Source organism: Diprion similis, chromosome 8 (genome assembly GCF_021155765.1).
Source record: "Diprion similis isolate iyDipSimi1 chromosome 8, iyDipSimi1.1, whole genome shotgun sequence".
In the NCBI taxonomy this organism is placed as follows: Eukaryota; Metazoa; Arthropoda; class Insecta; order Hymenoptera; family Diprionidae; genus Diprion; species Diprion similis.
The window spans coordinates 4,386,221-4,458,309 of NC_060112.1; the positions used below are offsets into that span (position 1 = coordinate 4,386,221).

The window sequence follows — 72,089 nt, forward strand, 5'->3', positions numbered from 1 at the left end:
ACCATTATTTTGTTTCGTATGAAATAACGATTGACGAAATACGAGCGATGAAAACAATTTGGCAGGTGAAATAAAATGGTAAAAGTGTGAAGAGCAGCAATTTTGATTACGTGTTTAAGTTTGTCTGATAAATACTGTACATCTGTTTTGTAACGTAACCTAAGTTTTGGGAACTTTTATCACGCCGTAATATTTTCTGTCAGTTAAAAACAGCCGAGCTGCGACATTTTATTTTTCCGGTACCAAAAGATGGAAAAAACATCTTTCATGGAATAATAACAGATGCCTTTTCTCTTAGAGCTCGCTTGACAAGTAACAGCAGTATGATTTCTTGGCATTCGGTTTACGTGGATTATAGATAACGGCGATGGTATTATTGCCGTATGAAAGAGCACACAATTGATTAAACAAAAAGTACTGGCGATCCAAATATTGAACATAAAAAATTTCAGTAAGCGCTAAAATTTTCCTCTTCCGTTTTGGCTCGTTTCACATTTTTTATTATTTGACTATCCTGTTTGATTACCATTTGATACTATTTGCATTGGCGCGCAATATATCATGATATACAGGCACACAACTTAAATCGCCAACAGGCAATCGACGCGTGTACGTCTCTCGTTCTCGCTGTTTATACCCGTGTAGAACGTCACCACCGCTGCTTAATTATCGAGTCACCCAAATTTCATCTGAAAACCCTTTGATCCTGAATCCCCACGTCTATCTTCACCCCGTTTCGAAGTGTTAACGCGAGGTGCCAACGCCCCCGGATCCCTCCTCATCCCATCACTCTGCAAGCTCGACAACAGCTGCTGCTAGAAGTTCTCGTTTTCAACGGCAAAACAAGCAGTATCTGACTTTGCGATCTTCTTTCATTTTGTACAGCATTTCAAATATTCCTTAGATCGTTTTTAACCCTGTGTATGGGATGAAAATATTTAGTTTTATATTGTAAGAGTTAGAAAAATTAATGTTATAGTGTTCTTATTAGATTACTAGATTCTTCTCTTTTGTCTTCCAAACTCTTAAACGGATTTTTAATTATTATAAATTAGATTTTATATCTGATAAACAGCTTGAAAATTTATCGAGAAAATAATATTTCGCTTGCAGTTTTTAGAACTACTACAAGATCGTTCTAAATTGCAATATCGGACGAAAAAAGGGATCTACGTTGTAGCGTTTTTAAACGTTGGTATCCAGTTGTTGTTTTTTTTCTCATAACTCTTTCAAGCATCAGACAAAATTTTCGATTATTTTCACCCACATATCTAAATAAATGCAATAAAAATAATTTCTTGGACAAAAATTTCTTCTCGGGCCCTGAATACCATCCCTCGATCACTTCAAATCGCATTTCAAGAGGACAAAAAGTGATCGCAATATGTGAAAGAATCGCATAACCGTTTGAACAATTCTTTTTCTTTTTTAAATACTCACGTTTTTTCATTTCTCTTTTCTCATATTCGCATAAGGTCTACATAGCACACATTCGCGATCGTAAGAAGTCGTCTATTTCCAGCAACCTGGATGCCTGCGGGTTGAGTGACGATGCGTGTAATAATTCTACAACGATGATCGAGTCTGCTCAGCCCCTCGAGCGTTTAAATTTTGGATTTCTTTTTATGGGCAGTTAAATCAGCCCAAGATGAAAGGCTGTAAGTGCGAGAACGAGAGGGTCGGCCGACCAACGACCATAGGTATTAACGGTCCCGACTACTTGACGGCGTCGCGAACCAGTTTGTGGGATGCTGCTTTGATCTGCGCGGTCGAGCAGCGGGCGCTCGTTCCTCACTTGCTCACTTGCTTCCCGCCTCTTCCCAATATACTGCCTATGCAACAAACGGAACAGAAAACCCAGGGCGAACGACTCCCGACTCTTCCCGGATGCGTGGGCGCCCAGTTTATCCTGCCCTCTCCTCGAGATATACCAGCTAAAGCAATTCTCAGGCACACGCCTCGCCCCCCAGGGCCGTACCAGATGCATCCCGAAAACTCTTCTCCGCGGAATAAGAAGATTTCGATTTTTCAAGTCGTTACAAAAAGTCGAATTACAAGAAAACCTCGTACTTGCTATACATCAAATCTGTTTGTTTACATAAGGCCTTAGCATCAATTTATTGTTGTATCATCATTAGATTACCGAAAAAGTTGCAAAAAAATATAGCCCAAGTAACTATAATCACAAATAATTAATATATGAACAGTAGAACACGTACTATAAATATATTCCAGTAACAGCTATAAATTTCATTTACAACTTGTATCAAAACCCTTATTTTCTGGCATCGTTGAAAATTATCCGTATTATAGTAAATTCCGGTCATTGAATTTAATATTACCAAAGAAAGAGTAAAAAAAAAGTTTACAAAATTCTTTGATATCTAAGAAAATATCATACAAATCATTTGTTTTTCTATCTTTCTTTCAAACTCGATAATTTTTACCAGCGTGTATAACTGTATAATTGAATAAATTGTTGGAATGATTTCGTGTCCAAGTATAACGCTTTTGACCGCATTATTTTCAATTCGAGAAGCGATTTGGTTTGGGGATTGTGACAGGCGCTGCTGGGCGTGAGACGGACCTGAAGTTGGGGCAAAGTTGTGGGACAGCTAACAGCTGCGACGGCGCTTAAATCTCTCCGGAGAAATTAGCGCCTTTGAACTCTCCTGCAGCATCGCGCTCACAGGCTTTTAATAGGAAGTCGTATATATACGCACACCGATCCATTCCCACCCACACTCGCGTTGGAAATTTATACGCACCGTCTCTCTTTTGCTTGTCGTTGTGTGTAGGCTGTCTAGCAAGGTTTCACCGCGTGGATTATACTATCACATTTCTCCTGAATTTCGTCGTTTTCTTATTTTTTATATCTTTTGTATCGTTATCTTCATTGACTTGCTCGAGAATTAACCAAAGATATGTTCCACCGTTTGAGCAGAACTACGCTCTTCAAAGAACATTTTTTATGTTGTTGAAATATTCTTCTTTCTTACAGTGTTTACAGTCGATGATTTGAAATCGAATTTTAGAAACGTTGTTTACAGATTGTAGGTACAGTAGATTCTCGAATCGTCAGATTCTTACCATAAATATTTTTAAAAAAAATTATCAAGCCAGAAAGGAAAAGAATATTTTATGGAACTCTGTAATAAACAATCCTGCAAGCAGTTATTTTTGTCGGAATAAAATTTTCCAAGTCACTTTTACAAGTGATATTTCCATCAAAAAAATAAAATAAAATACCATTCAAAACAATTATTCCACCAGAAATAGAATATACGTAATGAATAAAATTTGAAGTGATATTTTCTCTTTTCAAACGACAAAAGCTTCTTCTTCAATGAATTACAGAACCTACACCGGATAACAATGGAATCCAATCGTTGATAAACCTCGAATTTATCAACCTGGCAATGTTTTTTTCAATCAAATCAATTTCTATTCAACCATAATTATTGATCGCTAATGAACTAAATCGAATAAATCAAGTTTCAAAATTTCCTATTCTACAAGGCTCCTTTTTTTACGAGTCGATGGAATAAATGTGTTGAAATGGCAATCACAGCATAACAGCGAGGCTCCATTTACTCTATTTTCGAAACTTTGAATCCCATGAATGAAAGGTGAAGAAAAATTTTGGAAACGTAAAATCAGATTCGAAAGTCGCTAATAAAAAGTAAAACTTAACGGGAGGTAGGCACGATAAAAAAATCTGTAATCACAAGAAACCCAAAGAAAAAAAGAAAAAAGAAAACTACTCCACAGTAACGGGGTTTGATGTTCGCCAGAGTTCAGTAGCAGCCGGTTGTTACGAGGCAAGGGAAGATGCGATATCAGGGGGCGGGTGAAGTTATGCAGGGCTTTATCTGTACGAAGATTTGATATTTTACGTCTTAGTATATAATTGAGCAATTAAAGAGAATGGTCATAACGGAAGTAATAAACATAACGCGTGTGTAACAGGGCCTTGGGCGAGAGCGGCGTAAGTCACGCACTCGAAGTAACGTCCAAGGAAATAAGAAGCTCGTGGCATGCATGCATGGAGGACATGAAGAACAGAAGAGAAACATCGCCGCTGCGCAGGAAGATAGACAGCGGCGTTGCAAAAATGGGCGGCCGTTTCGCGGCGGCGAGTCCGCAATCACCGGATCCCGGTTATTTATTATATCTTTTCACGTCTCGATTCACCGACAGGAACTCACTAATTAGACGTACCTGCTGCGCCCGGCTTCCTTATCGTTCGCGTCGATTGCCTCAGCGCATGTAGAGTCGGCGAGTAAGTATATCGAGTGCACGAAACAGCCTCGTTGCTTACCACAGGCTGATGCTGTTTAAATAGGAGAGAAAAATCATGTCCGCCTCGAGAGGTGATTCAGGCTGCGCAGATGAAGAGACAAAAAAAAAAAAAAATCATACAAAAATAATAATGAAACAAAAAATTTGAAAAAAAAAAAAAAAAACCGCCAGAAGTAGGAGATGATGAAAAGGAAAGAGTAAATCCGTCCGAGTGACAAGTGGCAGACACGGCTAAACACTAAGCCGACGAACCGATGATATGTTCTATATTATGCATGCGTATACATTATGCGCAAAAAGCTCTTTTCCTCTCACGCGCGTTTGGCAGGCTTCCACTGTCGTCTGTCAATCACCGTCCCGCTAATCTTCATGGGTAATTTCAGATTACCAACCCGGGAATACATGCCTGATGCCGTGCATATGTTCAATCCTGCGAGTGACTGGCGTGTGGGAAACGCTGACAAGTGGGAGATTGTGGGCGCTGATTTAGTTAGTCAAGTTATAATTATAATCCTTTAGCTGTTTATTATTTTTCATTTCATTGGACAGTTTTATTTTTTTCTATTGACTAGACAAATGATAGAAAAATATTTTAAGGGAATTGCAGATTGGAAATTTTTTACAAAGATCGTTTTCGCTATTGGCCGATTGAAACCGCTATATTATATGCTTTGTCGAAAATAGTCGAATTTCTATTTTCCAATGATTCTGACCACAATCGTACGCGAGAATAGAACGATTTTTTTTTTATTGAACAGCTTTAAGCGATTCGTCCAAAGTTGAATTCACCTCTGACACCGATGAATTGAACCACAACCGTACAGAAATGGGATGTATAACTGCACCAAGGAATAATAATAATAATAATAATAATAATGCACAAGAATGTGAGTATTATGCAATTATTAATTCCATTCAATTGATGTACCCAATACAGTTACACGGGTTTACACGAAACTAATATTTTTATGTAAATCAACCTGTTTGTGGTTTAACGCGATTGAATATTTTATTTAGCCAACTGGATAATTAATCTAAAAGCTAGTATTCAGAATATACATAATATAGTGTAGAAAAAATCCAAAGATGTCGAATCAAACAGATTTGTTTCCAGTCAATCAAGTATTTGATGAAATAAGCTGACATTGATTTTAAGTAGTAGAAAAAAAATTACATCAGCAGATTCAAGAAACAGATATTATTAGAATATTCGCTCAGCTGGTTGACAGATATCGGATCTGAGAGATCGCTTATGATTAGTTAGTGGGCCTGAATTTTAATCGGACGTGGGTTCAATACTTTCTCATAAAATGAGAGAAGTTACTTTGATCGATCAAAAAAACAAACACTTGTCATATTTTTGTCGCTCGTAACAACGTAAGTGGGTTTGTTTATGATACTAAAAAAAATTATACGGTTTATGCTATAGTAAATGATGTCAAAATTATACTAAAAGTCTTAAAAAATATAGACAATTGACTCATTCTTTCTTTAAAACCTAGAACCATATTAGTTGATTATTATAAACAATGAAAATAGTCAAGAACGGTACTGTGGTAAAAAAAATTTTCAATACGCTTGTGCATTATTCAGAGCGACAAAGTCGACTGCGTGATTTTTAGGTGACCCAAGTAGCTGCCACTTTTGTTATCCACGAGGCAAACCTGATTACGTTTCACGTCTACAAAAAAAAATCTGCCTCTCTTGTCAAACGACGAAGCTAACTCGCTACTCATGGTTTTTTGGTCTACCAAATCAACGGCATGATTTTTGGACAACCCAAACGAACTACTTCGACTTCCCAATCACGGTGTATCCAACTGTCAACAGCCCTCTAACCCTTTTCCTTCAGGCTTCAACCCTACCCTCAGAATCGGAGTCACATAACGATTCTAGCAAAGCTCTCATACAGAACTGCATGACGCATTACAGTGGGTCGAATCTATGGAGGAAAGTACCGCACTCCACAATACATAACGAGTACTTACGGCTGCTGGACAGAGGAACAGTGCGAACACAGGGTTACGTACCGGGGGGGGGGGGGGGGGGGGGGGCGAACTCGCGGCGGCGGTGCGGACTCGCGATTTATGAGGCCGTCATATTTCGCAAGTTGCGAGCCGGTAATTCCTGGGCAAGCGGCGATTTATGACCGCGAGTGTCCCTCCAGCGTGCCCCGCGTCCTCCGCTTCCTGGCCACGTCTGTACCATTAATCCTCCGAGTGCGCCTTAGGGCGAAACTCCTGCCCATTCTACACCCGGATAATCCAATCCTCTCTAACTTATATATTATCTCCAGCCCACCCGTCAGATCCTTCCACTGCTTGTCCTGATCCTGCAGCTCCTCATGCCTGTCGACGAATCGATTAACTCAATATGCACGGTGCCCGATTAGCTGGGGTCAGCCACTTTGGGAAAGTGATTGAACCCGTGGTTAAACAGAAGGGGACGCGAATCAACGTTCCAGAACTTCTCACCCGGTCGCAAATCACGCTAAGCTGTTTCGCACGCTGCGAATTGCAGGACCTCTTCCTTGCGGGATGAGAAGATTCATCGAAATTATCGATGACTTTTGAAATAATGGATCTACGATTCATACATCTTCGCTTTCGGTTTTGTCCAACGACAGAAGTACTAGCTGAGGTGTAAGGTAGCGTTTTTTTTGTTTTTTTTTTTAATTTTAGACGTTGGAATATATGAGGAAACATTGTATAGAGTTTTTTGTATAGACGATTACAGAAATTCAGTGGAATTATCGAGCAGCAAAAGTTTCCTCTGATTCCGTCATCGAGGATTACGAAATTATCCCTGGGTGGCGCGATTATGATCCGTGAGTAATAAAGATTATCGTTGCGACGATATTACCGATTATATAAGGCTGACCCGATTGCATCGATTATCTTGATGATCGATATTAAATTCAAGCACGCAGGTACCAATGGCTCGAGGCCTGGAGTCGAGAGGGTTATAAGTGGTCAGGATCAGGATTAAGGAAATAAAAAGATCGGAGGTATCTCTCGGGGACTGTGGCAGCAGGTTCATTACCTTTTGAATAATTCCACGGCCGTGTATGCAATTTGATACTTTGCGAGAACCGTCATCATCGGCGACCAAGCGTGCGGCTGTAATAGCTTTCTATACTTGATTAGAAACCTGCTCCACAAAGGCACGCTGGGTAACCTTTGCCGAATGAGACGAGGACATTAACGGTAAGAAGAAGAAAAATATTCAAGCTGACTTTTTACCTCCGAAACAAGAAACTGAAATTTTAGACTTCGCGTAGCTTTTAATTTTCACTGTCTTTTTTCCATGGAAAATAACGCCTTCGAGCAACGAGCATCACCATTTCTTGTCTCATCCAATTCCCCATCACGGCAGGTGTGTAACAAAAGGGTCGTCATTTTAGGTTTTGAAACCTTGCCAACTCGAGTGGAATTTTATTCATGAATTCGGTGGCAATTATCGACGGTGACCGAACCCCGATGACTGGACGGATCGTCCTCTTCCGCAGGGTCGACGTACACCGGGATCGAGACGCTGCGCGAGTTACCAGAAGCCGTTAATTACCTTCATTGAGCTTCTGTGCCGAGTCCTCGTAGCCGAGCAGCTACCGCTATCACGAGCAATCAATCTTACCGAGTCAGGTTGTCGGCTCGATCAAACGCTCCCTAGGAAGCCAATCTTCCCGGAAACAATGGCCGGGCATGACTCGAGCAAACTCTCAACCGCCACGGTTGAGTGAAAACCTTTTGTGGGCCGAACCCCGAGGCAAACAGACCAACCGACGACGGAAGTCGATTCTTTTGGGGGAAACGACGTTATTCGTGGACTTCATCGCCTGATCTTTGATTTCTCGCTGAATTCCCTGACATTTTTTTATGCGCAAAATGTCGTCTATTTGTGCAGCCAAGTTGATTCTTCGTTCGAACCTTAAATTGGTTCGAACTAACTTTACCAGAGTTTGTAAAATGAATTTGAATAGCTTTAATTGCTTTAATAATTCACGAGAACAAGAATAAAACTTGAGGAGTTTACGAGAGTTTAAATAATTTTGAGTAACCTGAACTGAGTTCGAATCACTTCATTACAGCATGAAAATTACTAGAATTAACAAGTTTTATTATCACAAGAAGGCAGATCAGTTTCAAATTACGAAACTTTACTCTGAAAAATCGACTAATGCCTTTCGTGCAAGGTATTTGACTTATCATTTCCATATCCACAATCACAATTTTGATGTTAAAAATAACCGACCAAAAACGATCGTTGATAACAACTTTCACAAGCATATATCTACCAGCATAAATAATACAAGTTGAATTACAGGTAACCTTTCCACCATGTCAACAAATCAATGACTTAAAAGGTCTGATGATCTCTTTGTTCGCTCCTTAAAACTTACACACAGCAGCAGCAACAAACGTCTTGGTACGTAACCTCGCAGAGCAATCCAGACAGTGATACCTGTCCGACAGATTTGACAGACGGGCGGTTCGCGTTTATTTGGTCAAATCGCGTTGTGCAGAGACAGATGGGATCTGTGAGTCGTTGATTGGCGGTTCCTTTTTTTCTGTAACTCTGCAGGCTCTGAAGCCAAACTAGCGAGATGAAAGCCTCCGGGCGGAACGCGGATGTTTGTTGGTTCAGAAATTTCCAACGGCGTGTACCAAGCGTGGTGTGATGGTGATGTGTACGCATGTGCGTGTGTGTGTGTATGTGTGTGAGTCGGGGGGGGAGGATTTCGCAAACCCAAGACTCGAAGTCCGGATCAACATCAAGCGGTCGAAAACCGGCGTAACAAACGACAGCGGCATCTGCTCCGCAGCCGTAGGGTTTATAAATCAGTTAACGAGCAGATCTCGGCGTCCATCAGTCAGCAGTCAGTCGAGCGAGCGGTCGTCTTCGCACCGCCGCCCACATCCCCCGCGGTCCATGAGGAGAGAGGAGAGAAGAGAGAGAGGTGGCAGGGGGCAGTCAGAGGGGAGGGGGGCAGATTTGGCGGGGCTGCGTGAGAAGGTGGACGCATCTGCGTTCCCTCCGCGTTGCGCGGCCTCGAATCAGCCCGTTCGGACCGAGCTCAGCCCCCCCCCCCCCAACCCCTCCACCAACCCCCCAAGACCCCCGCCACCATTTGTTTCAATCTACGGACAGCCTGGCCCTGCTAATTACCTACCCGGTACCGCGTGCACCCGATCCTGCTCACCGGCAAGCTCTGGAAGCTCTGCAAGCTCTCAGCTCTTTCGCGAGCATGCGTCGAGCCTTGCTCCAGAACCGCGCGGAGCTGTCAGAGCTCATGGAGACAAACGAGCGGGCAGCAATCAACGCCGTTAGCCCAACGCGACCTTACGCGACCGCCGCTCTCGCAGCATCGCTGACCGCTCCTTTCTGCCGCTGCTTCATCATAATTTATCGTGACACTGTCCCGTTAATAACTCAATTTATTTCACTGACTACGTATGTATGTCGTTAGTTACTCTTGGTTCATTGTTTTTTCTAACCATGTATCTCACTCCTGTGTAAAAGTATATTTTCATATCATTCAACCGAATCTAGGATCACAATTGTTTTGACTTTGAAAATGTTGTTCGAGATCTAAGCGGAATACTTCTTGTGTATCTACAAATTTTTGCTTTTGAACCTGAGAGTTGTGAAAGGAAATTTTTGTCTTTTACAGGTAATGGAAAAGTTATGGGTTTATTTACAATTATTGCGCTGTATACGTTATATTGTTTCTTGTGGTTTCATAAACTTCCAAAACTGCATTTTTTTATGACCGCAATCGGATTATTTATGCCCTTGCATGACTTGATTGTTATGCCATCGTCGAATCCTCACAATTTTGCAGTCATAATAAAATATAACACCACGATTGACTTAAATATCCAAAAAAGATGGTAACATATCTCAATTTTCTCGTTACACTTACAAAAATTATCTTAATTTTTTTTACCTAGAACCGTGCTACTTCGTTACTGCAAATAACGATGGAAAATAGTTAAAGAGTGTATCAAAGTGACCAGAACCAGAAATTTTTCTCGGTGTGTCGAGTGGCGCTATGAGGTCGTTGAGTAGCTGTACAGCCTGATCATCGCCGCCGTTTGGAAATAACCAAACAGTCGGCTGATTTAAGTAAATAATCTAATGGATTAGACGAGAATCTTTCGTTGAATCCACACGTTCATTTTGTTTTATACACACCGGCTGAAACGACGTTGATAAGCTTAAATTACGTCGGAGAAAGGATATAACACAAGAATATACTCTTGGTAGACCAGCTGCTGTTATTTTATGAAAATTATCCAAAGAATTAATTGCCAAAGTTTGAAAATCGAAAAGGTTTTAAAGGGTATAGCATCGAATACACGGCCTTTCATTCTAGGTCTCGTTTTGGAACTTGAAACTTCTTAACACACCGATCGAGCGGATTGCGTGCGGACTTTACGAGCTTCGCAATTAGCCCCGAAATCGTAATAAAAACTGATTATTTGAGTAATCTGATTACCTTTCTCGAAGGCAGCGGTGATCAGGACTCTCCGTCCGCCGTCATCAATCAACTTCGGGTTGGATGCAGGTCACATTCACTTCACTACACACACACACACACAAAACTCGCAATACAGGCCTTTCGACACGCACTTGCACCACTCACTTCACCTCAAAGGAAGCCTCGCGATGTTTCGCTGAATCGAATCAGAAGCCTATAGTCCAATTGTAGGAATCACAGCATCGACATTTCATTCATACTTGAATGACGCACACAAAATTTCGCGACGTGTACTCATCGTCGAGTCAAGCGTGAGACTGAAGTTCGAGCGTCGGGTTGAGCACACAAACATAATCGCGTCCGAGTGTGCGATAGTGTTTGTATCCCCTAGGGATTTGTGTACTATAGTAATTCACAATCGTATGGTGTTTGTAAACATGTGCTGCTTCTCTCGTTACACATAGTGTACAATTGAAATCGTTTGGAAATGAATTACACCTTTGAATCTGACCTACATTGTTACTGTTCTCTTTGCTATAACTCTTTTTACTTGTTTGGGAAACAAATACGATGCATTTAGCTGTAATTTATGGTTATATATATATATATATATATATATGTATTTTGTGGGTGCCAATTCAAAGAGAGGATAAGATATCGAAATGCATCTTATTTAACTCAAGTGCAACGTGTTGTAAGATCCAATAAATTTACTTCAACCGCAATCAATTTTAATTGATTCAATTAAACCTTCTGTTAACAACGATCAGTGAAATCGTTTTTTCAAACAATTATCCGACCCTGTTCTTCCTTCGGTTAAACGAGATTTAATTAAATCAGGTCTCATAAAGAAAGTTGATAGACATCCACAGATATACAATCTACACGTAGACGGATTTGTGGAATTCAAATTTGACGATATACGATTATAGATTAATACAACACTGTGGACAAAAATAGAAGGAAGATATTCTGAAGTCCATTGTTGCACACAAGGGGGATGATTAAATCGATGATTAAAAATCGTTGTATAATTCAACGTATAAGAATTAAGAGAACGAATCACCGGTTCCCACGAGAGTATTTTTCTCTCATAATTTTTATTCCTTTTTTCCTTTCTTTTTCATTATCCGCGATGAATGACGAGTAGAAATTTTCACCGTCTGTCTGTATAATCGTTCCACGACTCACGTCTGAGAATAATCAATGCATATGCCCACCCACGTGCGCCTCCACTTAAGACGTGATACCCACGCGCTGGTTTTCGGTGAAAGGAAATATAAGCCCGTTGGATTGAATGCGTATTGTGAGAACAATAAAATATATTGAACAATAATAGGCCGCGATAAGTTCATATCAGTATGTACGAGAGGGTGTCCGGTAAACGAGCGTAGTTGAACGAGCGTAGTTGGCGAGTTGGGGACGCGTCGGGGACTTGAAAGGGTCCGCGTCCGCGGGGCCCGACGACGGGTTGTTTTGGACTCGGGTCACGTTGCTAGTCGTTGGGTCCGCGGGGCCCGCCGAGTCTCGGATGTCACAACGCAGCCGAGTCGTCGAGAAGGCCTTCCAGCGTTCCAACAATTTCAGAAATGCTGTAGAATCGATCGACCGGTAATCGACTCCTGGAGGAGCGTAGGAACGTCGACGGTTATTCAATTAACGTCAAATCACGTTACGCTCGTTGCATCAGCCGCGGATGCGCGATATGTAAAGTGGAGGTGGACGAATAATGGCCTCAAATTGGTTCCCGGAAACGCGACGGGCAATTGTCACCCTTGTCGATACCTGGTAGAGAGGAATCGAACCCCTTCCATTTAACGATTTCTCGCAAACCGTCAGCTTCGGTGCATCGGCTGCGAAACGAATCGCGACGTAAACTTGCGCCGCAAATTCGATATCATCTCTTCATACCGGAAGCTTTTATTTGTCTCATATATTTTTTCGTATTTTAAAGTGCCGAATGATCAATTCAATTTTGTGGTGTAAAGTACTCAATTTTTTATTCAGAATTGAAATTCTACAGCTTAGTGACGACGTTCATCGTAGAACGATGGCAAACGAGCAGGACACTGATGAATGAGTGCTTGGATTCAATTTCAGGGTGTCGATGATGATCAGCGCGCAGGGCGACAAATACTTGAACCCAACTCACGTCAGGCTGCAGAATATTTACGTCATCACTCATCCCTGACGTTTAATTTTTCATCGACAACTTTCGTCGAAGAATAACAGCAACAAGCAATAGTACTTCCTGAATTGTAACGGAACGGCACAGCAGCTTTAAAACCGGATGTGCTTGTCGTACGTACGAACGAGCATGGCTACAAGGTGTACTGGATCGTCGTATCTTGAGCTCGATAGTTTTCCGCACGTTCCGTAATCACTGGATATCGTTGGGTAAATGAGATCTGGTAAGTACCTACGTCGCTTAAGACCCGTTAAGAGGACCGACGAGAAATCCTTCCTGATACCATGAGCATTAGGTTGGGACGAGCTCGCTGATAACGACTTGCACCGCGCCCTATAGTCGCGGCCATCTTGGCTCCTCCGTCCTCAAGTTAAGAAATTATCCGACAGTCCGGTGCTGACTTTTATTGATTGACTACGCATCGATCATAGAAGATGAAAACCTTATTTTCCGCAGGTTCGAATCTCCCGCGAATATCCAGTTTCGATGAACACGCGTGCTTGTGTTTGTGCGTGAGGTCGGGGAGCAGAGTGTAGCCCATACCCACATCACTCACGTTAAACGTGAGTAATTATACCAGGCGGCGTTGCGGCCCAGTGTACTAATTGACTTACCGAAAAATGAATATTTCTCTTCCACCTCCCGGATATGTTGGACTAACGAAGTGCCAGACAGGCGTTGGTAATAAATCAGTCCTCCCTCCAGGAGCGGCGCGGTGGCAAGGAGTTGGCGGCGTTCAAGAAGCGGTTGCCCCGGCATAGATCAATCTCCTGAAAACATTAATTATCATTAATAGACGCGGTCCATCCTCGGGTTGTTTTTCTGCTCCGACCATCCGCGGATCCTGCGATCAAGAAGAGTATGAAGATATGCGGCTCAGGGAGAATCGCACGACGAGATCTCGTCCGTCTGTCCGCGGTCGTGCAGGCTCGTTGACTCGATCCGTTACACCAATCACAATTACTCCGGCGGCAAGCTCCTTTGTAGTGCCCCTGTAGCTAGATTGAGAGATAACCCGACGCTCCTTCGTTCCCGCTCCAATAATTTAACGTAATTAAGAGCAAGCCGCATGCTGGTACGAGCCACTGCACCCGGCCCGATACGCTTAATCTTTGAACGCGAGAAGTGAACGCGCGGCCCCCGTGCTCGCCATGTCGTTTTGACCTCGCGGAGACGCGGTCCCGGGTCAACCAGCGAGGGCGACGCCGCCTCGCTTTGAGCGACACTGTCCAAGGACCAGAGGAACCTGTATTTCCATCCTTGGCGCTGGTCTCCTGCGAAATTGCGGTCGTTTCGCTGCAGCTACATCCGCTATATGGTTCGAAACTTATACGCGTGAAGTCCAACTGCCGCAGCTTCAACGTCCGTAACCTGCATATCCTTAGAAATTCTTGTGTGTTTTTCGAATCGTCGAGATATCAAAAACGCTCATTTTATCACTCCGAGTGTTCTACTTCATGAGCAGTACTCTCGTTTTTTTCTTGTCATCACAGGGTATTCAAGTTTTTTGCCAAACTATTCAAGCTTACATTGCAACCGTTTCGACTTCCCTACGTCTATTGAATAACATTGGTCAGAAACTACGAGAGCCAACCTTACAATTTTTGATCCACTTGAACAAGGTGGTTCAGAATCGACATCGTTCATGTGTATCCATTTAAGATACTCAACTTGTGGAAATTGTACGACTTGTCAGAGCTAACTGATCCAATATTTGGAATACCTCGATTGACCTGCTGTGGACTGAAGTGACCCATGTTCAAGGAGAGATGGGAAAAAAACTTGTAAGGATAATGAGAAAGGGAAAAGTCAAGGAGTGACCGGTGATTTAAAGTTGAGTGTTCGACTGGTAGCCGGCTAATATTTGCATGTGGTGGCGATCGGATATGGAGGGACCGGTAGCTGGTGAGCCTGCCTGGAGTGAGAGCAAATAAGAGGGCTCGCTGGTGGTGCAGCAGCAGCAGTAGGAAGGGAGGGGAAGGGGGGGGGAGGTTTCCTCGACATTAATCACTTTCCGAAGCGGGTAGATAGCCGGCGAAGGCTTGCTTTCTAAAGCAAGCTGAAGGGGTGACGGGTGTGTGATAGATGAAGGTGATGAATGGCGCCGGGACGGTTGCCGATCCATCATCGGCGTCGACGTCACCGCGGCACCGGGACCGGGGCTGCGGCTCCGCTGTGAGTAAGAGAGAGATTTCGTGCGAGAGGTCACTTGAGCCAATTCATCATCCAGACCGTCGCGACGCTGCTCCGCAACGTTTCACCTTGAAACTCTCAGTTCCGGCGCACCGCGAACGACCGACGAGGATCGTTCGGGAAAATTGCGCAAACAGAGCTCAGCCTCCCTTCCTCTGTTCCGGGGTTTCGGGGTCTGCAACTCGAGCCTCTTTCAACCTCACAGCTCGAATAACGCGAGTCCCGGTGAAAGCCTGAGCTACTTCCCTCAATGGCCGTAACGAGAAGGCGTAATATGTCACGACGCGGGATGCCCCGAAGTTCTGACCTGGCCAGCTGTCGCACCCCCGATGCGTCCGTGCAAATGGATCAGCCTTAAGCTGTGATCCGCACCGATTTGTCACCGGCGTAAAACGGGCATTCGGATCCCTTCGCAATCGCCAAGAACGGCTGACGACGACTCGCCACTGTGCCGCAAAAACAAGAGACTGAGTCACGCGGACCCGGGTTGCCGGGTATTACCAACGTGCAGACACGGGGAACGAAGTTTCAGGATGAGGATGAGGATGAGGATGAGGATGAGGATGAGGAGCGAACTGAAGGGTCTTTGTGTTTTATTACAAACGATACGTCAGCCGGCGATGTATGGGCTGCCTTTTATCTCCGGGATGTTATTGATGTGCTACATTGTCCGCGGAAGAGTGACTCGCAAGACTCGACCGACCGCTCGTTGTTCCTTCATTCCCTGTGTTCACCGTATGACGGGACAACGCCGTAGCTTGGCGGCCAATAATCCTCGCGCTCGACGACCTCTCCGTCGGCCTTTCTCTCTGAGGCGTAAATAATAAGCGTCATTAAGGGGGTGCCCTGGTCGATTTCAACGTCACGGATGTAGCTTTAAATATCGAAGCCACGTATGTGTCGCAAATGCGAAAAAACGCTCGACAGCCCCATTCTATGTTCAGTTCTGAATAACAAAAACTGAAATTCACTTTCCCAAGACGAAGAAATAATGAGATGGGATGGAATCTGCGGAATCGCAATAGCAAATTTGTAGAATTCATGCCATTTCTTTATCTCTACGTCAAATGAAAATGTTAAGTCTCCCTCAAAATGCCCCATCAGCTTGTGACGTCTATCAAACAGCCCAACTGTTTTGCATCAGTTTTTCCCCAGGATGTAAGCGCACTTTAAAAATCGTTTCAAGACTGATCGAATTTTCAGAAGAAAAAGTATACCCTCTTCGCCCATAATCCTAGGGCCAAGATATAAGTTATACTTGGAATTGCTTCGACTGCTTGGGGGACGAGACGCATCCTTCCATGAAAGGCCATAACTCCCGAGGAAACTAGCGTTCTTTGTTATTCTCGAAATGTTCGCATTGTACATAATACAAGAGTGGTAATAAATTTGAAAAACTGCATTTGTCTGAGTTTTTATTTCGACGAGCAGCATCAGGGTGCTGCAGCTCAACAGCGTTTCGAGTCTTGACGCTTTGAAAAATTGCACATTACAGAACAGCAGATATATAAATATGTTTCTATCCCCGTTACGCACGTCGAACAATCCAACCCTCGTACATAATACATACAATACATATATAAGCTGACTGCAGAGGGGAACGACGACGCAGTTGGGACCGATGATAAATCGCTCACAAAGAATTGAGCTAAATTTCTCGTAATAAACGAAGTCGTTAATAATCATTTCCATCAATGCCACCGCGCAAGTCGTCATTTTTCATCATCATCATCATCATCATCATCATCATCATCCTCCTGCTCTTCGAACATACGTCTTCCCACATTATTTCCACCGCGGCGCGTCGATACCTTTGTGCGTCTGATGGGTATGAGGTTATCTCTGTTTACCGTACAACACAACAACGTCGAGGAAGCACCCCATCAGGTGAACACGTCCGGTACCACGGTAATTATCATGTTCCCCATGTGCCTCGGTACACCGACTCTGCCCTCACCACTGTGGATGGCGCAGGAATAGCTCGGAAATTTTCGCACCTGCTCACACACGACTGAGAGCAAATACTTTCTGTCACTTGACTGTTGTGTAGTGGCCACACACTCAGCCGTCGATTATTACGGACGATTGAGTCAGCAACTCGCCGAAACACCGTTAGACGTCGAAAAAATATGCGCGTTGAAACAAAAAATTTAGCAAATTGTTTCAGACCAAAAAATTACATCAACTAATTTCAACTATCAAACGTTCAAAATATTTCTTATATTGTTGTTTTGAAAAGGAGTTTTGATTTGGATTATTTTCTGGCAAACGAACTTCATCAAATTCACGAAACAAATCGTCGACATTTTTTTGTTCCAGTAATTTCTGCATAATCTTTACCGAATCTGTATATAACCTTTTGAAATCGGTATTCAACGGAGTAAAAGTTATGGCAGAAAATGAGATTCATACCAATCGGACGAATTAGAATTTACGTTTAAAAATATATGCGGAGATAATATATCGTTGAAGGGTGTTTTTTTTTTTTTTTCCTGCAAAGGGGAGGATTTCTCAAGCTCGTATTAAAGTGTCGGCGTCGTAGCTTCTTCCTGCAAGTTCGGTTTCGGCTCCAGATTTATGCTCGACGGTTATAATGGTGCAGCAGCGCGGCGGCGCAACGCTCGTCGCTGATACCCGAGATGAATCCCCGCGGGCGCTTCGCGCTTCTCGTAATGAAAGAAATAAATTTTCTCGGTCTCGAAAGCCCCGCTTGAGGAGGATGGCATCGGCTCCAGGGCACAGTGCTCGCTCACTCGCCTTTTATGTTCCAGGGCACCCCTATCTCGGCTCATCACGCAAGACGGATTCGTCCCATTACCCACACGCAAACAGCCCCGTTAACCTTTATGCCATATACGTGCGAGTGCACCAGGCGCGGTAACTTAACGACGGTTTCTGCTTTGGCTTATAGAGAAAGATAGAGGAAGACACGTTGCGTGCTTACACAGTTACACCTACACACATACATATTCTGTATATGAGAGAGTAGATGTGTAGTATATGAGACTTATATACATATATATGTCCACGCATATATTATATGTTGCTATATAGCTACAACACCGCGAAGGGTGCAGAGACAGGGTAATAATGTTAAGTGAGGGGTTGATTAATACCCCTGAAAACGGTGAAGGGCCAGTATTGTATCATTCTACAAACATGTTTATTAAAGCAATACGGAAGCTCGACGATTATTTACACGTGCTTCGTTTATTTATAATTTTGTGTATATGTACACGCATGTATACGTTCAATAATCAAATCACATTTACATGTGAAGCTACTAATTATCGTTGTCTTTTAAACTGTTATTCTAATTGTTAATGATGCGATTAGTTTTCTCACTTGCTGTTCCTGTTACAATCTTCTACTTCATTTTCCAAATACTATATCGTTTTCATGAATACTATTATTTTTGTCACCATTGTTATATACGGTTGATCAGATTATCCGATACATCTAATATTACATATCAGCGACGCATTTTTTCAATTTTTGTTTTCTGATCGTGCACAACATGTCGGTCTATGCTTACTAGGCATAAGATTTGTTGTTAACTTGATTGAAGCGACGACAAGCGTGATATTGTCTGTGGAATCGTGATGCTAAATTTTTTTTAAACAATAATAATAATAATCGAACACCGTCTCGAGGATGATGAAGAGATAAATAAACAAGACAAATTATAAGTTTCAATATCGTTTAATTAGTGATATCTCACGCATGAATCATGAAATCCATGATTTTTTTTTTTCCAATTTTTCTTCTTCGAACATTACGTATTATAATAATTAATATACAGACGAGTCAGAATTGGTACACACCTGTAAAACGTAGTATTATATACGTACGCATTTTACGGATAAATGTATTTATATGTAAGTATGTATTGAGATAACGGGCCAGAAATGATTAAAATTATACAGGTATATAATAATAAACTTTGAAAAACATTACAATATTAATATTTATACGTGCATGTATATACATATATTGTACATATATATATATATTTTTTTTGTGATTTTCACTGTATTTCTTTTTCCCTTTAAATATTACGTCTATGAATGTATGTTACATACATGAAATGAATCTGTTTGTGCACGCATTTATATATATATATATGTATATACACATACGTGATAATTATTTTATTTATAATATGAATAACTCTCGAAGAATAATATAATATCACAGTTTATATTATGGACATTGAATTACATACGCGTGAAGTATATATATATATATACACATATGTGTGTACGTGTATTACGTAAACACAGTCGCGCAATAGTAGATTTCAAATTTCTTCCCCATATTTTCTCCATTATATACACAACGCATCTCAATAATATGTATGTATAATTACGCATTTTTTTTTCTACAACGAAAATGACCAACATACAAAAACGAAATATCGAAGAAAAGTATATAACACACGCGCACTTTACTGCCAGAGAACATGTCAAGCTCAGCAAATAACGTTATACGGGCTGATGGATTGTTTGAAAGAGAAACAAAGTATAAATAAAAAAAGAAAAAAAAAAAAAGAAAAGGAACAGCGCACAGCGATATTGAAGCGGAACACTCACTCCACAGTTCCCTAGCTCAGCCGTCAATCCGGTAAATCACAAAGCTATCAAGCCGATTGGTTTCACTTGTCAAAATAAAGTGAGGGTAACACAATATTATTTAGTAATGGTACTAGTAACAATAGTGCTGAAGCCGTCGCATGGTTCAAGTGTTCTCACGCAGTATCATATATCTATACAATCAATGGCGTAACGAGATTACTCAATAATAATAATAATAATAATAATAATAATCAATAATAATGATGATAATAATAATAATAATAAACGTATAATACAAATGTAAGATTCTCACGCACACAGATGGTAGTTTGTTCCATCAATATAACTATACGATCAGTTGCGCTGATAATGCAATATAACGTCGCAACGTAACATATTGTGAATTCACGAAGTATCCATAAGGCATGCATGTGTCTATATATATATATATATAAACATTATACATACATATACAGTACATGATAAACTCAAAGTATTTGAACAACGTTTGATTCAGCGTTTCGCTAAAACAGAACTCCGTCTACGGCTAGACAGCAGCTAGATTGGCTTGCGAGATATGACAGGAGAAAAAACAGAAGGAAAATCAACAACGAAAAGTTGATATTTACAATTCACCACCCACTGGTAACGAAGAAGGGATGCTTAAATTCATTGATGAACCGCGGCACCGATCCTCTGTCCGTATATCGCATAAGGTGAATAGTAGGGTCCCAGAGCGTTGAAGGCGCTGTACGGCGATGCGGCGAGAGAAGCCGGCAACGGTCCCGTCGGCGGCTTACCGTAGGGGTGATACCTCGCGCTGAGGGGGCTGAGGGATGGCGCTGGGTAGGCGGCGGCGGCGGCGGCTGCCGCGCGATGAAGGGCGGCGGAGGGCGAGAGGAGCGGGTGAGCGTGGGGCGGAGCACTCATGAGGCTGGCCGAGGAGGTCGCGGGGTCGCCGCTGCCGAGGCTGGTGTGGCTTCGGAGGTGCTGGAGGAGCTCGTCGGAGGCGGAGAACCGTTTGCCGCAGTAGGACTCACCGGCTACCCAGTTGCAGACGTAAGGCCTTCCGCCCCCCAGCGAGGACTGGTACGACAGCGAAGGCGGCGGCATAGGGCCCAAACTCGAGAGCGCCATGGCCAAGCCGTACTTCTGGTGGTCGCACTGGGTGCAGCCGCTCGGACACGAGCCGGCGCCCATCATCATCTGCGCGTTGTGCATGCTGTACTGGCAACCAGTGCAGTAGGGGTCCTTGCAGACTGGGACCAACGCCTCACCACCGGCTGGCGTCTTGACCCTCGCGTAACTCAGGTAAGGACTTCCGGCCCCTGAACCGGGCGTTGGGCCCGGATAACCGAGCAGCGCGGCGGCTGCGGCGTGGTGATGAGAGAAGGGTGAGGCCCCCGCGAAGGGCGGCCGGAAGGCGGGGTTCTCGGCGAGACCCGGGGGGCAGCACAGCGCGCTGCCCCCGAAGCCGGAGTGCTTGTAGGCGCTCAGCGCGGCGGTAGAGTCCTTCTGGTGGTGCCCGGAGAGCATTTCCATTCCGGATCGGATGATGGGACTGGCCCCGGAGGCCGCCTGGCCGTGCGGCGAAGAGTTAGTCTTGTCGCGAGCGTCGCCGGGAGTCTTTCGCCCGCCGCCCGTCGCTGGCGATGCTGATTTCCTGCTCAACGGCGTTCCGCTTCCGGAAGACAACGACTTCTTGTCCGCGCTGCTTGGCGTCGTACTTTCACACACTATCGCACTGTTATCCTGCCCACTCGCACTGTGCACACTCGCCTTCGATCCTGGCCGACCGTCTTCGGACGAAGAGGAGGACGAGGACGACTTCTTTGTCACCACGTTTGTCTCGTAAGGCTTGAAGCCCAGTGGCTTAGATTCCTGCGGGCTGCATCGCGTTCGTTCGAGTTTAACCGCCGGTGGTGAACGCGTGCTCGACGCTGAGATTCCCTTCGACGGTTTGTCCAGGGGAGAAATCATCGGTTTCGTCGGTGAATCCGCACCGATTTGACTGCACGTCTGCGCCAGCAGAGCCAGCGGGCTTTTCTTGGCGTCCAGCTGTAAATTGGAAAAAGGAAAATGGAGTTTAGTATTCTGATTGGAAAAATTTGAAAACGAAATGCGACGTTTTCAAATCACTCAAAAGAGCGAGGGCTGACGATTCCTCGAATTTGAAATACTAACCGTTGTCGGTAGCGGAGAAAGGTAATCCGGTTGAAGATACTGATTATGTCCGGAGGTCAACATGCCGCCTTCTTCAAGCACAACCATTTGTCCACACTGTAATAGCGATCCGTATATATCCACAATAACACAAACGATGTTCGCGTTTCTACGAAACGATCACAGATCACTGTTCCGACCGAAAGTCGACGACGATGACGATGATCGTCGGCAACCGTTGTAGGGTCGCCTGATCGAATCTAACTGTCTCACAATAAGTCAGTGAGCACGATGAACTGTTTCATAAACTGCTGTTATATACTTGTCCACACGTGTTGCAACAACAGGTCAACATGAGGAAAACTTGCCGATAGCAACGAAATAAATCAACGAAAAAACGAAAAAAAATCGACCAACAACTATCATCGAACAACGAGACGACGCGAACTGTTCGAGATCCGGTGAAGAAGTGAAGAGCTTCCGCGACCTTCTGAGATTCTGGAGTGGCGGTCGACGCTCGCGCCATCTGCTGGATCCCCCTCCATGCCGCCGCCGCCGCCCCTCAACCCCCACTAGTGAGGGAGCCGCGTGGTGGGGAGCGGCGGCGGGAGGGGGAGGCGGCATTCTAATTCAACACGCCACCCATGATGTTAGCCCGACGATGACAGCTCCCATCCCGACTTTGATATTTCACCGCTTTTACAGCCTCCCCGCCCCCCGCACGACGGGCGCTGCTGAGCTGCGGCGCCGCGCAGCAACCCGATATTTTATACCGTGAAACCTGTCTGTCTTCTATTTCTCTCTCTTTCTCGCCCCTTCGGATTCTCCCTCCGCATCTCCCTCTCTCCGCCTGTTACCCGCAAGCTTAATAAGCAGCTTTCAAAATAGAAACGTAATGGGGTGACGCGACGCGGTGGGGGATGGCGTTGGGGGATGGGGAAACGGCGGAGGGTAGAACATGTCGAGTGATTGATTGCTCACCCGGGCGACCGAACGACTCCTGGCGTCGAATAACGAATGACAGCCACTTACGAGCTGTTTGCCTACAATTTCGTGAAAAGCATTTTAATTGATAGTATCGACTGACGGGACTCGTTGCCACTTACCCTTCGACGTGTTCCCCCTTCCCCCTTCCTCCCCCCCCCCTCCTTGTTGCCTTACTCCTGGAGCATTCAACGACTCCCGAGGGCGCAACGCACCCGTTTTGTTCACGTTCCGTCATCGCTCGCGCGGTCTGATTCACACCGTGTGAAATCTCTTTTTCACTATTGCTGCTGTAACTATGTATAAACCCGATAACAAGATTGCTCTATTTCTCATCTGGTACTCGTCGTCTACATTCTGATGACATAATTGATATTTCGAGCCTCACAACCGTCGGCGGTGGCACGCTAACGACCGCAACTCGCTCTCTGCCTGCCTGCCTGCCTGCCTGCCTCGCGTCGCTACTAATTCACAGATGTTTCGAGTACACCGAGTCGTTGACGTTTAGTGCCGCATCGTGAGCAGTTTCGCCGGTCCTCGAAACACACTGGATATGTCGGAATACCAGAATTTCGTCTTGACGTTTACAGAGATTTTCAGCCCTCAAACAGCCCACCGTCCTTGATTTTTAACAATGTTCAATTGATATTTCCTGGATAAAATTCGACTACATTCTCGAGTTTCAGTAGCAAACGACTAGCTTTATTAGCCACCATATTAGTCAGGCTAAACAAACCCAGAACCATAGTTTGTAGATGTACTGGCAAAAGGGCAAGTGACACTTCCATGCTGAATTTTTAACGATATTTAAATAGTATTTTTAAGTTGAAACCCGATTCCATTATGGAGTTTTAGCGTTGAACGATTCGCCAGAATTGTCACATGTCAAGAAGACATCGTTGCATGAGCGGAACACAGTGATCAAAAAGAGTCCTGTTCACTAGTTTTTTGATAAAATGTGCTGAGCAATTTTTTTCTCGTAGTTCGTTTATTATTATTATTTTTCTTTTTTTTTTTTTGTTTTCTAGTTTTTTGCTCAATGATAAATTTGAAGCGGATCTCGAGTGATCCTGTGGGTAGTCTGGGGATCGTCTGGAGTCCGTGTAGAAGCTGGGTGATGCAGGGTCGAGAGTAAAATCCGGTCTCAGTGGGTCGCGGCGCCGGGATTCTGGCCGACGCCATCACACACCGCCTTCTTCTCGGCACCCTGACGCTGACGGATGAGTTTACAGCTAATATAGCGCTCCTTTGATCTCGCCGCTCACACTATGGCGGGGTACCAGGGATTTTGAGAAGACTGCTATAAACGTCAGTTTCCTGCGCCGACAAAGGCTGCCACACGGTCGCTATTGACAACGACACGACTGTAAACAAGGTGTCTAGCAGGGTACGGGGTGAAATTAATTACACTTGTTCCGCACGCTTAGATTTTCCCAAGGGTAACTAATGGAACGTAATGAAAATTAAGACAGAAAAATTTCATCTTATCAACTCACCGATCAACCGTCTGACGTACATTACCGTCAATTTAGGTATTCTTTATGCTAGAAACACACAATTTTACAACATCATTTTTGTATCATGAATTATACTGTAATCTCTCGTGTAGAACGTCGCAAGTGTGACTAATTGTTGTTACCACATCGTGAAAAACGACCTAAACTAAGTTTTCCAACGACAAAACTTTGGCAGATTCTATAATCAAGGTACCCTAACCAAGAGAGTTGGTTAGATGCACTTTTGTGTGTCTCTATGTGCTTCAATGATGTGCCGCAAAACGAGATCAAATCGAGTCTGCATTTTTTTTTATAGAAGAACAATTGAAACCACGGATTTTGATCACCGTCACTGCAAATTAAATAAAGAAGTAACTTGTTTCAGGGACGTAGGAATACGCCATGTTGAACAATATTGGTAAGCCAACGATTTGACAAAGCTTAAAACGAATGGTTGAAACTCTTTTCTCATCCGAACAAGCCAATGATGAAATGTTTGGAAAGTCTAGTTTGTTTCCAGCGAAAGACGCCCCCTGCCTCCCTTCCAAACCATCATCTGAACACCGTGATGCGAGTCATTTCGATTTAGTCAAAGCTGTCAGTTGAAATAAATCGTGAGAAATGTATAACGCGTGGTAGTCGTGTCACGGAAAAGTATGTATCCAACAATGCGATATGCTGAGAAAATTCGTGAAACAGGTCTAACAAATGCAGTCTGCGGCACTGTTTCGTACCTTTTTCTCCCTCCTCTTTGCAGCAGCACAGCGTGCGGTCCTTGGCTGGGACACTCAGTTTGTTTTGACTAGGTAATAATTTTGCGGCCCTATTGTCAGTCAGGATTAGTAAGGACCCAGCGGCTGCCTGAAGTGCAGGGATCCTTCGGCCGAGAGGGTGAGTGAGAAAGAGAAAGAGAAAGAGAAAGAGCGAGTGACGGGGGTTGGAAAGACTCGGGGGACACCAAAGAGAGATACACTTTGTTCTCTGTTGGGCGACGCGGACGACAATGGACTGTCAGCCGTAAAGTTATTGTACCGACGTTAATTACCTCGTGTACGTATATTCTTGCACAATGGAAAGAGAGAGGGAGAGACTTTCTATACATGCGATAAAGGCGCGCTCAAAGTACACGAATTGTGTCCACCGAAGTCAGGAAGGCGATAAAAATTTTTCACCGATCGACCCGTCGCGTTATTACAACCTAATGAAGGGTTCCTACCCCCCTGAGTCGGCACGGTTACACGTCAAGTGAATAGCCCCGTGAAATCAGCCCTAAACGTGATTGCTCGATGCCTGTCAATCCCTGGTGAGAAATACCGATAACAGACCTCGATATTCCGGTCAAAACATCGGCGGCGTACAGTCTGTTCGAAATGGTGTCCAAACATGGGATCATGTTGGGTTGAACGAAGGTTGGACGGATGATCGACCCGAAATTGAAAAGTGTGTTTTTACACGACGCAGAAAAGGAATTCGAAAACTGCAACCATCCCTTAAAAAATTTGAATAGTTGATGATCCCACAATTTTCCTGGCAATGAGAAGGATTCCACTAGGAATTTCAAACGTTCACAACGAACATTATAATTCACACGATGAATTTTCTGCTGACGTTTTTTCAGGGTTCGTAAACCAGCGATTTCGAGTGTATCGAGCTAACTCGATCACTTGGTACTTTCGAAAACTGTTTGAGGTGTGCTCATTGCAGAAATTTTTTGAAGAGACTGTACGTGTACGAGTATACACCACAAAGCATCGGTCGAATAAGTACAACGATTGTTATTGTTGTGTTCGAAGCGGCATGGAACGGTGATTGTAAAACCGCCACTGGACGTCGTAAAGGGCTTAATTTTATTTCACTCTATTATATATATATACCGTCCGATCGAAAATTCCAGGTAAAATATTAACGGAAAATAATATGACCTTCTTAACTGTGCATGTATTGTGTAAAATACATGCATTATTTGAGAAGGTGGTGAAGAATTTATTGTGATATTTGGAGGTGAAATTTTTCTCGAAATCATTGTTGAACGTAATTATCGAATTAAATAGGCGTGAGTAAAGTATCTGAAGAAAAAAAAAAAAATTTTCAGACAATTCTAAATAGAACACAGAATAAGGTTCGTTAATTTTTCACGCGCCTTTATCCCCTTCGGCAGGGGGTGTAAGCTCCGGGGGTGGATGGATGCTGTTGCGAGGGCACGTGCATACACATTATATACACACAAACGCGTATACCGTGTATAAAAGTGTAAAAATGCTGACAACCGAATAATAGAGGAAGCAGTCAGTCACTTTGAGAGATGGCATGAAACAGGACGGTGCCAGGGTTGGCTGGCTGACTGCCTGCCTGCCTCGGCGCTGCTCGTTCACCCGTGAAAGGTAAAAAGATGGCAAAAGATGGATGAACCCGAGCCGCGGTTAGCCTGTAGAAAAGAGAGAGCGCCCAGAATTTGCGGCTCCTAATAAATCATACCCGGCTTTTCCCTCCACCTCTCTCTCCCTCTTTGTCTGTCTCTCCTTGAAATATACATGCTACACCCTCCATGTTCCTCGCCTTCAATCTTTCCTTCTTTTCCCTCAGCGAGCCTGACTCAGCCGCCGAGTCGCTCGCTCGAATCGACACCGACGTTTCCAAAACCTCGCATTTCCCTCAATTTTCATCTTAGCCATTATGGCGAAAAAATCGAATTCATACCAAGAAACGTGCGCTTCTTTATACTCGAAGTACCGATAGTAAGTAAGAGAAAACGGTGAAACTTAACAGACTGCGCGTCAGACTGCACATGCGCGAATCTTCGCAGATTTTCGTGCAAGCTGGCCACCTTAGGTTTCGACTCCCAAACGCGGATAATGGAAGTTACGTAGGTGATACGATTTTTTTTTTTTTGTTTTTTTTTTTTAAAGCAGGTTAAGCAGATTTCAAGTAGTTGAAGTTGTGATTTGGAAAGGCTTGTCGAATTTTTCTTGTTAAATGAACAGCATATTTTCAAATCGCGATTTCATGCGGGTGAGTTTGACATCTTATACGACCCGTTTTGAGTTAACTTGGCCTTCTTGCTTTGCAAATAAAAATGTTGCACACTCGGCTAATTTATAGCCGATTTCATCGGTTCTTATGAGCAAAGATTACGTCAATGTTATTATGATCTACCTAGTGCTAGTTAAAATCTAAATTGATATCGTGAATTTTGTCGATTTTTTATCAACAGTTTAATACTCTCTGAAGTGAGCCAATTAATTACAATCATATTTGATTGCGACCGATTTCTACCGATTTTTATAATTTTCACCACGTTTTTTAACCCAACGAAGTGCATTTAAGCAGAACTGACCCCTATGGCACGGATAGATGTCGCAAATTCCACCCATTACAGAAGAAAAACTCCAAGAGAATCGAAATCGAGTTTAAATAGGTCTGAAAATCGTGAAAACATTATTCTGAATTTTTATTTTATTCTTTCTTTTGCACTAAATCTAACGTAAGTTCTTTTTTCGGGTTCAACCGCCGAGTTTTTTCATTTGATCAATTGTCAGATAGACAACACTGGCACTCCGATAAGACAGTATCTTTTCCTCACTCCACCTAACCAAACCCAACTTGACCCAAATACTTGCAGGATTTGTAAAGGCGCGTCGGTCCCGCGATGACACGGCTGAAGGCGTGCGCATTAGTATCTTTCGAGTGTGCAAAAGAATCTGCGGAGGTGTATGTTCTTCGTATGAATGCACATATCTGGATACGCGGTACAAGTTCAAGTATAGTTAAATCTGTGCATTTGTGTGTGTGTGTGTGTGTGTGTGTGTTTGTTTGTGTGTGTGTGTGCATATATTTCAGGGATAAAATATGACGTCGCTTTCACGGGTTCGTTCGGGACATTTTTATAACACCTCGACTATATATTACACACATTATATACATAATCGTCGTGCAATCTTGCAACTGATTTATACATTATTCTTTACTAATAAAGAATTTTAACTAACGTGTAAACTGAAGGTGGTAATATATTTCCATATTTATTTCTTGATGTGAAGTAAGAAGTGTGTTTATTTTTTTGTTGTCGTTTTTTAAATTATCATACTTTATTCCTATAATTTTGGTCATTTTGTTTCTACTCTGTTTCGTCTCTTAACAGAGCCGTTATCTAGAAATAAACAGTGTTAATGTTGTACGTTATAGAGTAATAATGTGCTTCTTGAAGCCGAGCAATAAAATAAACCGACGGGCTATAAATTTTATTCATCCGTATACATATGTATGTACGACTGACTTGGTGGCGAACTTCGTTCGACGATGAGGATCTTATTCTTATTCCTTGCATAGATTGATACTCTGTGCTGTCGAATCATACGTTTCCAAAAATTTCACCCCCTTATAGGAGAAACTTATATCAATGTCAAACAAATTTCCATTTTTATGCAGGAGGAATATTGAAATAAAGGAGAAAAAAATACTGGGATTTAATATTTCAGAACTTTACCGCGTGCTTGACTGTTTGAGGAATTTCTAGTTGATTCAGATAAATTTTAACCTCGACTGACTCTAAATAATTTCAGTTTTTTACCCGCGTTGATTTGTTTTTCCTTAGAATCTGTTTTTTCTCTTCGCAATTTCGTTCAAGATGAAAATATATTTGTCAATTCGTTCGATGTAATTCAATTTACCAGGGAGATAAAAGAGGAAAATAATTTCAACTGTAAATAAATCCTTATTCTCTATGTCTTGATTTCTTGAATGGATTTATTCCAACTTCTTACTTTGATTATATGTACAGTTGAAATTATGTATGAAGAGGAAGAATAAAGAGAGCAATAGATGGAATGTCAAATTTGCGGCACAGCGCGTTGAGCTCCTATTTGCGCGGCTCTTTAATAAAGGAAATCGCATTCATTCAATCCCTTTTTCCACACACCTTTCCATGTTTCTGCACCAACACTCCGCGATATTAAATTCGCCAATATTTATTCGCAGCACGCAGACTAGACAAGGGTTCAGCAATTTTTTGGCCATTGAGTTCATCTACAACCTTCAAGTACCTATCGGTGTTGATCATTTATTGAAGAATCAATTACAAAGCTTTCGATCTTTGAAAATACTAGAATTTAATTATATTAGATCGATGCTTCATTTCAAATCGTTTCAAAATGGTTAAAGATCTAGTAGAACCTGAAGACTATTTTCTACGAAGTTGACGTGGGTAATGTTAATGCGACGAAATTTTGAAAACTAAATCACTGATTGTAAACTTTAGAATGACTTTGAGCGTCGAAGTTTTTTAAATATTAGACATATTTTGTATTATTATGGTTTCTTGAACTTAAGACAGCCGATTTGTGAACTAACGATTTTTTAGAAAACTGCATTGGTTTACTTGATCGATATGACTCGAATTTTATTATTTACTGCAAAGTCGCTGAATCAGATTTCTTGCTTTCATCGATCAATTCAATATCGTCATATATGTATCGCAATTGATTAGCGGTGCAATACTGTAAAATTAAATATCTAACCATGATCAACCCCGAATGAATTTCACCCCGAACATAATTCAAAATCCTCGTAGAGTCCCTTAGTTGTGGAAATGGGCCTCTTGGTGCCATTTTTCGTGCGAAATGAAGGCCTCTTTCGAAATTTTTGGCACTCTCTTTGACGTTGGCGATCTTTTACAATACATAAACAATCAATTATAGTTAGAAAAACTGAGTCAGCTTTTTTGCGGTCCTTAGGCAATACCTAGATATTTTTTTATACTCTTATAACTCATTTTTCAAATAAAATATCACGTTTGCGTTGAATTTCACCCGGTGTGATCGTTACGCAATTCTGTTGAGATGTGACTAATTACATAGGCTTGAAAAAAAAGTAATTCTAGTGATTAAATTTACAAAAAATAGTGTTTCGAATGAAACCAGACATCCCAGAGTGAAACTGATCGAATACATAGTCTCTCTATGTTCAACCATTTCGAAACTGACAAATTATTTCAAGATCTTAGCAGATAACGAATTAAAAAATGTCACAAATACCCGATGCCCGGAGAAGTCTTGATGAAATGAATAAAAAGTATCTATTCACCGTCAACAAACCTCCACAATCCCCAACCCAAGTTCCTTTTCAATCTTTAAATCGTTTTCCGGTTGCAAAATTCGCATTTGTATCTGACGGATCACCGTGCACAATATATGCGCGTGTGTGTAGCGCAGAAATATCAGCGGCTCCCCAGCTCGGCGTGTTTGTTGAATACGAAGTCACGTATTGAATGCTCTACACCGGATGGGTGGGTGTGTACGTGTCGCAGGGTTATACGCATGTGGAGGTTTGAAAGGCGGGCTCTGGCAGGGTGGCAGTCAGGCAAGGCAGTCAGGCAGTCAGGCAGTCAGGCAGTCAGCTAGGCAGGCAGGCGGGCGAATATATTGATTGCGTAGCCGGCTGGCAGCGACAGTGACATATGTCACCGGGGCTTCTCTTTATCGCTGATTTAAACATGAGGCAGTCAAGTCCTCGCCTAGCTGCCTACGTCACGTATAGCCGACACACACACGCACCTCATCCTCAATACTGACGTGGAACCTGGCCTCCGCCACGAATATGGCGTGCTGCACCGACAGCCACAGCCCGTGTTAACCTGTTATTATTTTAATAACAGCCATGCGTCAAGATTTACCGCCGCGAACTGACCCCGCGTTTTACCCCCCGCCCCGCCCCTCCCCCGCCGCACGTTTTGCCCATTTTCTCCATCGGCGAGCGGGTCTGACCATTTTTGCAAGGAGGAATTAGGGAGGGAGGGGGGGGGGGGGGGGAGGAGATGGAAGATGAGGGAAGGTGAACCGAAAGAATTGAGAGATTTTTTGACGTAGCTCGTTTTTTTTTTTTTTTTTTTTTTTTTTTTCTAAAGTTGACATATTTTTGAAAGATTCTTTTTTTACATATTTTTTTTTAACCGAAAATTACACGGTGGTTTATTCTTATATTAGGTAGAGAGTAATAATTTGATAAATTTATATCGTTTAACAAAAGACATGTTTTTTTTACTTGAAATGAATGCGATTTCACTTGAGAAAACAAGCAATTGTTGTTCTGATCAATTTTTTTTTCACGATAAAATGACATTTCTTCGAATGAAAAAATAATGTAAGAAAATGAAGACAAAACACTTCTCTTGTCATATCTGGTAATTTCTTATTGTTTACACGATAAAAGGTGAATTTAGTTTTTAGTACATTTTACATAAATTGTAATAAATATTGCGCGAGGAATATCTTTCATCACACGATGTAAACCATTGGATCAAAAAGTGAAACTGGATTATTAGATCTCATCACAATTGAAGCAAATGTTACCTTAATTTCTTCTCACCGTGTACTCAAATTTATTTCTATCATAAATTGTCTCATTCGATACGTAATATACGTGCAATGAATAATTCTTGTTCCATTTTATATAAAAAAATTTTAGAATAGCTACAAATTTTTACTGCTTCTTTCTTATTTGCATTAAAAAATCTAAGAAACAATTATACTACGAAAATGTTTAAAAGATATTTCGATCAAGTGTGGTCGATCGGATTCCGGGAGGCCGCTGGGGGCCGGATCATTAAAAACATCGATCGATCATTCGATCATTCGACGATCGATCGGGCGTCGGGAGCCTGCCGAGGTGGACAATGGGATATAGAGATCGATATCACCGGCTCGAAGATAAATAGGTAGGTATATACAGTGCGTGCAGTGTCGATCCTCGAGTACTGTACATACATAAAATGACGAATGATTCTTTCCATAGTGAGAAATGTATCGTTCATGTAATATTAATACATGTATAAACGTAGATATGAGTTCACTTATATAGGCACCGTTGAAAAGTTTCATACAAATATACGATCTTGATCAAGTGATGAAAAAATAAAAGAATAAGAATAAGAATACCGCTGCAGTCGATCAATTGCATACAAAATGTTGATCGAGACGTCAATCGTTACCTTGCCACACTGTAGAACTTGTTACAGAATGGACTTTCAGAACAGTGAGCTCATTAACAGAATATCAGATGATACCGATATTAATATAACGCCAGAAAACACTGAAACGAAAATTTTCTTGTCTTTTTTCTTCTTCCAGAATATTGTAAAAAAAAATTATTTCTACTAAAAATTTGTGTATAATATTTTTAGCCTTGAACAGCAAAACAGATGGGAAAACTTGAGAGGAGATAACCTGGATGATTTTAAAATTGCATCATTTTAAACGAAAGGATAACAATATTGAGAGAACCTGATTGATGAATTACCTAATCAGCTTCGGTAGATTTGAATCGACGTATAGGGCAGAGTTGGTGAAATATTTTATTGAAATACGTTGGAAAAGAGGAAATAAAACGATGGCTAAAAAATGAAGAAAGATTGTGGAACAGGGTAGTGGTTCGCATGGAACGATCAGCGGTGTGCAGTCATTGGGGAAACACGAATCAGGCATAAAGCATAGCTGCACCCACACGCTGAATGCCGGGGTGTAAGTGAGTGCGTGTGTGTGTGTAACGCAAACGTTGAGGAGTTTTAATTAAGAGAAATCACTGACCGACCGGATGCCGACGAGGTATAGCACCGGAAAAAGTTGTCACGGTTAAAATAAGTTGCCCGGGTCCGAAAATTTGCCCGGGGCACGCGCAGCCCTCTGCTTTCCTCCCCTTTTCCTCCCTGCCGCTGCCCCAAAGCTCGTATTTCACGTTTTAATCTCTCCATTGTTCCCTGCCTCCCGGTACCCTGCACTGCCTCTGCTGCCTCTGCTGTGCTATAGTATAACGGAGTTTAGGAGGAAAAATAAATGCCTACCACGAAACACGCAAACCTGTCGGCCATAAACTAGCCGAGAGGCAAGCGCCTGCGCTCACGACTCGCATTTTTATATTATCTCATATAAAGAGAACGGCCACGAGTCAGATCTCCGTGTGCAGATTTTCTTCTTGCTTTTTTAAAATTTTTTTATTCCTTTAGTTTTCTTTTTTTTTTTTTGCTTTTATTATTTCATTCTTTTCGCTATTTGAGAAAAGCAGAAAATTATTTTAATACGCTTTCGGGTCGTCACTGACAATTTTTGGGTGTCGTGCAAAAGATTTTATTGATTTGAAATTACACGTCATAACGAAAAATTCCTCCGGATACTTTGTAGGAAATTTAACGCTCTGCGAAATAATATCTGTTGTAAAATTATCGTAAATGAAATATTTGTTGCGTTATCAGCTAAGAACTGTATTCATTTTTTCTCTAATAATGTTATAAATATTAGGTTTACGAAAATTTTGCAACAGATAATTCTTGTAGAGCATTAAATTTATCTTACAGAATGGCTAGAAGAAGTGTTTTTTATAATACATAATTTCAAAGTAATAAACAGTTTTCTTAAAAAAAAATTATTTAGTCAATTTCTGAAGTGGTTAAAAATCTCTGAATAAAACTGCAATTTGTGAAATTCCGTAAAGCGTGTCCTTTGAATCCTGCTCAAATCTTTCATAAATCAAAAACACGAAAAATCATACAATGATTTCGAAAACTTGAAATCTGATTTGCACAAAAATTAGTAGAAGAAGACGTCGAACAACAGAACAAAAAAAAGAAATAAAAAAAAGGAACGAGCTGGCCATTGAAGAATAGTGTTTTCTTCAGAGTAATTTTTTCTTAATTTCGCTCAGGTATATCGCCGTCAAGGTTGAAGGTTCGAACTACCCCGGCACTTATCTGGCGCCATACCGATTTTCTGTGGCGTCGTCGTCGAGTAGCCTTTATACCTGCGGGTCGCGCCGCGCCGTCTTCTGCGATTAGAAACCATCTCGGAGGTCGCTGATCTTTTTTAGGCTGAGTTGCCTAAGCGATCCTAATTCACCGGGCGTCCTCCTAGCGCAATTAGTGTATTGGTGCCCTGTCATTACGCGTAGACTCCAAGCTGAAGAATACCGCTAATTACACGGCACCCGGTATAAGCAGTGAATTTTTGAATTGTAATTCAGTGGAAAAAACAAGCGAGAAATCATTAAAAATTGTGTCTTCAATCCTGTTCCGTTATAGCTTCTTATATACAAACGTCAGGTCGAAACGACGCGGCGACATTGCCGTGAAATCGAAAGCGACGCCTCGTCATTCCCTCGGTAAGAGCGTCGCGACGTAACGTCACCCGCCCGTCTGCTTTCGACGCTGAGCCTGCCACTCATCCTGCCTTAAGATACCGGATCATCTCCGGCTTGATCACTGTCGGACCCCGCGCAGACGCCCCTCTCAATAACCGTCAACGCAACCCTCGGAGACGATCGTCACGTGCCCGATACAACCCAAGAAGCCTCGACTCACGGGTCTCCGGGTACTTTTCATCGCTTCTTCAATTTTTTCACCACCGCCGGTGCCTGACCCTCGAGTGAACAGCGTGTCCACCACCTTTCAACTTGTGCCCTGTTTTCAGTAAGGAAATAAAACGATATCACTCAAACATTATGTGTGGATTGTTTTAGTTCCGCATTTCACAGCCGAATTTTTTGTAATCTGTGTAGGTATATGTATTTATAAATAACCTATAAATAATTGGCAGGAATATAGATGCTGTGATAAAGTTGTAATCGATTTTTGAAACAATGGATGTTTTCCAATGATCAAAATCGTTGCAGATCGTATCAGTGGAAGTTTAGGCCTTATTACGAAACTGTTTTTTTTTTTTTTGTTTTGTTTCTTGTTCGTCAGCGATTGTGGACAGGTGTACAGAAATAGACGTATCACTAAACTTGGGACAATGAATCGGTTATGATATGGTACGACTCTCCAAGTTGATCAAAGTCAGATTTTAGTTATTGATCGGTCAAACCTGGGTTGTTTGAAAAGAAGTCTCACATTGTGTGAACAAATAGTTGATTTTTGCCTGTTTCTTTTGTTTTTTATGGGATTAAATTCGTGCGAAACGAAAACATCAATTTTTGAAGAAACTACAACTAAACTCATGACGTGCTAAAGTTGAAACATCGACATCGAAAGATTCCTCATCGGTTTGTTGTTCGATCATGTTACTGTAGTGATATAAAAAATTCTAAAAATTGCTTTGTGATAAAATAGAATTAGAGTAAAATCTTATAGGTAAAATAATTTCAGCGTAATTAAATCTCTGTATTTCACTCATTTCTTATACAAAATGCAACTCATACCCAAGTAGTCTTTCTCTCTGTACATTTCAAATTTCAAAAAAAATCTGCATGATCGTATATACCCATCGACGTAAACGTGAAAAGTGAAAAAACAATCGCAACAACAACGTGTTCCAAGCTATTATAGTTTTTCCATTTCCCCTATGTAACACATCGATCTACTCCGGACAGAATTCCGAACATACCTAAACCAGTTCTACCGTAGAAACAAAATCATTCGTGTTTTTCCCCTCCCAAATAATCCCAAGCTGTAGTCCAAGCCTTCTAACGGCGGTCCAAAATCACGAATAACAATCCGAGTTTTGGAGAGTCTGGAAAACAGTGGGCGAAATACTCTCTTATCATCTCGTCGACCGGCTTTTCGAGGAAGTTTCCTGAGAGAGCACGAGATTCCGCACACGGATGCATGCCGCGTGAACGCGAAGGCTTAATTGCGGGAAGACAGCCTCAGCACAAACACACTAATACCCTCTAACGGAATTCCAATCTGTCAGCTCGTGGTGACCGCTTAATCCCGGAGATTACGGAGAGCACGGGGCGTTGGCTTCGGATGTGGACGCGGACGGCCGCGTCGCATCTGTAGGCATGGATGAGTCCGCGGCCGCCTGCGGCAGGCGGACGCCCCGCGTCACTGTCACCGGCCCTGTCATCCTATCAGAAAACTCAAGTCTGTTTGCCGGGCACTTGGGACTGTCCATTCGTCCCTTGTTGTTCGTTGTTTACTCGATCGGACAGCGAGACGGGGAGATGGACAGGCCTGTCTGCCTGCCTGCATCGCCTCCCGTCAGAAAGGCAGACACTCGGAAAAGACGGTCTCAACACTGACGTGGACCACGGGTTCACCGTTGACACCCAGACGCATCCACGTGCTTTTAAAATATTTTTTAAATGGTGTCTAGGCACGAAACTGCTAGCTTACTCTGGAAAGAAGGTGATCCATGTGTTTACTTTCAACGGAAATTTGTGCTACTCAAAGTATTCAGACTCGGGAAACACGTCATCATTGCTAGTAATATATGATTTTCAAGTTGGATGGTAACACAAAAACTTATGATATCAGAACGATGGCCACGCACTATTTTAGGTCTTTATATTTTCTAAAGGTTTTAGACTCCGGGAATTTTTTTTTTTTGATTCGTTTACTGATAACTTGGATCACACAGAGTAGGCAGATACTAAGGAAAAACCGTCTCAAGGCTGACGTGTGTACTATGGGGACCACTGATTATACCAAACACATCCATGTGCTTCGAAAGATTTTTTAAACGATCCTCTAACCGCAGGTCTGTTAACTATTTGCGCTGTTGAGGACGTCTTGATGCTCGATTGGCTGCTAATTCCGAAAACGACGTAACTACAAGTACACTTTTTATAATCTTTTATGGACACTTCTCAGTATTTAGATTGTAGAAACAGGTTATAATCGTTCTAAATGTAATTTTCGAATGAGAATATCACCTCACAAGGGTTTCAAATCAGTTAAATAATGACACTATGATACTCTTTTATACTTTCAAAGATCTAAGGCTCCAGAAATTAGTTCAAATACACTTATTACTCATTTGGAACATGGTTTAAGGCATGTTATAGCTAAAAGAAAGATTTAACCAGAAGCTCCTGCATCCCTTTCAAAATATCTAGGTTATCTAAAAACGGGTAAAAATTATGCGCTCGAAATAGGTTATGGTGGTTATGCCATTTAACCATGTTCTGAAAATAACTAAAATAATCGAGAATACTGCATTGAGATTCGAATAAACCAGAAGTGAACATCAAGAACGTAAACAAGCAGAGAGATTGTGAGAAAACCTTATTTTTCTCTAGCAGTGTGTTTAAATTCGGGGAAGATTTTTACGACCTGAGCAAGAGAATTCTTATTAGCATAATTTCTGCAACATTTTATCGTGCACTGCGAAACTTGAGTATTTATAATCGGTGGTACGTATTTGTCTGGGTTTCGTACAGTGCAATCCTCTGACGAATGCTAGTGACGCGTGCCAACCTGCGTCATGTCTCATGTTGACTCCATGCAACAACAACGATGAGACGTGGTAAAGACTAAAGATGTGTATCTCGATTACAGTGAAATCCTCAGTGATAGGTGCTACTCAAGTTTGTAGAAATCGGTAAAGATACACTGATGTTTATCACCTTATACATTCGATAGTCACTGGAATATGATTCATGTGATGGGTCTGGCCAGAGAACGATAAAATCAGTTACCCAGACCAGTATCCTGATTTTGTCAAAAGCTGTTCAATCCAGTCTCCAATTACTGTCGTCGGACTACTTATCTCGTTTTCTCCAACTGACTTCAACTGACTTGCTGGATGAATTATATAACTAGAGAGCATGTCGTTATCCTGGTATGTTGAGAAGGTTTGATTCATTTCAAACGTGATAATACAACAGTCTTATAACAAAACTGAGCGAAACAATATATTAGAAAGATATTGTTAATCTTCTGAGAGACCTTCATCAGACCAGGTTGACGTCCCAGTAGGCCCTGATCAGGTTGAAATCAGGCGGGCCCTGTTAAGGCACACCTGATGCGGCCCTGGTTAGGTTAATACCAGGCATGTCTTAGTATGGCATACCTAGTCTGGCCCTCAGCAGGTTCAGGTCAGGTAAACTCCACTATGGTGTCCCTGATCTGATCCTGACTTGAACCTGACACATTGCAAGTAGCCCGAGCAGCTAACAGGCGACACGGAAGTCCAGGGCGTTCTCATGATAAAAGAATCAGATGACTTGCAATAAAGTGTGCCGTTTACTTGCAAAATTGTTTTAAAATATCATTTTGAAATTTATTATTTTTGGATTCATGCATTCTAGAATGGCACGTTACGTTTCTGGCCAGGCCTTGATCAGGAAGCCTCATGTATATGTGACCAGCTAGTAAGGAAAGTCTGACCATGGCCTTATCTTAGCCCGATGAAAATTTCTACTCGTGTCTTGAGGATGAAAACAAAAACAAAAAACATCCACCAATATAACCCCTATAACCGACCTGTATCAGGAGTATTGAACAAGTCTCCTGAAAACTGTTTTTCCGCTAAATATTACCCTGAACACAAAGTCAAAGGGCACATCGTGAGAGAGATGATGCTCGTAACAGATCTGGATCGAGAGTAGGATCATCGATTCCAACCCCGAAGCCCACTGTCCGAGATGAATCGCATTGTTCTTCCTTGGGTTGCAGGGTAACGGTTGCTAATTGCGGGAGCAGGGCTGGTCACCGACGTGACCATTGCGAGGCCATTTCCTGTCGGTGGTTCCCCGCCCGCCTGCGCCGCCATGCACCTTATAATTACTACTTCCCGGGCAAATGGGCGAGCTGTCAAGCCCCGAGGTCCATTTGTCTTCCACCGGTCGCGGCGGTGCGGGCAACACGGACGGCGCGACGGGGACTCGGAGTCAACGCCGAGCGTGTGATCCTTATCGCTAATGACCAGCTTCTCCCGTCTTACACTGCCCGGACCACAACTCATTCGAGGAATACCTGCTACACCTCCACCTCCACCTCCACCTCCTCATCCTCGTCCTCATCCTCCTTCTCGACCTCACGGCCAACATCAGGTATATATGCGCAAATGTGCTGTAGTCGCATGCCTCGACTCCTGCATACGCGCATAAAGTGCCATTACATAAAGGATTTCGGCACTGCCCGGAGATTCGACGATTTCTTACCGATAACTGTGTGCAAGTTGTTTTTTCACTCATATCGTTCTTTCAGTTTCGGTATCTTTCGTTCGGTTGATTTGAGAGTTCTCTTTAATTGGATTAGAAGCTGCGGTTTCATCATTTGTATCGGTACGCTTTGTTGGTAGCTTCAACTACAACTTCATACTTAATATACTTTTCATGAAATCATTTGTCATTGATGTTTGCGAAAAGGTAGTAAAGATCCTGATACTTTACATCAAAAAACTCGTCCACACCGGAAACAACTGAACCATTTAATTTACTGTATGAACTTGTTATAAATTGATGTTTCGTCAGCAAAAACAGGTATTACCTCAATTAAAAAAAAAAGAATTCCTTCAAGTTCGATGAAACTTATTTACCGTGATGAAAAATTTTGGTAGGTAAACGTTACGGTACAGAATACTGGATTGGTTGCTTCCAGCCTTTCATTTGACTAACCCTATACCTGCACCGGCAGCTCCTTGTTCTTTGATCTGAAAAGCAAACGATTCCAGACAACAACGTTCTCTGCAGATGCTTTATGCCATCGGAAATTATTCATCAGGTAGGCGCGGTGGCGCTTTTAGTCCCTTAAACAATATAAGAGCGCAGCGGGTTACGTGCGCGTTTTTCAAAACTCCGAAGCCCGCATGCCTGCATTTACATGCGGACGATCGTTTTCCCTGAAGGAATCGCCGACAGGAAGTGGACAATAATCGTTTACCTAACCCCTTACCCGAGTCGGGTAATCGGAGCCGGACTCTCCTCGGGCGCGCGGAATGACTTGTAATTCTTTCAAGATGGCGGGCAAAGCTGCGTTCCACGTTTCCTCTTCCAGCTTAATTTTCATCTTACACACGCACTCGCCGCAATATTTCCTCCGGGTCTTCTTCAAACCTCTTCTCCGAGGGTGACGCGGCGCGTTTCCACTGCGGCGATTCGGACGACGACGCCGCAGGACGCGTCGACTCCACGCCGGGAAAGGACAAAAGGCTTCCAGGGCGAGGTCTCACGGGGTGCCGAGGCTGTCACGCGTATTGTGCGCCCTTCGCTTCGCGACTGGTAAAACACAATGGCCACCAGCACAAATGCCACACCTTTTCACCAGCCTCCGTGTCTAATCACCTCTGGACAAGCACCGCTTTCTATTGAGATGTTTAATTAACTTCGTATGTTACCTTCCAGCCCTTTATAACCTCGGCTCACGGCCTTATAACGTATACGGATTCGGTTCACGAACGGCGAACTCGACCGTCAAATCGTAAATTCAAATTAACATTCAACAATTTTACTCACGGATTTTACTGATTGCTTCAAATTTGTTTTAACACCACCTTTCGCTGGGTTAAGGAAATTCGTTATTTCTGTACCTATACGCACATGATTTTCGGTCAACTTTAATAGTTTGTGGATTAATTTATACGTTATAAAGTGAATTTTTCAGCTCGTTCGTCATCTCAATTTTCTTCGCATTCTGAATACTGCGAATTATTCTAGAATTGCATAGTCATAATTAATGGAATTACAAAAAACCCATCAATTGCTTAAGACCACAATTTATACATTTTTTTCAGCATACAAAAATTTAACTGGTTTTCATTTGCAAATTCTAACCAACTTCTGAGCAGTTTGGAACTGAAATTTGGTCGTATGAACGATTTTCTTGCAAGGCCAGTGAAATCAAGTTATGTTTTGTTCATTAGTTAAGATAGTATCAAGCGAGTAAACAAATCGTTGAAGCAAAAAAATTATCAGTCTTTAGTTTCAAAAGTAAAACTGATGGTTCTTGAGGCGAATTCGATGTAAGACTTTTTTTTCCTAACGTGGAAAAAAATCGACACTGCGAATTTAAGCAAAAACAATTCAGCGCAATGTATCGATCAAATTCAACTTGGTTGATTTCGATTATTGCTTGGAAATCTTTGTTTTATTTTTTTGTTCTGTATCAACAATTTTTTTATTAAACTTTAATCCGAGAGAAGAGTAAATTTTTTAGAAAAACAGGGATTCTTGTTTCTCTTTCGGGTGACTTTCCATTACGGAATATTCTCCCGAAAATATCGAGAGTTGAGTAATAAGTGTCAAGGCATCGGTGAATGCCTTTACAGCAACTGGAAACTAACCACACGAAGAAACGTCGCTGAAAAGCATGAAATTTGAAAACTCTGTACAATGCCTAGGAAGCCAATAAACTATTCAGGTCATACCTGAGTAAAATGTAAAATTTGCAGCTTCATGTGGCGGTAATTACCCTGACAAACCGTCGATAAATAAATGACTTTATAACCGAAGGCAATAAAAGTTGATTAGGCGACGTTTAAAAGTGCAGCTTGAGTATACTAGTAATGTTCGGTTTGTATTATTCCTCGAATGTTGACCAGCTGCAGTAAAAACCTCTAGTCATTCACTCGGTCACACGGTCAACGAGTGGTTCAAAAACCCATCACTTCACTTCTCGACTTATAAATTACCCGAGGATGAATCGTGCTTATATAGCTATACAGGCAGACGAAACTTCGGTATCGATTCCTGTGCATCATTCCGCACCTCGAAACCTAAGGAAAATTCTGGATCCCGCAAACGGGAAAATTGCCAGGTATAATAAGACACTCGCAAACGACTCCGACTCACTTTATACGACTACGTTAACCACGCATCCATGTTAATGCGGGTTATACCAGTTATATATATGCGCGTATATATTAGTATTGAGAAAAACGAGAGCCGGCCATAATGCTTCGAAGCCAGGGAACAATTATGTAATTAGATTTACCGTTTAACGGCCATACTTCTCGAACACACGTGTCCATACCCACTTTGCCTCGGCGAATGACGTGCTTCCATACACGCTGCCAGCATAATTACTCCGGCAATTAGTTCGAGAAACTTTTACGAGCCAATATTAGTTTATTGCACCTTGTCCGTGTATTGCATATACCACGTGTTCTAATTACTGTTCAGCGTATTTGCACGCCGTTCGGATTTTGCGTACCATAATAATAAGTAGGGTTAATGATCGAGTCTAATATCTGCACTCAGGAAAATTCTTAGTTGTTGTTGTTGTTGTAACTGTGCATTTTATAAGTATTTTCGATTATTACCGTTACTTTAAAATACGGTTCCGGTGAATGATGCAGCTGAGGTTTGTACTTGTGATCAGAAAATATTCTACTATGTGTCACTGGTCTTTCCATTGTGGTAATTTAAAGCTATTGCAACAATAGAATGTCGTTAAGGGCAGTGTTTCGACGCTTTTTCACTTGATTTCTAATTTGACTTCGAACAGCTGCTAATGATGTAAAAAAGTTCGCAAATAACGGACTGCATTAACGCGACTGGAAGATACTAATTCCATCATCATTTTCAACTGTGAAATTTTACAAACGGTCTAAGCTTGTGCAACTTTGCACGGTACCTTCAAAATAATTCGAAAGATTTTCATGAAATCTCTAACAAATTGAAGATGTGCCAAAATTCAATTGAATTCCGAAATACGTACTAAAAACGGGAAGCACCGCGACAGATACTAAAGTCTTTAGGCAAATATGTGTTTTTGGTTCCCCGATGGGAAAATGGAGATTAGAGAGATTAGCTATTCATAGTATACAAATGGAATAACAACTGCCTTCAATCTGAAAAGACTTGAATGTTTTTGTTCCAACAAAAATGTAGGCTCGTCGAGAATTCTATCAAATATCTGCTGAAGGTGTCATCATTTGAAGAATCATAGATCATTTATCAAATTTCGAAGCTTGAAATTAAAACACAACTAGCCGTATATTAGTTAGTAGTTTCGGAACTTCCTCGTGTTATAATAACAACAGTACCTACCTATAAAATAAGTTCAGAATTAAAGGAATAATTTTAAAATAATCAGAAAATTTAGTAACCATAGACACATTTGTACTTGTACTGCATTTTCTTTCAACACAAGCAGTATTCAAACAAAACAAAACCTCTCTCAGGACAGAAATATTGAAATTGAATCGTACCTTGTGGCTTGAAAGTATGACGATATCAAAAAATAAAAAGTGGACCAGGGAAGTTGAGAAACGTTTGATTTCTTTCCGGAAAACACAGTCTGTTACACTAGAAAGACCTCCAGTGTGTCAATCCACTGTTCCATGTGTGACCGACTGCAGCGCACACATGCGTACACATACCAAAGTACACACAAGCACACACATAACCTTCGTACACGATACATCAAGTAGGAAATTAAGTTGTCAAACTCAAAGTGGGGTGTTGTGCGTGCGAGGAGTAAAAGAGGCTGAAACAGCTGAATCGACATAAAAGTGGTTACGGGCTGTCGATGTCGGTGAGCTGGGGACGAGCGGGTAAACAAGAGTATTGTTGAGGTGCGTTTCTTCCGGACGAGCCCCGGAGGGAGCTGTCAGTTCGTCAATGTCATTCCGTCGAAGAGAAGAGTGAGAAAGAGAGAGAAAGAAGGACTGTAATCTTATCTTGTGAGGTACTGGATGCCGGGCACATGTCCATGGATCGCGGTGGGCTGCATGGGCATGCGATCCAGGGACTCATCGGTTATGACTCAGTGACACAAACATGGATTTGAAGCGTCATTAGGATACCAATTGATCGATCGTGGTTCCCCACCTCGCCTAGCTCCTAAAACCCGTTTACAGTCGTTCCTTCATTACGCCCGGAACAGTTTAACCCACCATCAACTTGACCCGATCTGATACCCATCATACGCTGAGTAGCTGGGACAAGGATTAGGGACCCACGATGTTCCATCATTCGTCGATACCTCGGTCTGATATCTTTTTCACGTTTTTAGATCCTCGAATCGTTCGAAACAGTCCATTTCACACTTCCTCGAGTCGTTTTTGCTGCTCTTTTAGTTCGAACATGAACACAATCTTCGACTAGACTAAAAAAGTTGAGAACGTTATCATCGGAGATTGGCTAACTCGATTCGTTAATGAATTATTAATCGTGAATATAGAAAAAAATGACGTAATCAATACAATGCACGGTTGAATTGAGTGAGACAAGATCTTTGAACAGATGTTTCGTCGGCCCCTGTTGTTTGAATTGTTTTAAGCGTTTAAAAAATTTTACGAGGTCACAGTGTGGAAACAGTTGTAAAGTTAAAATGATCCATAATTGGCCGGTGTGGAATAATGTCGAACAATTCTCACGTTCATTTCGTAAATCGAACATCGGATAGTGTTAGATTAACACCTAAGTTTCGCCAAGGAATTGTTGAATCTTCAGGAAAGGATCCTGTAGTAAGAAGTAAAAACTAAAATTCACCGGAACCAATTCGAGTTTCATTCAGTTTCTTCCGAGCATCGTTAAAGGAATCCTGAGCTTTCTTTGAAAGAAGAAATGTGAACGTCGATCATTTTTTTCTGCAGCGTAACTACATCATTAAAGGTGAAAGTATGACTTTAAATCGTCCTTCATAAGGTATACAGAGAAGTTTACACAACTGAAGAAGCATTGACGATAAACATGGATTTGGGGTCAAGCAAACGATGGTCGGAATTCCGAGCAGAACGAATCGGAGAATTGCATTTAACGAAAAGATCATAATCACCGTAATACGTACCACATACCGTAAGTTAATTGTGAGTACTGTCAGGTGATTTCGATAGTGGAATTTTTGAGTTAATGCTTTCGATATAACTGTCCAGTAATTGCTGAAAGGTAATGAGCCGTGTCGAACGATTATCATGCCATTCAAATAAATCCCCGGAATGATGCCTCGCCATATCAGTCACGATGATCCGTTTTAGCGTCAATCTATAAGTATTTTGACGCACTTGACCGCTCGTTATCGGTTCTATGAAAACGTCTTAAGTGTCGTTCCTTGTTATTGATTCCTCGATTGTTTATTTTCAAATTTTACTACTTGTTTCTACTTGTCTGTTCAAGCTTGATTCCGATTACCAGGATCGATTATCTCGGTGGGATTTGAATGTAATGCTTTGAGTCAAATGATTAAAGGTTTATTAATAAATCAAGAATTCCATCCATTATCAGTGATCATTTACTAAAAAATCATGAACGTCAAAAGGCTTGAAAAAAAATCACCTTCTGGATCTTATAAAAACTTCGTTCTCTTTGCCGAAAATTCGAAAATTTTTACTCCTAAATTCGGGCAAGTAAAGGGAACGGAAAATTGATTTTTTTTTTTTTAAAGAAACTTCCAACTGACCACCGTAATCGTATGTTTTTCAAGGTCGTATTGACGCAAGTGAAATATTTTGAACAAAATTCTGTCAAGCCGTAGAAATTATGCTAGTTCGTGGAAAATATTTTTTCAGTTTCTCACATCGATAAAACCGATTTTGTAAAACGCTTGACATATTTTCTTGACTCGTTCTTCATTCAGCGTTTAATATTTGAAGAGGTAATGAGACCTTTGAGTTTGACTAGATAGAATCTCCGTGTGTTAAGGAATGATTCGTGTGTTTGGCAATAACATAACTCATGCATTACGCATACAGCATTCGAATATCAAAATGGCTCGATGATCTGGCATTCGTGCGATAGTTATTGCCGTCCTCGAATTCGTCGGAAATATTACGACAGCGATATTAAAATTCGCGTATCGCCGAATGTCCAAATGTCGATGAAAAATACATGGAAATATTCGTGCTGCTGACAATCTTACATCGATGATATACAAATTCTCCGGATCGTTTATCTGCTCATATTTCTGATCGAAATATTTTTCCACCGCATGCATATTGCACACACAGGCAAGGGCCAAGAATCAATATTGAAAAATGAATGACGCATTCGGTTCTCATATACCGGAGATCGAAATGAATTATTTATACAATCTGTCACCTTGTGACTGCCGGAATAACAATGTCAAATAAAAGACAAACATTGATAAAAAAGAAAAAGAAAAAAAAAAACTGCGCCAAAACGAGGACAATTCGAATACGTGTAACATACATATTGTATACTGTTTGAAAATGGAAATGAGAATAAGAATATGGAACGAAAAAATGATCGGAAAGGCAACTGAAATACCCTTACTTGTTAAACAATTACAGGATAAACGTCTACATCTTGGAACAGATGTCATTTATTCCCTCGTTGAAATTAACACGCGAATTCCTTCGGCAGCCGATCGTCGTCTCTGCATCTGTGTATACAAGCTGCCCGTAACTCCGAACATTAATACTCCAGGCAGTCTGATGGTCCTCGGTATCCCGCTGGCAAAACTCAAGATGTCAGCTACCTGTAAACCGTTGGAAATAATAATTTGTATGCAAATGTGAAAAACGTTTGTATTTTTTTTTTTCTTTTCTTCTTCTTCTTCTTCGTCACATATGTGTATTTCCTTCCAATTAAAATATTCCGCTACTCTCTCTCTCGTCGTTGGAATTAACACGTTTTTAAAGTTCACTTTACACGTCTCATATATTATATTATATTATATTATGCTTCACTTGTCTCGTAATGATTATACGACTAACATCATATAAAATCAACCGTAATTTGCATAATTCAACGTAATAATAACGTAGGTATTCGTATAAGGTAAGGAATTTCGGATAACAGAAAGATTTATTGCCCTTAATTGTGAGACATCATGTGTTTCTCATAAATTTTATTCGCAATGTTATATTTGTTCTTAATTTTGAGTTATAGAGAAAAATTATGGAGACTGAAGTACGCTATCGTTACTCATTAATCGAGTATGCATAATTAATAAGTTTTATCAATCCATACAAATAAGATAAAAACTCTGATGTATGTGAAAGATATGGTAAAATCTACGACCATCAACTTCAATCATGGTTCGATAATTTTCTGCTGCCAATGAAATTGAATTATCACTTCTCTGTGTCGGGTTTCATTTCTCATTATCGCGATTCCTTCACCTCTTACTATATTCCTGTTTACTGTTCTCTATATTGCAAAAAATATTTCTCAATCTTGAATACGGTTAAATTCCGGCGAACCGATCGGTCGTCGTACGCAATTAAGTGCCGTTTGATTAAAACGTTGAATATACTCACACGTCCGTGTAATCGTCTTAGTATTTAAACCGGCTGACTAATCGCGTGTAATTTCTCTGTAAAAATATAATAAATTATACTCGCACACAATCTCGTATAGCGCACTTACGATAGCCGTATACGAGCCACATAATTGCGGAGAGAAAATACCGGGAATAAATGATCGCTCTATAAATATACGCCATGCCATATAGATAAGGTCCGACAGCCTCACTCACTCGGCTGATAAACCTTATTTTGCACTCTACAGATTATCGTCGCTGGGAAATACTTTTGACTCGCTTGCGAATACTATGCAGGCATTACAGAGTAAAATGACACAACAATGTTATACAAACCTTCTTCGACGATTGATAAAAGGAATTCCTATCGGTAATTACTTTTTTATAGTTTTGTTAATTAACAAATATCAAGTCATAATTTTATCAATTCATCTTTCAGTCAACTTTTGTGCACTGTTTCCGTTCCGACGTTCCACATTCGTACGTCATTTCTATTCCAGCATTCCTAGTATACGTACTCCGAATTCCAACGTTCCTACGCTACGAACCTGCATGATACATTGGCTCGAACAGCTGCCAATCGAAGCGGCCGGTTTTTTCTCCGATTCCCATTACTGTTTCGTTTTGAGGACAGTTATTTTTCTATACTGTGTTAGACACTTTTTCCGAGGCACGTTACGAGGTCTAAACGTGATGGCGGGAATAAGGTATTTGAATAATTTTATAATTCGGGTTTTTGATCAATTGTTTCGTATCAACTGTTGGAATCTCGATTGTTTTCAATTTCAAAAATGCGACTATGTCTGCTGTGAAAAATTGACAATTTGCTGTTTAGCGGTACTCCGTATTTTGATAAAGATTTTAATACTTGGAATTTATCAATCCAAATAAATTCACTGCAAGATCGAACCAAAAACTGTTTTCTGTACAGTACCTATATAGAATTGCAGAGCAATTTTTCGAAGAATTCGTCAAACGATCAAACTTCTCAGACTGAACGACTGACTGTGTACCATTCTTCCTATTCCTGCTGTCCAAGTACGAAATATTCTTGTCGGTAAGACAGGGAAGCCAATTTATTATACGAGTCATTTGATGTGAAACCCTGTTACGTCAAATGGCGAATTGAAACTCCGTATCAGTCATAATAAGTAATCACTCAATCAACAATAAAAGTTTGACAAACCTTCCGAATCACTAAATCATCAATTGTTCGTGATAATAATTTCATACCTCAACTTGAGTTGGCCAGCCTGTACGAAAATCCGACAAAAGCCGTTCAATCGGCTATAAGTTCCGGCATCGCAACACTTACATAGACAGAATGTACGCCGTCGATCGAGATATTTACGATTCAAGCCTCCCCTCGTTCCATCGAACTCGTAGGCGACTCGGTTTCGCGAAACGATCATTGTACTGTATTAAAAAAGTTTCGCGGAACGAGAATCTTTGTCACGAGCTCCAGGGCACGGTTGTAAGACATGCGTCGCGGTCGTTTGGACTTTGGAGGTTATGTGGAGGAGGAAAAAAAGTGACGAAGAAAGGAGAAGGCAAGGACTGCGCGGGTGTGCAGAGTGCGACCTGGATGATCGTGAAAACTGGTTGCAACACACCTGGACACCGCGAAGCGAAGCGTGCGATTCATGTGCCTTGGAATAGGTGAGTCTGACTTTGTGGCGACGCGACCCACATGCATAAGCTCGAAGAGCATGGCACGCATAGCAGTGTGCCTACGCCCTGCCTCGTAAAAAGTCTACACGAAGAGATATATTTTATATCGGTGCTTTGCTCCGTTGACATTTTGTACATAAGCATGGCAATATAATTAGCAGCCATAATCGTAAATAACATAATTTGCATATGTTTTTGTATAATAAAGCTGTTTTATGCCAGTGTTACCTGCCTAGAGAGCGTGAGCGTGTTCGACGCTTATATACCTACATATCGCAACTTTGCGCTTTGATTGGTAAATTACAATATGATATATATTTATATGCATTTTTTTTTACACAAATTTTTATTACTCCGCATGTAAGAAAATTTCAAATTTTACACTCGGAGGAGTGATTTACTTCGAAATATGTTCATTTTTTTGCACTTGATTAGTTTTAAATCGATTCCGTCTGTTGAAGATCGTTTTAAATTGAATATTTCAAACAATTTATAAACGAAATATCAGGCGAAGTATCTCTGAAAAAATCTGTTTCAAATTTTTGAACAGATGTTTGGAGTAAAAGTGTATTGACATAGTTTTTCAACGGTATAAAAATTGTCTTTAAATATTTCGTGCTGTATGAATGTCGTAAAATTTGTATATATTGATTTTACTGAATTCTCGTGAGTTTTCGTAAACTTCGAACTGCAACACTCGAAAGTATTAAAACATTTCTAATACGAATAAATTTACCGAAGTTTCCAACAACTTTTGAGAAAATCAATTTAGTTGTTTTATGGATAATTCCAAATTTCAGTCATTCATGAATCTGAAAAAATTGAAGAAGCCTTAAGTCAGCAAAAGACACGATTTTAAAATTCTGTCAAGTCTAAAAAAGTGGTTGAGGAATATTCCAGAGTCAACGAAGATGGAATTTCTCGACGATTGATTTCGCAAGTCAAAGCCTTGATATATATATATATATAATCTATTCCAACCTATTGTCATGAAAATAAAATTACGAGCACGTATTTGTATTACAAAGAATTAATCGGTGATGAACGATAGATCGAGAATTGGAATTGTGATCTTAATTGTGCGATGGTAATTCCGATAGAGATATACTTGAAAGCATGCTATTGGAGGCATAATAATCTGCTAATCGCTAGGTGTATTGGTCAATTAATCGATACCGTAGTGTGATTTGGCGAAAGTAATCCAGCGCTCATACTGTACACGCATATATATAGCTTTATATCTGTGTATCACAATACACGCCTCGTAAACCTGCCCACTTACCCGACGTTAACAGCGATTGCAATCGCTCTCTTATGAGTATTATATATTATACTGGAGGATTGAAATAGTAACAGCTGCCATAGCTGGCTGTCTCGCGTTTGAAGATAATAATGATGACGACGACGATAATGCTTTAAAGGGAAACTTCGATCGGCGGTATCTTTTTCTGTGTGCGTGAATATATACTTAATTACCGATCAATCAGATATCGATCTCCTTTTTTACGCTCTTGTCAATCCATTATCTGTAGTTATTCGCGACTCTATATATCTGTCCAAACTTGTCGACGTTATATATATATATACATACGATCGAAGGTTTCCTTTGTCTTGTTAGTTTGAAAAAGACAAAATGGTTTTTGGTCGAAAATGGATTGCTGTTCGCCGGAGACGATGATGAGGAAGCCAAGGAGAGGCTGAAGATGAAAGAGAAAAAATATTTATCTAACCGAATGAATATAACGTGTAAGCGTTGCTACAGCTTAGCTGTAAAAATATTTCTCTCTCTCTTTTTTTTTTTTTTTTTTTTGTTTCTCTTGTTTCTTTTATTTTATTCTGCTTCGTCCCAACACATTATAGAACACGATAAACTGCATATATATTCTCAATTGTTATACAATCATCATATGTATACCTAGTTACCAAGCTGCAGAAATTATGTAGCAAAAGAAAATGAATGAATAATAATGCCTGCATCGTGAAACAAAAGTAACAACGTTTTGTTTATAGGTTACGCGTTATCTTGGTTTTGCTAGTTTGAATATGGTATAAATGAATAACGAATGAATAGACGGAAACTAAACTCTCGGTGGTTCGATGCATACCTTCTGTATACCGACGATTTAAATATTTTCAATTTCAGATAGCATCTGATCAATTCAAGCCAAATCGCGTCTCAAATCAAACACGGATTATATAAACTAGAAATTATTCCCCGATAAATATTCTGATCAATTACTCAATAGCGTTAGAACTCGATGGATATAACCAATAAACTTATTTTTTTACAACCGATCGTTGCCACCGATCTTCGCATCTGACGCAATTGCATCGTTTTATTGACGTTACATACTCGTATAACTATACATGAATTTACTGCGATAGCCAAATTTTACTTACTTGCTAGTTTATTTATTCATTTTTTTTTCCTGTACTTGGGCCTGATTCCCGGGGCTTCGTAGAAAAAGAAAAAGTAAAAAAAATAACCCAAGTTCCGTAATTGGTCGTCTTTCGAGGATGCGTGATCGGAACTGCCATCGGGAGCCGAAATCACGTCCTACGCCGATGTGAGGCCTCGGAGTGAGCGAACGCAACCAACCGAGCTTCCATCAGCGACAGTCCACCTCGCCTAGCATACAAATGAAGGGTATAAACATGTCGTCATTATCTGTCCGATTTATAGGAGGGATACCACCGCCTCGAAAACGCTGTTCTGGCACACAGGTGGCACGGATTCAGTGGCTCTCCATTTTACCCCGTTTTGTTCACTTCGCGGTTTTGCTCTTTTTTTCCAAAAAAAAAAACAAAGAAAAAATTTGAGAATTTGTCTGCTTGTGATTGAGGCGCACACTAGTTTAGCAAAAAAAAAAATTAATAAATCATGAGGATCGGGTCAAGATCGAATAATTTTTTCTCGATTTGGAGAGAAAAAACCAAAATGGCAAATCTATAAAGTTCAATGTCGATGAAAATCATTTGAAGTAATGGAAATCGTCTCAACTTCAGCACCGCGTGTGCTGATTCTGAGTGAAGTTCGCTCATGTTGACGAGCTGCGGAATGGATCCGGGTGAGTTTGGCTCGACCAAAAATAAAGCTAGCGTCGAAGCGGAGGTGATGGATAATGGGACAGGTGCTCTAGATGGACGGAGTATCACACCTGCTTGTCAGTCTGCCAATTAACCCGCAAGCGTGAACATAAACGAGCAATTCAAGCGCATGACACGATCGAGCCGTGTTTCTCTTTGAACGAAGGCTGATGCGATACATATTTTCGAACGAAATCCTTGTACGTTATTTTATATTGTGCAAGAAATTAGCTTTACAAGAAGAACAATATATATTGTTATGCCAAGAGCAAATGACGTGTGTTTTAAGAAATAACGTTATTGCGACAGTTTTAAGCAATATTGCAGATTTTGTGCTTTGAGAAATTTTTCGGGAATGAATTCGTCTTTGGATAAGTTATTTCTAAGAATATATTCATTTTTTCTTGGCTGTTTATCTGTTTTCTTGATAACTGCGAAAATAAGGTTTTCTTTCAAAAAAGTAGGACTGTGGCAAAGAAAATAAATCATCCAAAAATACTGTCCACAAATCTTATGTCACGGTGCTTAATAACAATGATTCTTATCAATTGGTACCGATGTAAAAAATTTAGGCTCAAATATCATAATCTACATACTATCGATAAAGAAAAAAAGATACATTCGCATTGAATTTCGGGATTAAAATTCGAGAAATAGAATGATTTTCACCCGTCTCTAACTACGATGTAGCACAAAACACGGCGATCGCAGCGCCATCTGAAATTCGTCAGCTATACGGAACAAGATGTAGTTGGCGCCATGGTCGACGTAGACCGGAGGTGAAAGGCAGATGGTGTCACAGCACTATCCGAAGTGGTTTGCTCTCGGTAAATATGTACTCAGTTCACTCGATGTGGGTAGGAATTAGAGCCTCGACGGCGCAGTTAACACTCTGACTAGGCATACAAATTGACGAAACAACCACGACGCTGGCGTTTCGGTTGTGGGGGGTAAACGTGCCGTAATTCTCATCCTAATCAAAACTATGAAATATGAAAAAAAAAAAAAAAGAAAAAAGAAAACGGAGCCAGGAAAGAGCCGAAGAGTAGGGACAAAGAGCTTCGACAAACACGAAAGACAAGTGTGCGGCTGCTTACCGCGTTCGGTTTACGTGACGCGGTGTTTCTCTGGGTAAGTTTCAGCCTCCCAAGCTGTAAGCAGCGAGGAAGGGGGGAGGGGGGTTATTTACTGCTAGCCCAATTAACATTTGCCTCGTTATTTCATGTCGCGAGAGAGCGGGGAGAGAGACGAGCAAGGCAATTAACGATCTTTACGGGAAACGGTCACCCCGTAGGGGCTTAATTATATCCTAATGAACCAACACGTATCGATATAAGTAGTAGGCGATCCAAGTCCCGACTACTTGCTCCGATGAAGACGTCGACTCTGGCTAATTGCCGGAGCCTCCTTCTTCCTCTTAATACCGACGTTATACACCGTTCACACATCTTGTTCGTTATATCTTACTTTACTTTAGATGTCGCTTCGATCATCCCTCATATATAACCACCCACAGAGCCTCAGATGTGCGTTTCAATGCTTCTCAAACTCGGTAAACGTGCCGACGATTTCGATATATTATCAACTCGTATAGGTTGTGCGTACAAGAGATTCGCCAATATGACTTTGAACTTCGAATGACTCACCAGTGCATACACCATAAATACACTATAAACCGTATCTTCTATATTATCTGCAAAGGAACCATAATTCTTAATGACTTTAACATGGATTGAACTTGTACAGTTTCAAGTTAAACTTGAACATACGACCTACAGTGGTCTCAAGTTAATTCATATGACTTTAAGGAGAGACTTTTATCGAAGTGTAAGATCGTAGATAATTCCAATCGTCTACGTGTACCTCAATTCAAGTATATTTATTCCTCCATCACGAAAAGACGACGATTGACCACGAACATTTCCTTTTTCGAAAGCATAATAAATAATCCTAGAACCATAAATTAACGTTTTTTTAACCCGAATGGAAATATTATATCAGATTAGTGGCGGCAGAGTTAAAAAGCTCGCGGTGCATTCGAAGATCATCAGATAACATTTTTCAACTCACCCATCATCCGGTGACATCATTGCACCGATCGCACATTTTATTTTCACATTATCCTGAGGTGGCGGATTATTTTTGCGTTTCATTGTCACTCGGGTCGTATTTTTCCTTGTGCTTTTTTTATTGCGGAGGTTAGACCCGCGGGTGGCGATACGTGTTGGCGCAGAGATTAGGAAAAAGGTAGAATTCAGCGAGTGGCGTGAGGCGAGATGGGCTGCCGTGCACGGTGTTGGGTGCAGATTTTTCGTGACAAGATAAGCCACGTCCTGTTTACTCTCTGCGGGGCTCTCTCGGATCGTTTCGAGCGTCGACGTCTGCTGGCCTACGAAGATGCTCGTTAAGCCTTTTACAGCCTCGACTTCTCTCTCTTTCTCTCTCGCTGTCCATATATCGCACGGTTGTCCGTTAAGCCGTATATCACCGCAGGACCACCAACCACCCAGCAGTACAACCACTACCAGCTAGGACCACGTTCAGAGTTAATGTCGTTGCGCCACGCACGCGAAATCACTAACATAGTTCACTCTGTTGAGAGGATTTTTTCAGATCAATGACGTCGAATGATTTAATTGACAGATTGTCGAGTCACTGTACAATTGGAGTTCATCGTAGTTGATTATTCCAGAAAATATACGGTAATACAAGTCAAAATTGGATCTAAGCATCGCTGTTTTTGGTGCACCAAGGTGTGCTCCTTGTCGATCGAGTCTTATAACCCAAATGACATCTTAGACTAGAATCTTGATGATGAGCTCCTTGCAATACTTCGAGCTCAACATAATTGTTATCTGCCTGACGATCAATTGCGATCCTGAGGGTGAAAACATGGAATTAAGACTATCTGGACCAGCACTTTATACCATTCGCTCTAAAAAACTTGTTAACAGAAGTGAAAATCGAGTCTGTGCATCATTGTTCTTGCGCTACAAAACTGATCTCTCTCCTTACTGATATAGTTTTGTGACTCAACTCTCATCCAGGACTGGAATCTTGACGATGAGTTCCTTGCACTGTTCCACCGTTGGCATAATCATTATCTGTTCAACGATCAATCGTGATCCTGGATGTAAAAACGTGGAATTGGGATTATCGGGAGCTGCATCTTGTACCTTTTCACACAGTGCACATGTTGTTCACAGAGGGCATAAAAGACGCGGATGAATCATCGCGCACTGCAAACAGGGCACAGTGCAGTGCAAGCCGCTATAATATGCGAGCGAACGAAGCGGCAAGCATGTCTTCCAGTAATTCAGTAGCCAATTAGCTCCATACGTAGTACTGCGCGGGAGTCTACCAGCAGCGAAGATGTCTATCGTGTGTAAACCGACAACGCGGTTAGAGCGGCTGCCTACGGTGTTGCAAAAACGTGTTAGCCTCGCCTCGTAGACGTCCTCGCATTAGGGTAAAGAGCTCGGCCGATCGCTGTCGAGCACGGTGCAACATCCTTACGTGTTTGTACAGCCGAGTTGGCTCGCTGCGGCTCCGACCGATCTCTTCGCGAGTTGCATGCTTCTTGGCACTACTGCAGTGTCAATTAGCGTGCGAGATACATGAAACGAACCAGTGAGGAAAGATGAATCCACGATGAAAGTATTTGCGGGATTTTTCATTCGTCCGATGCGTTGGTCCGGAAATTTTAGATTCTTTAACGAGAAAAATTCTTCAACAAGTAGGTTATTATTCACTCGGAAATTAATGTTGCCGGGCAAAGAATTTTTTGACATCTTTTTTTTGGGGGTGTATTTGTACAGTCTAGTGCAAACGACGTCTGAGAGAAATAATTAGGATATAAACACTAAACAAGTGGAACTGAGGTTAACCAAGTTGAAATTCTTCAAAATTATGGTAAAGGAAACAATGTCGATGGATTTGCAGGGAAATAGCTCAGAAATCTAAAATTTTCTAATACCAATACAACTTTAATTGACGAAAGTTCATTTTGTTTGAAAATGATTAATTATTGAAAAATTGTCTCAACTTGAATTTTTATTCAACTCCTCAATCGATCTAAAAATCAACTGTTGTGAAGTTGATACAGTTGGCGTGCAATACATCTTTTATTTATTTTAAAATACGCTCATTCCATCAAAGACTTACGGAAGAAAATTCGTTAAAAATTCATTTAGGAACAATATGATATATTTTTTTATTAAAATTAGACAAATTATACGGATTTTGCGTCAACAAACGTGCTTAGTAATTAACCTCGGCAAGTTAAGAAACGCTGAATTTTTTTAATCGAAATTCACAGTCTTTATCGTTTTCAATTTCAATTCACATTAAACCCAATTTAATTATTATACATTTTTTTTTAAATTGAGATACGTAATCATGAGATCAAATTCAATCCTTATCCGTAATACACACCAAACAAACAAGCACAACGTGTGTATTAAAAATAATCCAAAAAATTCTCGAGGGAAGAATTTTCGGCTACGGAAACGCGATTTTGCGAACAATTTTGCATTGATTGCCGTGACTTGAAACAATATATTCAAGAATCACTTAGTCAAGATCGATTATTCAATTAAAATATCGTTGCTCCGGAACACGGTGTGGTGGTAGAATTCGAGTTCACAAGACGGGGTTTCAATTAGACCGCGTTGATCGTCCTGGGCCTGATAGCCTAACGAGTATACCGCGGCTGAATCAGGCCCAGGATGCGTTTCGGTCGAAAATGGGCCCGTACGTTTCTTCTTCGAAGGAGCGCGAAGAATTATGCCCAGTTAAACTCGTAACTTGGGCCCAAGTTGCTCCTCAGCGCCGGGCCATCGGGCCCTTATCTATCCCACTCGTCGTCTCACTCTGCAGCTCACCATCTTCGATCTTCGGGATCTTGCATCCTACGGGCCTAGAGGGCCCTTTTCTCTCTATGAATCCGTGGCTAATGAGTAGGTGTCTCTCCGACGGCTTGACACTCTTTACGACCGGCAAGATCACCCACCGACAACACTTCTAAGGCCTCTGATACAGACGTGCCGCTGTTAGTTAAGACCGCCCTGCCACACTACTCTCGACCGGATTGATTTAACAGGGTCTAATTCTTGGCCAGTAGTGATCAATCGATCGATTTTATCTCCTCATTGTTGCCGGTTACTCTCTCTCTCTATGTAATATATAGTTGTTCAGTACGACTGTAACAAACCTGCTGCAACAGTTGGCAAGAATGCGGATGCTCGGACACAGTGACGCCACATTGTTGCTATTGTCACTGACTCAAAGGTAGAAAACGTTGATTTTTATGAGAACAATATTTTTTCTACGAAATTGTGTATTCCGAATTTTTCTTATTATTATTGTATTTAATTTAAATTAAACAATCAGGTCATACATTCCTTTTCTTATTTATAGAATCGACAATATTTTATCGACTGACGTCGCACTATATGTTATACATTTATTCAACCTGTTAAATTTGCTTAAACTTTTTTTCTGAATGAAAAAAATAAAACGGAAAACCAGATGATTTCTCTCTTAAAAATTAGATACCGCATGAGTATAAAATGAGTAAAAACACCTTGAAACTAATTCTACACCGTTTAGTCAACACCGTGAACCAGGGATCAGGATTTTCGATCGTAATCAGCGCAACATCTGGGTTGATTATTGCGATCCGGCCACGTTTCGGTGGGGTGCAGCAATAAGTCTCGTTCGCGACGATCTGGAGAGCAGAGTACCTAAGCCGGGGCATATCGGTCCCATAAACAATCCAGCGGATGGGGGGAGTTTCCGCAAGCTGTCGGAGGTGCATGCGCGTCTCTATCGGCGGTTCAGCTAGTTCCGCTTTATGATGCCATAAATATCTCAACGGGATCTTAAATTACCTCAGCGATTCGGGCCAGTTTTCCCCTCTCTCAAGAATCCTAGGAGGGTTATACACGCTATCGATTTCGGCATCGATCTGCGGGACGCGACGCCGACGTCGAGCGTCGACGCTGATGCTGGCTCCAGTTTTCGGTGGAGACGTTACCCTTATTTATTGCCTCGTTTATCAACCCGGCACCACGCGCGTTTGCTCGACTATCCGCCGAGCGAGTGGCGCGGATCGAGGCAATCCTGAGATATATCGCTGCGATACCGATCCACCAGCCGACGGCCCGGAACACGCGGCCGATCCGCACCGCACTCGCGATCCTTCTTTCTCCGGCAACCGCGCGTCCATGTTCATCCAGCTTCCGTTCGCAGCAGCAGCAGCAGAAGCAGTGCGGTGATAAATGCTCGGCGTTCAACCGGGAATCCCGACGCCCTCGAGAGATAACGATAATTAGCGGGGACCATCGTTTGTCTCCGTGGATCCCGCCCGCGAAACTTGACGCGATCTTCCGCGCTCTGCGAACCCTTGACTTTTGCTGATTTGACCCTTTTGCATTCGTCCGGTCGCTTTTCGCGTCGAGACGCAAATTACGGGGCGATTTAGCTAGCACCAGGCTTATCCATTCTGATCATGGCTACGTTAGATTTGAAGTTTTGTATAAACACGGCTTATTGCCTCGAAGAATGATTTAATCATCTATGGATAGAAGTTTAATCACTGCAAGCAGATTTAAATACCCTGGGAAGAGAAGTTCAACCCAAATTACAAGAATTTTGTTAGATCAAGCACATTTTTTTCAATGCTGGATATTTATTTTACCTGAGCAAATTGTTCGATTACTGGGTTCATAGGCAGCAAGTCCATTACGAGTAGTAATTTTTAAATCAGAAATATGGAAGCTGTTTTGACACTCTTGACTGATAGAAAATAATGGCACAAAATTTACGAAGATATTTGGTGACGAGAAGAATTCAACCGTCACATTTAAAGACAGAAAATTTATTAGAAAAATATCGAGGGGTCCTATGAAAACAGACGGATTTCGTCGGCAAGCTAGAACAAACGTATCTCAGTCGACTCTACAAGATGTGTAGGTGTTTACACTTACTGTAGAGTCTTTTGAGATACGTCCGTTCTAAGCTGCTTGGCGAAATACGTCTGTTTTCACAGAACCCCTCGATATTATGGGAGTCGGTAAGGTAATATTTTAGGTAAGTTGACACACCTGATATCTCGTGTGAACGAAAAGTTAAAGAAGTTTACATTGTTACTTTGAGCATGTTTGTGAAATCGTTTCTTCGGGACTTCAAAGTCAAAGCATCGTTTATCGGTTTTCTCAAAGTCTCGTTTCACCAAACTCAATGAATTTGGAAAAATAACCAAAACTTAAATCGATAGATCAATTTAGCGGGTCAAATTAATTCGATTTACAGAATTTGTGGTCAACTAATTTATTCGGTTTAATTGATTCCAAACACTTTTATCTAGTGTTAGAAACATGCGAAACAATACGCTGTTCTAAACTACGCTTCGGAAACTCTTTGCCACGTTATTTCCTCGACTCGATTCCAGGACAAAAATCACTAACGTTCCGTACATTTATAGGGATCCGGGGATGATGAGAAAAGGTTTGAAATTCGTGAAAGTCATGCGGATAGAAAAAGGGTCGTTCGATTTTCTTCGTCAGAGACGAATAGCGGTAGTCGTCGGCTGGACGGGGGAACCAGGGATCGGATATAAAGAGTGAAGAGAACGAAGAAGGCACTTTGTCCGGGATATTCGAGGGCGAATAACCGCCGGACCACTTTGCTCGGTGTTCCGCGCGAGCGTCCCGAGGGCGAAAAGCGCACTTTCCCGATTCGCGAGGCGCACCCTTGAGGCCCACAATCCATTATGCGGTCCGAAGAAGAGGGGAAAACAGAGGGATGAAAAAGTCCGTGGGCCGAAGGAGGCGACCTCACCCGATGCGTTGAAAACAATATTTGATTTCGAAACCCAAAATTGCTTTGCCTTAAAAAAGTTTGACGGTAATTTGTGTACAATTTATTCGCCTAACAATAATCGAAAACCTTCTTGTAATCTCGAAGCAATTTTTTCATCAATTTTGATATTTGAAAATGGGTTTAAAAATGAATGTTGTTAAGGCAAAAGTTTTCTCAATAAACTTGAGCAGCGCAGAAATCTGCAGCGTCGACTCACCCACGGCGCCGGAAAAAGGGTACAACAAACATTCGCTTCCTTCGCAAATACATCATAAAGCCATGTTATACCCTGCAGACTGACGAAGAGTGCGAGAGAAGACTTTCGGAGCGTGGAAAGGGGCCACAGACGAAGATAAATAAGCGAGGAAAACGCGCGCCGCGTCTCACAAAGGGAGGCAATATCCTTCTTCCTTTTCGACTCTTCTGCAGCCTGGGGCCAACTGAGTCGCAGCCAGAGCTAATAGCGTCCCTCTGCGGTAAACAAGATGCTTTTGTCACTGCAGCGCCGGTCTGACAGCCCCAAACTCCGTGCACCCTCTTTGCACTGTTTACACACACACAAAACGCGTATCTTTTGCCCAGACCTCCAGGATCCCGGGCCCCCTATGGTGGTTGGAATTATTCTTCTCCCACAAGAATCGGGATTCTGATCGTTTCATCCCCATCAAATTCAGAGTCCATTTGATCGTCGGTTAAAGAATTTTTTTATACTCACGTGTCTCAAAGCTGATTCTGGGCGAGATCCTACGTGTGTTCCGGTTATATATAGAATCTTGATATGATAAATTCAAAGTTGTTGCTTCGCTGCTTGCGATTTCTGACCACGTATCGATTTTTCATTGCCTGAGATGTGTGTGAAATATATAGTAATAAATCTATTCGTTCAAGAATTTCTCCAGAATTGGATATACTTCGAGAAACATATTTTCTCGTAACCGATCTGAAAGTTGTATATATCACAGTGATTGAGTGATCAGGAATTTTATTCGGAATCTCTACTATTCCAAAACAAAAATCCATATTCATCCAAATCGTAATCAGTCTGGTTTAATAGTTTGATTCATGAATTGAGTTGTTAGAGATTTTTGATCTTGCACTATTTATTCTAATGCAAAAATCCGTACGCACTAATACTTAATAATCATCGAAACGTCAAAAACACTAAGTCAGAGTAAGGAATTGCAAGTAACGAATTCACATGAATTGACGACAAATATTTGTCAACGATTTTTTTATTGATCAAATCAGTCTGTTCTGAACCAGGCCAAATAAATATCCGTTGCAATTATGAATCTTGATTAAGTTTTTCTTATAGTATATAGTAAACTAAAATTTCGACTGCAAATCATATCTACCCTTCAGGAATTACCAAACTAAAAATGCAAGGAAACTTTGAAAACGAACTTTGGAATTCGAAACCGCGATTTCGAAGCGTCTTCAGTGGCAACAGCATCAACTTGCACTCGAAGAAGACGAAGTATCGAGTATAGAGCGGATACACGTGTAACGGTTCAGGAGTGTGAGAGGGAAAGGCGGTCGTCGTGGTAGCCAAGGGTAGGAAGTGAGAAGCGAGTGATTTAGCGGGGTGGCCGGCCACTCGACGACTGCCCGCGATAACCTGCCCGTCCACGGAACAACCCCATTTGTCGGATGTCTTCCGCTACAAAACTGCCAGGCGCTCACCCCGGCTCTTCGCCTCGTGGCCTCTGAATAAACGCCCTTTCTTTGTCAACCCCTGCAGAGTCACCCTCCCCTTATTTTCACACTGACAAGAATACGCCGCGATTCGTACCCAACTTCTCTCGCTAGTTCAGATATTTTCTTCCACCCTCGATTGAACTTCCAGAACAAGAATCTGCGAGATTTTTCACCAATTCGAAGATGCGAATTGTCCCCGTAATTCTCATATTTGACTTGAAGACTTCATCACAACCTTAAAATTAGTTTTAACATCGTAATGTCAACCCATCAAGTGACTCAAGGGTACTTAAAATTCAACTCGAATTACTTCATGTGTAGTTTAAAGTTATGTTCGATATGAATTAAAGAGAATTTCAGTCAGTTGAGTTTCCGACTTTGTGCTTAATTTAAGCTATACTTAGTAAAATAAATAATTCATTCATTCAGCGAAATTACTTCACGTCGATTACAACGGGCTCATGTCACTTCGAGTGAATTCATCTCGGAATTCATGTAACAATATCAATTCGCAATATTTAAACTGAGTTCACGTTACTACATTTCAATGAATTGATTTCACGTAAATCAAACTCAACTCAAATGCCTACAAGCAACTCCAAGTGATTTTCTTTTTTACTGAAAACGTTTTTTTTACCAAGTATGAACCCGAACTCTATAACCGAAGGATACAGTTGATTTAAATGACCATTTATGACTACAAGTGACATTCATATGAGCACGTGAGGTCTTCAGAGTGCAACTCACTTCATAAGATTACATTCTGCACTGACTTTGCCTTAGTCAAAATAAATTCCAACGTCCTCGAGCGACTCCAGTGAATTTTTCTGCCTAAAAAAGTGTTCAAACGAGGTGTGAACCTCGATTTGAGTATGGCTCACCCCGTTCCTGAAACAAACGGATGAGTTGACTATAAATTCGCGGCAATTTCCTGAGCAGCAGCGTAAAGAGGTCGCTAGTTCCGGAGAAGGATGTTTCGTTGAAGAGTTCAACATCGAGGAGCGAAGGGCTTCAGGTTCGAGCTCGGGTCCGAAAATGGCCCCTCGGCGTGGATTTATACCCTGAGCAGCCACTTTGAGCCATCAGCGGCTCGTTTGAACTCAACCGCGGCCCCGCAGACGTTATAAAGACAAACTATGCCTGAGGCAGCGTCATTCCCCTCCACTTTATGCCATAATTCTTCGGCTGTCCGCCTGTCCACCGCCCCTCCCGGTTCTCACTTTCCCTCTCACTCTCTCACGGTTTCTCCCTAGAATGAATCGTGGCTAGAGCCTCTCACTCGGTTTACGGTTACTGCCTGCGGGTAATAAAGATGGTTCTGCTTATGTACAGCGGCATCAACCGCCGCGGAGGCGGAGCTCGACTGCCCTCCGTGGGCAGGACTAACGCAAATGACTCTTCCATGCAAGATGGCGCACCGACCGACGTCCTATACGGTTATATTTAGCTCGTGCTACCGCTCGAAAGCGACCCGCGAGCTCGGCTCGCGACCGCCAACATGTGTCTTCTAACGGTCCTCTCAGCGTCGAGGAACGAGACCATTCAATGCTGGCCATTAGCATCTTCGTCATAAACCGGTCGGGTCAGCCTCACTTTTCATTCTAGTGTCTTCCGACCCTTTTGCTTTCGAAATGCCAGGAGATATTCGCGAATTCAGCACCATTGGAATGCTGGAATTGAAATGTCAAGCCGACTGGAGTTATGAACTCAATGGTACCGTAATCGCAAGGTGCGAAGTCTTGGATACGTTAACAATCCCATGGTAATTCCTACGTCTATACACTGTGCTATTCATGGTTTGGGTCTTCGACTTCGTTTGGAAGAAGACATCACCTACGTGCGCCCGGTGAAGGATCTACCGTATTGCCCGAAAACCTAGAGACATCGGCTGCACCAGTAAGGACTCGTAACTCTCTCCCAAAGGTCACAGGGGAAACATGGACAGTTTTATAGAGACGGATTCACCTCGTAAAAACGTCGAGATGGAAGCTTGCTCTACTTGCGAAACGTCGATGTGCTTTATACTATTCCCGAATTTCACCCTGCCGGCTGCAGGTTAAGAGATATTGGATAGTTTTTGAGCCCCGTAACGTTGTGGTTTTGAATTATTTAATTCGTCCGAAGAAGCGGAGAAGGCGGTGATAAATAAAGGAGTCGGAGGGAAAAAGAAGGGAGAAAACCAAGGCGAGCGAATTGAGCTGGGCATGGTCATTGTTAAATGTTAACAACTTCGGAATTCCAGGCCGACTTTAGCGGCCCTTTGATAGCCGCCCTGACGCAGACACATGCCTCCTACTTGCGAGGCAGCTCGCCGGGGACGTTTTCTGCCGACGGAACGACGTCGGGTGCCGGCTTCGCGTCCCGGTCGCTTTGCCGGTCCCGATGGCTCTTCGTCTACGTCCTGAGAGGATTGATGGCGCTCGTCTCGCGGGGCCGCCGCTCGCATCCTCCTCCATCCGCCGAGATACTGCATTTATGGAATATCTTGAAATCTCGTCGAGTTTGCTGAATAGACGGCCGGCAATCAACCGATTGTCTTAGCGTGTCCGACGGCGGGCTTCGACGCGGACGCTTTCATCTTGTTCGATCCGGCAGCTATACCTCCGCGACGCGTAACTCAACGTCAACTCTGTCCACGTACCATGTTTATACCGATTCCCCGAGACATTCATCCTCGAGACAGCCGCCTACCGATCCCCTCATACCTCCTGCCTTTTTACAACGATCCTTAGACTTTATATCTATCATTTTTACTTTACTCGCCAGAGCAAACGCACTTCCACTATCAGGAGAATCGAGTTTGGAAGGTGGTACAATCAGCGATGGTAGAGTTCGTTTAACACTATCTTCGAAATGGCAAAAAAAAAAAGGTCATAAGCTAGCTTTGTTTCACTATCATGCGTTTATTTCATCATCCAGTGTTCTTAATTTCAGTATTGCACAGTCCTGAGCATTAGTTTTCAAATCCAGTCAGCGGACAACTGAAGAGTTAGCAAAAATCAGAAAATTTCAAAAACCATAGAGTTCACAAACATCAGACGAATCGTATATCCTTCAACATCTTGAGAATACCAGTGAAGGAGTTGCAGTGGAGAACTCCAGAGTATTTGGACCTGCCAGAGACGACTAAGCAGGATCGTTGTTCGCTAAGAGAGTACCTACGTTTGAACGTTCCATAACTAGCATCGAGGATGATCTCCTTCCTTCAACGTCTCGTCATCATGCTGATGATGATGATGATGATGACGATGATTATCTGGCTCAGATGTAAAAACGCGGTAGCTAATTACGTGAACGTCAAGATCAATTTCTTGCCGGATCGAGCGCGTTGGTATTGGAGCTGTGGCCGGACACTGATTGATAGGTAAGAGACGAGAGCCTGCCGAAGCCTTGACCCTGGCGGAGGGGTTCGTCGGCTGGCCGTGCGCCAAAGCCGGCTCCGAGTCTCCGAGTTGTCAGTCTACTAGATAGGCATCTGGCGGTCGCTTAATGACGGCTCTTGACTGACTGGCACCGAGAGTCGGCAGTCCAGGAGTCCGGAGTCCGTCCGAGTCCGGAGTGAGCGCGTCACATCAACCGGACCGCGGAGATCTACGACCTCCCCTTTCCCCATCGGGGACCAATTCCCGGATCGAGTTCTTCTCGCCGGTTCCCGCCGCAGTTTTGATGGTAATTCTGCCCGACAAAGTCGCGGACCGTGGTTCCTCGCGTCTGGAGAACGGGACCAAGTGCAATCACCTTGGTCAGGTCGAAGAGAAGTTAGCGCGGAGGAAGTTAGGCGGGGAGTCCAGGTTGGATTTTGGTTGTTTTTCCGCCGCCCCGATCGTGCCTCTTCCTCTTTTCTTCTCGGATAATAAAAGTCCGGATGGGTGGCTATCTATTACCTCTCCTTCGCCGCCCGATCCTAGGCTCTGCTGACTGCGGACCGAAGAAGGACTGACTTCAGGCTCCTCGGCGATCCCGGAGCCCGTCGGTTCCTTTGATGTCGTCCGGCATCCACCGCCTCGTCTCGTCCCGGCTACTGGAATTTTCTATTTACTATTTAAGGCCGGTACTTATTGCCTGGACAGTCGCTCGTTAATTTATATACGACTCCGTGGTTGAGGTGCATCTATACAAGCTGAACCGACGCCGCACGTCCCGGTAGATCGTCTATGGCTTGAGGTGGGGGGAGAAATGTGGGAAGACCTCACGAAATAGGAGCATCATCGACGTAATGGGGTCCAAGAGATTCGGGAGAACTTTTCAAGTGGATAAATTGACTCAACAACAGTCAGCGGGAAGAAATTAAAGTTCCGAGGCTTATGTTTTTTTGCTTTGTACTCTAGTCTTTTTGTTTTCTCTCTTTTCAGATAGCGTGTAAGAATTGTGACATGAAAAAAAATTGTTACTCGAGGGGAATTGTGGAATTATAGAATGATGCGTAAATATTCGGGTAGCTAGAATTTAAGAAAGTCAAGCCTTAGAATGTTAGTTGATCAAACGTTTAATTGAAAAGGTATCACATGTTCTAAAATAGAAATTTGGACCATCAGAAGGACCATGATGCAGAAGCATCAATTCTAGAATCATCAAAACCAGATATCAGAGTGGTTGGAACATGGAACCATCAATACCATCAATGAAATTTATGTTGCTCCAAGGTTCGGCCGCGGTTTTATCTTCCCCAACATTTTGGTCACTCAGTAATTTGCCTTTTACACATTTTAAACCTTAATTCTGATAATCCGGCTCTCGCCCTAATTTTTAATTGTCTGTAATGCAAACATTTTCTCTTTCCGCCGATCTGAATTTTGCAGGTGATACAAAATTTTCTGTATTACATTTGCAGTGAAATTCTCAACTCTGTTTATCTAAACATATCTGCATCATCATTTTTCAACATCAAAATGATAGTTGCCTGCTTTCAAGTTTTGACTGGATAAATACAACCGACGTTACTAAAATTCTACAAACCCCTGCATTTTTTCGCGCTCTTGAAAAATCCAGATTACTTCCACTGCTTCCACATTATTTCACCATTGTACCTTTGCTGCGGCGCGCCAGGACTATTCGGCCGGGATGAAGGCTCGAATGATCTTCGTGTTGCGGGCTAAAAGAAAGGAAGATGCAGAAAGGACGAAGGGACGGGGGTAGCAGCGGTGCGTAAACATGTCAGCCTTTGTTGCCACGGTCGAGAAACGAGAAACACACACCGTGCTGCCTCCACGTCGTTGTCGTCGTCGTCGTCGTCGTCGTCGTCGTCGTCGTTGTCGTCGTTGTCGTCGTTGTCGTCGGCGGCGGCGGTAGAGTCAGTATCATACGTGACGTTGCCGCCTAATGGTTTCATTATGTTCCTCGTGTTCGTGCGGTTGTATAGTTGGCCGCTCCTCTTGCCCTCTTTCATCTCCGCCATTCCACCTATCCATGCCGCTGGATACCGGACGCTCATTAACCTGAAGGGGTGCAAGCTCGGCCGATATCCGAATCGGAATCAAATTGAAGATCGCTCTTCATCTGGAATATTGGCACTGGTAGAGGTGAAGCTGTTGCATAGCTAAAAAAAAGGGTCACAATGGCGAATTTTAAACCGTAGGAAATCGTAATAATTGAAATTTTGAAATTTGGATAGGAGAGAATATATAGAACTCCGACTGTACGTTTCGAAATTCCAGGAATTGGACGTTCATGTTTTATAACGTTCAAGTTAGTAACGTTATTCTAATGATTCAAGTTGTAAAAAAATCGTTATTCTACGATATTAGGAGCATCTGAAATGCAAGGAATCGTCACAAGGCAAAACAATATTCTTATTTTGAAAATTTGTCTACTTCCAAGTCACTTTGTAATTGCAAAATAATGATTTTTTTCTTCAATGTTTCGCTCTGCACACGTTACTAACGTCATCCTCATCGCTTTTGAAATATTCATAAAACAACTGAAAACTATGCAGTCATGCATTTTCGACTTTGAGATCAATCTTTCATTCGTCGTGAAACTTTGGTTTACCGCTAGGGAAAAGCTTGGAAACTTTTCCTCGCTCCACACTTTCTGGCATTTTCTATCAAACCTTAGATCTTGCATATTTCATTCCCTCCCAACTTGGAGGCTAGATGAAAATTATCATCTTCCAAAAGGTACTCAATTTTTGTAGTATTAACACTTCAACTACAGTAGCAAAATCTATAGCCACAGATAGACCGTGAAAATTGGTTTGAACATATTTCTAAGACTGACAATAAGGCAAAAATTGACGATTCAGAGACGTCAAGTATTTCATTTTTACGGCATGAGTATTGAAAAGTCCACTTTTTGTGGCAGTTTTCGTTCCGTAAAGTGACGCTTTATACCGCAGCAAACAAACTTGCCGAATAAAGTCTTTATTCCGCAGTTTTTATGCGCAGTTCGAAGTGCGCATACCAAACTGCCTTATAAAGTAGCTTCGTCGAACAGACGTAAACCGTTTTTTGGCTCGGATAATTTCAGTACTCGCTTCCGGCTCGTTTCCGGCTCGCCTTCAGCTCGTCCTGAAACCTTTATCCTTGCCAAAAGAACAGGCAGTTTACGGGCATGCCACCTAAATAGCTATACATATTTCGTTCCAGATGTCCAATATTATTTGCTGTTAGACATGACGATGATGATCTCACTCGATGGATAGTAAACTAAATTTATCAAGACGCGAATAGCTAATCACGTCGTATTACAGAGAACAGGGAGATGGACGCCTGACCATTCTTATTTCTAGTCGCATGCTTCGCTTTGACGTAGTTTTTCTAATACGTGAAACGAGACCGCCAAAGGGCGTCGCTCAAGAGGTTACGTAATACCGCTCGAATGTTTTTTAACTAAGAGCCGACAAGGTGTACTAAATCATTTCGTTGAGTGAGCCGGAGCAGCGGGACAGAGGTATAGAAGTACCTATACCCACTTCCCCGCTCGTTTGTTATCATAACATCCTGTCGAGCCTTTGAACAACATTCCTGCAATGTTGGCTAAGTCAACGCGGCGACGACAACCTGTCGCGCTGTTAGGTTATGCGTTCTTCTCCCCCTCGAGCGAAACGCTACGGAAATATAAAATTTCGTTGCGAGAATGAGAGATGAAAAGCAAACCTGGAAGTCGTGACAAAATACACCTTCTTCATGAATTATTATTTACTTGAAAAATTATTTGCTGTTAGATATATTTATCAACGATTTGTATTAGACAATTTGCAATTGTTGTATTAGATTTTATTAAAAGAAAATTTCTCCTGAACGTGGAGAAAAATTGATTAAGATCAAGACAGTTTATGCAAAATCTTATCATTGTTCTGTATTTTATTAGATTGATCATCTTGTTTGTTAAATTTTTATGGATCACTTTTTTTACACCCTGTAATAAAAAAGAATGCCAATTACTTTGTTGTGTTCATCAACTGATCATGGGAAGAACGAAAAAATGTGTAATATTAAATATGCTTATTTAATTCACGACATTTTTTTCGGTCGACGAAGACCTCAAAGTTAATTTATTGCTCAACCAACGTCAAAATATTACAACAGTTACAAGAAAATAAAAAAAGAGTGCCGATAATAAAAAATAACACTACAATATATACATTCTAGATTTTCTATTTGGGGCTAATAAACTGATTTCCATTTTCTACGCAGAAAATTATTCTTCTGTTACATTAAAAAATAACAATCTACATGCTGTATAATGACTATAGAAGAAAAACATAATCCTTCTCTCTCCATCTCAAATCATGCAGATCTACGAATCATTTCGAGTGATCGATGAGCATCGATATGAGATTCAACTCCCCTCCTTTTTGGTCAAACTGCATGAACTGCAACGCCCGCGTGAACAGGGAGCCTGAAAAACAGAGAGAAAATCGTTCGGCCATCCGTCTAGTCGGGTCTAATCAGAGAGCTCTGGCGGTGAAAAATCGCGACATATGGGAAGGCAGGCGAGTCGGGGTTCCGAGCCGGCGATAAGTTGCGCAAAGTCCGTTTTGACGTCCGGCTAATCCGGGGCGGACGTATCTTCGCGTATCTCGGTATATCGCCTTCCCTTCCAGCTATCTCGACGTTTCGATCGATCACGAGCCATTAAATTGTCTGGGCTGCCGCGACCGCAATAAATTATTAGCCAACCCGATAAATCGGTAAACAGAAACGTTTCGCCAACACACAACTGCCTACCCGTTATAGGTATGCAACGGAAACGCGGAACTCGACTTTATTTACGCTAACACTGTGACGAAATTTGGCAGAGAAGAGCGATTATCTTGTCCTAGGATTTGAGCAGATTTGGACATAATTTTATTTTTCATCAAATTTTATTCTCGGGTTATTTGATAGGTTGGAGAGTCACGAATCGATATTAATTTTTTACGTTGCATTACTAGATAAGCTTGCCTGACTCAGTATTTATCAATTAAATATTTGCAAAAGCTGCGATTTTTTTTTACAAAATCAATGAGAAAACTTAAGCGGATTGTAAACAACAGGTTATCGTTATACATCGATTTTTTTTTTTAATCGTTTCAAACGAGTGGGAAAAATTTTTAGTTTATTCGTTCGATTTTACTCTGCGATTATTCACTGTAATCTTAACAATCTTTCACGGAAACACTCATTTTTTAATACGTTAGTATCGTACAATACATATTTTCAAGATTGCTCTGATATTTGATTTTGATAAACTGATAGGAGTATTAAATTGAGTACTGAAAAGAAAAATCTGTTTCTGTGACTTTGATGAAAATAGTTTTCTAAGGAAAATGAGTTATCGTAGAATTAGATAAAACAAATCTAACTAAGTTAGATTACCTTCCTTTCTAGAGATTTCTAATCAAGCATCGATATCTGAACATTCTTTTACCATTCTAGTACTTTCAAATTTTGCATTCTTAAAGACATCTTCGTTATTTGTAGATACGCATATTGTAAAAAAAAAACATGTGAAAACTGAGCAAATGTGTAATCATTTTTCAACTCTCGAAGTTTCTTGCACCGCAGTTTTTGGCAAAATATATAACAGAGGTGTCGGGTGTTTTATAAGGCCTTAGGAGAGTTTCGATTGTGTGTTTCGTTGGTGGCACGATGAAAGTCACGAAACTTCGATTTAATCCGGTTCAGAAAAAATCACCCATACGTTTCAGACACGGTCCAATTATTCTACCTCACCAGGGCCAAATTAGAAGTGGTAAAAGAAAATAAATTGTTGACATGAACTGACGCGTCAACCTCGCGCATGATTTCGAAGATCAATCGTGATCGATGCTGAAAAATCACGGTCTTCGTACGTGGGCGTTAATTACAAGTGGTTTAGATCTCAGATACAAAGCAAATGATCGGCAGGTATCACAGATTTGGAGATTGACTTATGTTAGAGACGTGAAAACGATTCAATTTCTTACTGATCGGAAATCGGTCCGCGAGATCTGAAGGGTAGAGAAATAAACATCGCCAAATATAATCAAGAAATGACCGAACCGCGTGGTATCTATCAGCTGTTTTTTACATGCATTGTTACTTCGTTTTATTTATTCATTTTTTCTTCAGTTGATTAGTCTGATTGCGATCAGATTTCGGCCAGCGATGATTGATTTGTGACATCTTGCGTTATGGACAGGCAATTTCATCCCATCATTACGTTCAAGCTACGTGCCTCGATTCGTCTTTCTTCTCACAAGAATTAGAATTTCTCTAATCTTGATCGGATTCAAACTTGACGGGATTTCTTTCAAAATTATTTTTATCATTATGGAATTGTACATTTGACCGAACAGATGTCTCTGCAAATTTATTACTTGCAGGATGATTTTCATTCTGATTGTGAGTCGGTAATAAATTATACTTAATTATGATAATGAACAAATAATGAATTACCGGAGGAGCCGCAGGGGTCGAAAAACAATCGGATAACCCGTACGTCAGAATAATCGAGAACCGGACTCAATCATCATTATCGTTCACGTTTGATGGGTGACAGATGCCACCGCGGAATGATGACGGATTGCTCATATAACTGTCGCACTAGACGCTCCCGATGAGCTTCCTATCTTGATTTACCGTTCGTGTACTTAAGCCAGACCTGTAAGCCAGCAGCCACGATACCACGACACTTGGCGCGACTTATTCGTCGAAAGCGCTGTAAAGAAGATGAAGAAGAAGAAGATGAAGAAGAAGAAGAAGTAGTGGAAGCGAATGTATAGGAACGTTCCTGCGATCTGAAGACTTTGAAAAATGAAACACGTTTTTATACTGACTCTGAAATCAACGGCTGAATCAATTAATCAAAAAACAATTTTTGAGATTTCGTGATCTTAGAAAAATAGCTAGTTTTTTCTATTCAGTAAGGCCTAAGATGGTTAGGTTAGATGAACCGGTTCATTTATCCGGAATGATTGTTCTTTCTGTTCATAATTGATATTTGGAAATAGTGTGTTCTTATTCACAATCAGAATTTCAAAACTAAAAATCTCGAATAAACGATATTCTCTAGATCTTTTGAGAATCAAAAAAATTTAAATATCACCTTTCTG

At 41.7% G+C, this 72,089-nt stretch overlaps 1 protein-coding gene across 1 annotated transcript; it reads right to left on the reverse strand.

Annotated features, from left to right (window-relative positions):
- Positions 1–20,290: 20,290 nt before the first annotated feature.
- Positions 20,291–22,285, reverse strand: LOC124409187 (zinc finger protein Noc). Its single transcript, XM_046886624.1, has 2 exons — positions 21,923–22,285; positions 20,291–21,796 (listed from the first exon to the last, which is right to left on the reverse strand). The coding sequence occupies exons 1-2, from the start codon at positions 22,007–22,009 to the stop codon at positions 20,408–20,410; spliced, it is 1,476 nt and encodes a 491-aa protein (XP_046742580.1). The 5' UTR covers positions 22,010–22,285; the 3' UTR covers positions 20,291–20,407.
- Positions 22,286–72,089: the final 49,804 nt, after the last annotated feature.

Coding starts and splice junctions, on each gene's coding strand:
- LOC124409187 (XM_046886624.1), bottom strand. CDS start 22,009: ATGGTTGTGCTTGAAGAAGGCGGCATGTTGACCTCCGGACATAATCAG. Junction 21,797..21,922: donor TTTCTCCGCTACCGACAACG/GTTAGTATTTCA, acceptor TCCAATTTACAG/CTGGACGCCAAGAAAAGCCC.